General features: G+C 34.5%; 1 protein-coding gene across 2 annotated transcripts; it reads right to left on the bottom strand.

Moving 5' to 3' along the window:
• Positions 1-33407: 33407 nt before the first annotated feature.
• Positions 33408-37707, bottom strand: LOC136219513 (receptor-like protein kinase BRI1-like 3). Of its 2 annotated transcripts, XM_066006936.1 has the most exons (2): positions 36962-37706; positions 33408-36849 (listed from the first exon to the last, which is right to left on the bottom strand). In XM_066006936.1, exons 1-2 carry the CDS (start codon positions 36962-36964, stop codon positions 33526-33528), a joined length of 3327 nt encoding a protein of 1108 aa, XP_065863008.1. In that variant the 5' UTR covers positions 36965-37706; the 3' UTR covers positions 33408-33525. The 2 variants fall into 2 exon arrangements, with proteins under 2 accessions (XP_065863008.1, XP_065863007.1); XM_066006935.1 differs by having other exon boundaries at positions 33408-37707.
• Positions 37708-55529: the final 17822 nt, after the last annotated feature.

Raw genomic sequence — 55529 nt, 5'->3', positions numbered from 1 at the left:
GATAGGTATGGATATGGTTTTGTTTTGGGAAATCAATTAAAGGCTTATGGAAGCACGAAATTGCAGGTCTCAAATTGTGGGATTTGTGTTCCCAATAAAGGAAAATATCCCTTTTGGTCCCTCTAAACTTTAACTTCTTTTAAAACTTATCCTAAACTTTTAATTTTACACTTAAAGCATGAAATTAGCCTCAAAACTATATCCATAATACCCAATTAACTCTCCAATCAATAAATAAATATAATGTAACATAATATTAGGGTATAATAACTAAAATTAGGGACACGGATGTGACACTTGTTGTTGAGAACAGAGGTAGAGGCAAGAGTAGAGGTCCAAAGAGACGTGGTAACTCGAGAGGTAGGTCTAAGTCCAGAGATGGGAAAGAGCCTATGGTATGTCATCACTGCAACAAACCGGGCCACATAAAGAAATATTGTTATCGTTGGAAAAGAGAACAAGACAAGAAGAAAGATTCTCAGAAGGATGGAGATGATAAAAATACTGCAGCTATCACTGCTAAAAGTGATGATGGTGTTGCTTTGATTTGTTCAACTAGTGAGTGTCATCATGTTGATGGTTCAGACACAGAGTGGCTTGTTGATACAAGAGCTTCTTATCAATGTGTTCCTAGAAAGGAATACTTCTTGAACTACAAAACAGGAGATTTTGGTAGTGTCAAGATGGGAAATCAGAGCTCGGCAAGCATTGTTGGCATGGGTGATATTCGGGTGGTGACAAGTGTTGGGTGCATGCTTATATTGAAGAATGTGCACCATATTCCCGATTTACGCCTTAACTTGTTATCTGCAGATGTTCTTGATCAAGAAGGATTCAGACATACCTTTGGAGATGGAAAATGGAGATTGTCCAAAGGTTCATTGACAGTTGCTCGAGGTGATTTGTGTTGTTCTTTGTAGAAAACATACTTTAATGTATGTTCTAGTGAGATACATGCAGTTGAAGAAAAGAACTCTCCAAATTTTTAGCATAGAAGATTGGGACACATGACAGATAAAGGGTTGAAGCTTTTGGCAGGTAAATCTCTTATTCCTGTTGATAAATCTGTTTCTTTTGACCCTTGTGATTATTGTTTAGCAGGAAAGCAACATAGAGCTTCCTTTTCTAAGAAGTCTACAAAGAAGGAATGAAAGTTGGAGTTGATACACTCTGATGTTTGTGGTCCTTTAGAGGTGGAGTCTCTTGGTGGCAGTAAATATTTTGTCACTTTTATTGGTGATGCTACTCGGAGAACTTGGGTTTACATGTTGAAGATAAAGAGTGAAGTATTTGAAACTTTCAAGAAGTTTCATGTCATGGTAGAAAGGGAGACAGAAAGAAAATTGAAGTGTCTTCGATCTGACAATGGTGGTGAGTACACTTCTAAAGAATTTGAGAACTATTGTTCACACCATGGAATCAGACATGTAAAAATTGTGCCTGGCACCCCTCAACATAATGGTGTAGCAGAGAGAATGAGCAGAACAATTATGGAGAAAGTGAGATGTATGCTTAGAATGTCTAATCTTCCAAAGACATTTTAGGCTGAAGCTGTAAACACCGCAGTCTACTTGATCAATTGTTCACCATCAATTCCTCTTGGATTTGATATTCCTGAGAGAGCATGGAAGGGCAGAGATCCTACTTATTCACATTTGAGAGTCTTTGGATGTAAGGCATACATGCATGTGCCAAAAGAACAGAGATCAAAGCTTGATTCCAAGACTAATCCTTGTGTATTTATTGGCTATGGTGATGAAGAGTATGGTTTTAGATTCTATGATCCAGAGAGGAAGAAAGTGGTGAGAAGCAGAGATGTAGTATTCTTTGAGCATGAGATGGGCTCAGAACTTCTAAGTACAAGGTACAATTCTACTCCTACATTGTCATTTGATACTACTGATGTGTCTTCTGTTTCTATTCCTATATCTATTGAGCAACCAACAAATGAGAATGTTGAAGCAACACTTGATGGTGTTGAGGAGGTACAACCAAATGAAGATGGTGATGCACCAGAATTTGATAATGATGATGATGGTGTACCAGAATTTGATGATGTTCCACATGATGATCATAATAATTTAGAGGATGTTCATGAGCAGGGGGAGCAGCCAACTCCTTTGGTGGAAGAAGTACCAGTTCGAAGGTCAACTAGAGAAAGAAAACCTTTTACAAAATATCCAAGCTCGGAGTTTATTCTTGTCACTGATGAGGGGGAGCCAGGCAACTTTGAAGAAGTATTGTCTAGCAAAGGCAAAAATCTTTGGCTTGATGTTATGAAGGAAGAGATGGATTCCGTGAAAAAGAATGAAACATATGTGCTTGTGAAGCCTCCTAAAGGCAAGAAGGTTTTGAAAAACAAATGGGTTTTCAAGAACAAGAAAGATGGTGACAAGATAGTGAAGCGCAAAGCCAGATTGGTGGTAAAAGGTTGCAATCAGAAGAAGGGCATTGATTTTGATGAGATCTTCTCTCCTGTTGTCAAGATGACATCTATAAGAACTGTTTTGGGTTTAGCTGCAAGTTTTGATTTAGAGTTGGAGCAGCTTGATGTGAAAACTGCTTTCTTACATGGTGATTTGCATGAGGAGATTTATATGGAGCAACCTGAAGGGTTTGAAGAGAAGGGAAAAGAAAAGCTTGTTTATAAGCTGAAGAAGAGTCTTTATAGGCTCAAACATGCACCAAGGCAATGGTATCGGAAGTTTGATTCTTTTATGACAAAGAATGGTTATAACAGAACTTCAGCAGATCCTTGTATGTATTTTAGAAATTTCCCTGGAGGTAACTTCATTATCCTTCTTTTATATGTGGATGATATGTTGATAGTTGGAAAAGATGCAGAGATGATTTCCAACTTGAAAAAGGATTTGTCCAAGTCATTTGACATGAAAGACTTAGGTCCAGCTAAGCAGATCTTAGGCATGGAGATAGTTCGTGATAGAAAAGTGGGAAAGTTGTGGTTATCCCAAGAAAAGTATATTGAACGTGTGCTTGGAAGGTTCAATATGAAGAATGCCAAGCCTGTTAATACACCTTTAGCATCTCACTTCAAGTTAAGTAATAGAGCGTGTCCTAAGTCAGATGAAGAAAAAGCAAGTATGTCTTCTGTTCCTTATTCATCTGTTGTTGGTTCTTTGATGTATGCTATGGTTTGTACTAGACCAGATATTGCACACGTTGTTGGTTTGGTGAGTAGATACTTATCCAATCCGGGTAAGGTTCATTGGGAAGCTGTTAAGTGGATTTTCAGATATTTGCGTGGTACTTCCAAATGGAGTTTGTGTTATGGAGGTGGCAAACCGATTCTTGAGGGATATACAGATGCAGACATGGCTGGTGATCTTGATAATAGAAAGTCTACCTCAGGTTATGTGTTTGCATTTTCAGAGGGAGCCATTTCATGGCAATCCAAGCTACAAAAGTGTGTAGCATTGTCTACTACTGAGGCAGAGTATATAGCAGCCGTGGAAGCGTGTAAAGAGATGATTTGGTTGAAGAGGTTTTTTCAAGAGTTGGGTTTGAAGCAATGTGAGTATGTGACATTCTGTGACAGTCAAAGTGCTATGGACTTGAGCAAGAATGTCATGTATCATGCTCGTACCAAGCACATTGATATTAGATATCATTGGTTGCGAAATGTGATTAAAGAGAAAGAATTGTTGTTAAAGAAAGTCCACACAGATAAAAATGCAGCAGACATGTTAAACAAGGTGGTTCCTGGAAGCAAGCTTGAGCTTTGTAATAAGCTTTTCGGGATGAGATTCAAAAATTGAAGAATTTGAGTTTCTTCCTCTCCATGATGGGCTGGAGGGGGAGATTGTTATGGGCCTAGCCCATATTTAAGGTCCATTTAATATTAATTTTGGCTTCTTAGAGAAGCTAAGTTAATATGTATTTAAGTGTATGAGTTGTCATTTATTGAGACAACAAGTGAAGGAAGAAGAAAAGACACACACAAAAGAGAAATTCGTTTTTTGTTTTTCTACATCAGGTCACTCTACATTTTTGTGGATTTCCGGAGATTGAACCGTCGGATCGTCACGATATTTGGACAGGAGCTTCTAGACATATTGTTCCATGTTCTCACCATTGTGATTGTCGTTCGGAGATCGGGAAGGTCTGTTCGGAGTTGGGGCAGATTGTAGACTGTTTCTTCTCTTTGTGGTATTTGTTTTCTTCTTGATCTCTTGTTGTTTATGATTGTTGTTGGTAGGTTATAAACCTTTGTAATACTTTGTTGGGTTTGTTTTGCCCTCAATTTTATTATAATAAGAGAAGAAGGGTGGACTCCTCAAAAGTCCCGTGGTTTTTACTCTTCACACCGAAGAGGTTTTCCACGTATAAATCTCGTGTTGTGGATTGTGGTTTAGATTTCCATTCTTGTGGTTATTATTGCTGTTTTGATTTGGAACTTGGGTTGTGCTTTGGTTAATTGTTTGTGAGATTGATCATTGTGGTATTGTTATTCGTATTCCGCGTGTTATTGGTAACCCGTCTTTTGGGTCCTTCACCTTCTAGACCTCTAAGACTCATCTTCCCACAATGCTCTCAAGGATTTTTCCACTCGCTCCTACTTACCCAGGTTTTCATTAATAGGGTATCAAATCTAGTATATATAACCATGTCATTAAAAAAGATGACAAACAAAGAGAATGTGATAAAGGTAAGGATTTTGAGAACAAGAAGCATAAGGGCAGTATCCATGTTGATAAGTAAGCGAAAACCATGTTTATAAATGTGATTAATGACTCTTTTTATGATCAATTGCATGTCATTAGAATGTATTTTCTACCTAATATCTATTTGAGCATTTCAGGAATAATATTTACCATTTGAGAGCAGATTAAAGTGAAAATAGCACAAGGAGACAAGTGAAGGACTGAACCGGATCCAAGGACAAAATGAAATGGGCTGATTCTGAAAGTTAGGGAACATTTTTTCTTGCCCTTGCCTAAGGGTAACTATCAAATGGAAGAAAAAGCCAATTCCCATAAAATTACGACCCCAACTACTAAATATAGCCCCATTTAGTCACAGGTCTCTTACTCCCATCAGAGAAAATGCAAGGTCTATTATGATCAGCCCTATTCCCTTATATCTATTTTAACCAATGAAAAATTAAGGAAATCTACTCCCATAGTCTACCATTTTGGCATCTCATAAACCACTAAGGACAAATTTTGAATTGAAGAATGACAGACATATGTGTCTTACTTATCTAAGAGGTATGGGCAGCCTACAAGGGGGGAGTTTAAAATGAGGTAGAAGCTGGAGAAAAGAAACACACAAAGAGAGCTAGCAGAGATTAGAAGTCCCAATACTCTCAACAAAAATATAGAAAATCATTGTACTTTTACGATTTTGTTTGTTAATGGATGGTTGAGTTTCATTCCTTGGCCAATGGATAATTTAAGGCATGGTTTAGTACATTTGTGACACAGTGTTTTGTGTGAGTTGAATTTTATATAATATTTATTTAATTAGTAATCAATAAAGGCATGTTGCTTATCTAATTGAATACCTTGTCATCCACCTAGTTCGGTAACTCTGTAATTAGTAAGCAAAATTCGGTACATAGACAATTAGTGTAATGGACTGCTGAAGGATCATTACATTAATCAAAATATATGTTTTAGTTTAAATCATCCACATTTGCAGGTTGATTAACTTAAATAGTTTCCCTATAGAACAATCATTCATTTATAATCCTCTCTAATAAGAAGGAATTAATTGATTGACTAGACATTAATTTCAATCGTATTGGTTAATCTAGCGTTAGAGGGAAACAAGTTGGAAACAATAAGTTGCAACCCAAACCAATTCAATGCAATTATGTTCCAAGTTCATGATCAATGAGCTGAATCTCGAGCCGTGAATGTTCTTGGTTGAGATCTTCATCAATACCTTAAATTTAATGATCCTTTTGTGTTAAATTAGATTACAATCCAAAAATCAATCCTTAAACCCCCCCCCCCCCCCCCTTTTGCTTTACAAATTTTTTTCTTTTATAGTTATCAACTACATTAAATCAATATTAATTCCACGGGTTTGACCTTTACTTACATTGTATAGAATTTAATTAAACGGGAACAAGTAAAGATTTATTTCGATAGATTCAACACCTATCCTATGTCATTATTGGCAGGCCTATATTTGAACCACCATTGAGGAAAGCTAGATGCTATAGGAAGAGAATTTTGAACACCCATATATATGACACTTTGAACAAATCCTTCTACTTCGTTAACTCTATAGCTTAGCCACATGTAGATTCTCTAGTTGTTGATGCTAAGAATCCTCATAGACACGAGGATTTTGTTGAACCTGATAACCATAAAAAGGCACTCAGAGGGTTAAAGATAGATGTCTTGAAGATAAATCTAGTATATATGCATGTTGTCTCGAGGGGCTAATTGGATATCTCATACCTATGGAAGGACAAATCATGATAAACTGCTTCTTCAGAAAGAAAGATAACAAGTGGATTGCCGATTGTGAGTTTACTATCCTGGATATGCTTTGCCAGAGTTAGATGCAATCATATCCATCAGACACTTAGTCCTCTAAATTCCCATAAGGCAAGGTATGGAAAAGGTCAGAGGAAATATGGATTTTTTTTTTGCTGATAGATGTAAGTATGCAACAACTGAGGGACAATATGAATTTGATGAAGAGCCAAAAGATATTGAACCATAACAGGAAGAGAATGACATCTGAGGAATTTTGGACATTAAGAAAGAACCATATAACACTATGCCAAATAGCCTCTCAGACGACGATTAAAAACCGCCGTCCCGCGAGATATAAATCTATCACGGGGCTTGTTGCCGTCTGTTGCACCTTCAGACGAAGGTTAGGTTCTGTTATGTGAAGGCACGACACATGACATTAGCCTATTTACGTACTGTCATATTAATCTTGTTACGATACAACTTATTTATTATTACTGTCACATTTAATGTCATCACATGACATACTAATAATTAAAAATGTCAAGTAGATATATGGGAAATTGGCATATTGGTATTCGCAATGACATTTTTTATAATAATTTATGTCATTGTAGCTTGTTTCAGATGACACGGGTCTTAATCAATCATGTCAATGGATTTATTTTCAGATGATAGATTTGTTTATTTTAATGTCTTTTTATTGTTGTTTAGATGACATTTTTTTAAACGTAAATGTCACTCCCTGCCTTCTTCTTCGAATGAATTTATGGTAATGAAACATAGTCAAATGAACAAGAATTTCTGTATATTAATGATTTTAAATTTATTGGAGACTAATGCTCATAATCTGTTTAAATTTGAACTAGATAAATTTCTGAATATAATTAATATCAGGTAAAAACAATAAGCAATACATCTCCAATCTTTCAATTTGGCGTGGTATTGGAAGCAAAATCCAACTTTATCTGCATATCTAAGTCATTATTAGGCCTATAATCCCCAAGTCTTGATATCTGCAAAACCAAATGCATTTCATTAATTACGCATCGTATTACAGAGAGACCTAATAACTCATTTACCCTTTCCCCTTCCTAGACCTTTCACTTACCCACCCACAGTATAAATATGAAGCTTTTACCAATTCTCAAAAGTCCACAACCCAACAGTATACTTACCCTAGTTATATCGATCATGGATAATCGTACTAGGGGCGTCCATTTTCATGTTGAGGCGCAGATTTCCCTACTCCAACAGGAGTCACCCAGGTGGCTTCTCAATATTACAGGTATGTATCTTATACTCACCCATGTGTTCATTGTTCTTCCTTCTCTATTTCTGCTAACTCACATACGCTTGCTGCTATATATGCAGGTCTTGACCGTCGGCAATGGTCTGTCGTGATGAAGGGCCCTCCAAACACCCCTTATGAAGGAGGTGTATTCATAGTTGATATGGACTTCCCTGTCGATTTCCCCTCCACAACTCCAGTTGTAAGAACATGAACTTATTAATACATAGTAATCAGTTCATATATATGCATATACACTCATGATATTACTATTATTCTCAGTTCATATTCAGGACCAGGATTTATCATCCTAATATCAGTCCTTTGGGGCGAGTATCTATGCCCCATCTACTTGATCGCCCTTCCTATAGTGTTTCCATGGTAAGATGATGCTATAAATATATGCATTTGCCTATGTTTAGGGTCTAATTTATCTATGCATTTTTTAGCTGTTGTGGCATATTTATGGAATGTTGATAGAACCCTTTATTGAGGGGCCATTTCCTGGCCAAGAGCGAATTGCTGATGGACTCAAGAGCATGCAGGGGGTGTGATGATGTGAGAATAGGAAGCAAGGGGGGCATGGTGATATGACGTGCGAATAGGAAGCAAGGAGGGTATGGTGATATGACGTGCGAATAACGTACAAGGGGGGCATGATGTGCGAATATCAACAAATGAGGTATGGATGCTGAACAAACATTAAGTTGGATGGTGTGGACCACTAGAAGCATAGAGCCAAACTTGAAGAACAAACTGATTACTGATTACAAATCTACTTGGTAATCAATCTGATCTTCAATTTTGGCTCCATGCCTCTCCAGTACTCACGCCATCCAACTCCGGTGTTTGTTTAACACCCAGATCTTCTTTGTTGCTATTCGCACATCACGCCCCCTATACGCTATTCTCATGTCACATCATCATGCCCCCCTTGCACGCTATCCTTTTTTTGTAATACAAAGTAGACAACTTATTCAAGTGACACAGAACATGCTATATAACAAGTAGACAACTTATTCGTATATACATGTCTATTCTTAAATTGATATAAAGCTTGTGCTGATAGCATTATAAATCCATCACTATACTTCAATGACACAGAACATGCTATATGTATATTCAAGTGACACAGATAGCAACAGCTTCATACATATACTCATAGTCAGTTCTAGCTCCCTAAACATAACATCAACCATAAGCTTCATAGAAATACACATACACAACCATTGTTTATCACATACTCATGTCTGACTAGTGTATACAAACGAATTCAGTTCGTGGCAATTCCTATACACAACCCTTTATCACATACTCATGTCTGAATAAGGCATAGTATAACAACATCATACATGCAACCAACATAACAATACATGTACTCAACAAGTTAAAGAAATCTTCTCATATGTTTTAGGCATGAAACCATCTCTTCCATCAGCCGTCCCATATACTTAAGCACTCTTACTATCTTTGCAAATAAAAAGATATATCTACCTATGTCAGCATCACCCATAATAGCATCATGAAGTAACACTGAGCAGGTTCATACATATACTCATTTCAGTTCTTGCATCATTATTTCACTCAATGAACATTCATAGCATAAAAGTATGACCAATCACAATATATACAAGGGATAAAGAACATGCTATATATAAAGTAGACACGATATAATAATGAAGTGAGCACAGTGATGAAGGGCATGATACTTGAAAGCTCCTTTACTATGTACCTGCCACTTAGATTGCACAGTTCATGATGAAGTGAGTACGGTGATGAAGTGTATGATACTGTCACCATAAGCTTAGTCATAAACTTGTGTTGTTAGAATCATATAACTTCATCACCATGTTAAATACTTTTCCATAAGGATAACAAGCCAAGTGACACGATACATAGTGATGGAGATTTAGTTGACCATATGACTATGCTTCACTGTGGTGACTATGCTTCACTGTGGTGACTATGCTTCATACATGCAAGCTTCATAGAAATACACATACACAACCCTTCTTTATCACATACTCATGTCTGACTATTGTATACAAACGAATTTAGTACATGGCAATTCCTATACACAATCCATATGTTGTAGGCATGAACATTATTTCACTCAATGAACATTCATAGCATAAGAGTATGTCCAATCATAATAATCAACCAAACAGCAACATGCTTCAAACATGTTCAACTAGACATATGTATATCCTAAACAGAACATGCTTCAAACAGTTCCAGTTTCCTAAATAGAACATCAACCATAAACTCGAATCTTCTTACTATGTACCTGCCACTTGGACTGTACAGTTCATGAAAAGTGAGCACGGTGATGAAGTGTATGGTTCTAACACCACAATCTTAGTGATAAACTTGTGGTGTTAGAACCATATAACTTCATCACCATGTTGAATCATTTCCCATAAGCATACCAAGCCAAGTGACACGATATATAGTGATGGAGATTTAGTTGACCATATGACTATGCCAAGCACAATACTCAAATGACACAGAATATGCTATATGTATATTCAAGTGACACAAATAGCAACATGACTATATCATCATACTTCACTGATTAAGTTATATACAAAGTAGCACTAAGCATGTTCATACACATACTCATAGTCAGTTCTAGTTCCCTAAACAGAACATCAACCATAAGCTTCATAGCAATACACATACACAACCGTTGTTTATCACATACTCATGTCTGACTAAGACATACAACAACATCATACATGCAACCAACATAACAATACATGTACTCAACAAGTTAAAGAAATCTTCCCATTTGTTATAGGCATGAAACCATCTCTTCCATCAGCCGTCCCATATACTTCAGCACTCTTACTATCCCTGTAAATAAAAAGAGCAATATCACCTATGTCAGCATCACGAAGTATATATTGCCCTAGGTTAAAAAAGATAAAGACTAGAGATCTAACCTTTTCAAAGATATGTCTAGAAACTAATAGATATCGTTTCCAGCTACTGAAATCAACATACACAAGAGTAAATCGGATGAGGAAAAGGAATAATAAGGAACAATGAAACTCTAATACATCCAGGAACAAAGTAAATATGGCTTACCATTACCTTGTTTCAACCCAGTGAGAAAGCAACCAGCCGGAGATAGCCAAATAGAGGGGTGAGAGAGATGAAGACGAGCTGCGGGAAACCTAGTTAGGGATTTGGAATGAGAGAGGGGTTTATATATGAGCTGAAATTTTAGTCAAACGTATTGAGCGCCTTAAATTTGACATTAGATTTCGTTGGCCGTGTAAGTGAAAATTTCATTGTCATTTTTTTTATTTTCCGCATACAATGACAGTCATTTATAACAAATGTCATCTGATGATTATGTAACTTCTGACTTAAACGCGCGTTTTCTTTAGATGACAGAGTTGTGTCATCGGAAGGCCACATGTGAATTGAGCTGATTTACATTTACGCTTTCAGATGACAGAATTTTAATATACTGTCACGAAAAACAAGCAGACGATACGAAAACAAATGTATGTCATATATCTTGTGTCATGTGAAAGGAAAAATGACATAGTGTGAACAGGAAGAAAAAGAAGACAAATAGGTGAAGACTGAGAAATCTTAATTGTTTTTAAGAGCCTGATCAGCTTTACTATACATTAGGAATCAATTCTTCTGATCCTAATTAGATTATAAGTATTTTATTTATCGTAATTAAAGAATAAAAGTCTGATTCAATTAAGAAGTTCTTTACCATACTAACTACTTAATATTTTAACTAAAAAAAGAAAGAGAATGAGAAGCTTTAAATGTCATTTTTTGTCTAGATGAAAATGACATTTGTTGTGCAACATAGCTGGAGGGGCTCTAGCAGGACCGGTCCTGACAATTTAGGGGCTCTAGGCAAAATAAGCAATGAAGACTCTTTTAATAATAAAATTTACTAATTAAAGTGTACAGTTTGGACAAACCTTTTAATTTTTTTTTATCAATGTGCTTTTAGAAAGAGTTAGACACTCCTATATGATTTTATCATTATCTATATTAAAAAAAAAAGGCAAATGATATATACAGCCCTTGGGGTTGTATATAAACATTAATTATTCACATATAGCCATAAAAAAGAGAATTTTAATTTTAAAATAAGTATTTATTTGTATTGGAAATATAACAATCTGTTATCAATATAAACATTTAAATATTTAAGCATTTAAGTATCAATAAATTTTATGTATTGAAAAACTAAATAAACACTAATAATAAAAAAATTTGGGTTTTATTTACAGCCCTAAGGGCTGTAAATATCAGAACCCTAAAAAAAATAACTTTTATATATACATATAACACAAAAAAAAAATTGGATACCCTCCAGCCATGGGTCCTAGATCGACGCACCCCGGGCCCAGGCCTAGGGCCGACTCTGGGCTCTAGCCATGGCTGCCCTTAATAAAGCCAAAAGTATGCAGCCTATTAACATTTTCTTTTATGTGTGTCAATTTTGAAACTCTCCACATATGGAGAAGTTTCATTATTTTGCAACGTGCTAATTATATCTACAACATTACAACTTTAAGCCTTTTATCTTTTCGATTTTTTTGTTGATTGAGCCTCTAATCTTTATTTAACAAATTGAGTCGTTGATCAATCATAATCGCACCTCTGCTTACTAATCTAATCTTTAGACTCTTAAATCGTTAGACTTTAGATAATTCCTGAATAAATTAATATTCACTTAATTTTTCACATAATAAATAATAAAAAATAATTTAGTTAGATATTATCTAATAAAAAAATTGAGCCTTTAAATTTAGAGGCCTTGCAGATGAGCTTTTTGTACTTCCTCCTCATACTCTCCTAAGTAGAAGTAAAAACGGAAGAAACCGAAGATAGATGAAGGCTGAGAAGAGTATAATAAATAATGAAATTTTATTTGATTAAAAAGTCTTTTGCCATTCTAACTATTTAATACTTTTTAATATTTTAATTAATTAACACAAGAATAAGACGATGTGAAGATTGAGAAGGATACTTTATTACCCTTAATACTATATTTAGGGATCCAACTTCTAATTGGAATTGCATTAAAAATATTCTTTTTTAATCCGTAATTAAAGAAGAATCCTATTTAATTAACATGTGACCTATCTTTTCTTTCTTATAGGAGGTTCGAAGAAGGATACAAAGAGTACTTCAGATATAATATTATCATTGGTACGATATATGTGGAATCGAACAAACATATAACTTAAAAAAATGTTTCCAACAGGAAATCACACACACAAGCCTACAACTAGTATGCCTCTTATATCCGAAGTCCATGCACGCTAACCAAGGTAACACTGGGGAATCCATTCACCCTCCATCTCGACCACCTAGAAGACACACTATGAGCACATCTCCATAGAGTAATATATATTTTGACTTTTTGGAATTTATTAATCCTCATCTATTGCTTTGAATTTTTGTTTTGACTTGAGCAGATTTCCCGTTGACATGCTATGCTATTTTATTATAATTTGTCAATTTTTTCTATCAAATATTTTTCTTTCCAAGGTCACTTTTCATATGTTTAATTATTAGGAATTTTTGTGATGTTTGGATTCAATTTCTCATGTCGTTGTTGGAGTCTGTGTGGTGTGGCCTTAAAACCTTCCCTGATCCTAAAATTATGTTAGCTACAATGTGCTAAAAAAATTGGAATTTGCTTGTTATATCATCAAATAAACAAGTCGCATCATCAAATTAACATAAACATACAACCAACAAATTAAAATCAACAATTTGTTGTTCTTAAATGAGCAAAATAAATTGATGAAATTGGCCACAAATAAGTTAGTTGAATTGAATTCCCTACTATGTTAACAAAAATCACTATTGCACCCAATTTACTATTGAACTAGATGTAAAATGGGGTTGGGCAACCTAGAGCCTGATGCCAGCCAGATCGGTTCAACAAATATAATAGTATAATTGAAATTACCTAAATAGAGTGGAAAAAGAGAGAGCTCCCTCGTCTCTCTATTTTCTATATTTAATGAGTAAATGCAATTGATGTGCAATACTCGATCAACTACTAAAAGATACAGGATATTGCAATCTATAGGATCTATGTCTAATAGATCACATTTCGGACAAGGTTGCTAAGACACGTGTTGATCTATCAAATCCAAATCAATCGAGTTATGAACTTTCCAAGAATGTTCTCCTCCAAACTCGTCATATCTCCAAACAGTAGGGTTGGGTACGGATCCTAGAAATACTAGATTGGACTGAATATTTCAAGAAAAAAAATTGGAATAAAATTTTGACTAATTTTGACCAAATTCGACTAGTTCGGTAAAAAAAAGTCACCAGTTTGGTCGGATTTTGAATTCTTTTCCTCAGATATTCGATCTTATATAGCATATTTAATCCATGCCGATCCCTACCAAATAGTACATAACATATTCGATGAAAGAAACTCTATCTGCACATAGTAGAGCTGATCTTGGCTTGCTCCAAAAACACTATGAAAACTGCCGAAGCTTTCAGTTAATGGAATCTGAAGACATAGATCACAAGTTTGATCGAATGCGATGACTGATTCGCTCATATCACTAGACCAATACAAAATTCCTCTATGTTCAACGGCTTTAACAGTTGTGTCAAATATAATTTCAACATCAATTGTTGTGGTTAATACCCTCCATTTATTAGTTGCAGAATCGAATATCTCCAGATTCAAAACGTTTGAATTTATAATTGGGGAATTGCTAACAATCTTCACCACCTTAAAATGAGCCTAAGTCAAACCATCTGTAGATTCACAGACAATTCTAGATAAAACAAATTTGCTACAAGTGGGTGGGGAAGGAAGGGTAACCCATTGCTTCGTCACCGGATTACAAACATAGTGAAGACATGGGCAAGGAAAGCATGCGTTTCTGCATAGTAACATGCCATTACTCGAAGCAAGAACAAATTCGAGATCGAATTTTTCAATGTAATCATAGTAAGAAAATCAAAGGAAATCAAAAAATTTCAATGCAACCATTCAACCATATATAATAATGAGTCCCCCTTATTGGTTAGGTATTTACCATTGTAAGAATCATAAAACGTTAGATATAAATTTAGGGTTGCTGCAGAAGAAGAAGTTCTCCGAATCAAGAATTCAGAAGGAAAGGAAGGATGAGAGATAAGTGATGACCAGAGTTTGCAAACCATTTTGTTCTATCGAGTTGTTTAACGAGAAATTTGTAAAAGATTTCTAATGGTATTTCTAATGGAAGATCATTGATCGTAGACGATGGTTTTTCACTGTTTCTAGTTAAACAAACGGAAGCCATTAGATGCCCTATAGGAACTAACAGAAGAAGTAGAAAAGGGAAGAAGACCATGACAAGTTAAGGCTGAGAATGCTAATTAATTTATTACGCTTAATATATATATAGGCATCTAATTTCTAATTGGAATTCTTGATAAAAAAAATTCTAATTGGAATTGGATTAGGAATCTTGGATTAGGAATTTTCTTTATGCGTAATTAAAAAAAACCATTTAATTAACAAGTCTTTTACCATACTAACTATTTAATACTTTTTTATATTTTAATTAATTAATAAAGATCAAATTAACCCTAATGTTTTAAGGGGAATACAAATTTAATCATAACGTATGAAATTTTACAAATTTACTCCTAACATTTACCAAAAATATCAATTTTAATCGCATGGTATCAAAATTTTGAAAAAACTGGTTTAAGGGTTATTAAGTGTCTTCAGACCTTCCAAATATCAATTATGTCTAAAACAGTTAGTGTGTTACTAGTATAATTACAAAAAAAAACTTGTTAAAACGATAACTAAGTCTGCTACATATACGTTAATTAATATTTTTTTTTATCAAAGTGTCTAAAATATTTAATGTGTTATTGTTAAAAATAACCAACAAATTTTTTACGAAAATGTTTCAGTTTATTAACGAAATTGTTTGGAAAGTCCAACGTGACAATTAAATGACAGTCAAACCTGCTTTTTCTAAAATTCGGTAACATAAACCTAAAATTGATCTTGCTTGAAAAGTTTAGGATTAAATTTGTACAATTTTATATGTTAAGGATAAATTTGCACTTTGCTTGAAATCTTAGGGTTAAATTTGACTCTAATCCTTAATAATAATAATAATAATAATAATAATGTAATGTGATATTTTCACACTTTGAAAACTGTTAGATTTTTTTTTTGTGACAAAATGACAACTTTAGTTTTCAATATTATCGTTAAAAAATATAGTAATGATGTTAAATTTCTATGTTATTTTTCCCAAACACTTTCTATTTTGGATTGTAGGTAATATATGTCACGTGGCATCGAGTAGGTTTCATGTCAACTTATTTGACGAGTTGATGGTCGGAAAACAAATTTGTGTATTGTATATGTTATTTTATTGATATAAAACAAACTTTTCTAACTATTTTAGACTAAATTGTATCAATAGTGAAGTTTGGGATATGTTTTAGAAAGGTCATTGAGATTTATTTTCTTTTAACAAAGTTATTGGATTTTCTTTTTTATTTTAATAAAATAATTTTGGCATATTCAAGCTGAAATTTAACCAAAATAGTGACATGGCAACCACATCGAGAAGAACTTACATTTACACATGACATGTGCATAGTTGTTACGTGTATTCCGCATTACAACTGAAAAGTAAAAATTTACATTTTATGTTGCTACACGATAGTTTCAAATAATTAGGTAAAATAAGTACAAAATGTATATTTTTATTTAATTTTTCTTATTACATGCGGCTTACGAGTCATATGTGTAGCTTTTAGAAAGAGAAATATAAAATCAGGGTGATTAAATCTCTTAAAAGTTCTATACCATATTATGGAACTAATTAAACTAAAAGTTTAAACGTATAGTTAAGGCTCAATTATAGATCTTATATTAATTTCTGATAGAAATCAGTTACAATAAAATAACTAATTTCTTAGAAATGTGATATATAGGAAAACCGAGTAACTATACATTGATCAATAGTTAATTGAAGCTTATCATAAACCTTTAACTATTTTCTGAGGAATGTTTTACAATTATCCGACCTGATGTTAGTTTCTTCGTCAACAAGGTCAGTCAATATTTGCATTGCCCCACTGTTGAGCACTGAAAGACTGTAAAGAGAATAATGTGTTTATGTTCAGTCGATGCCAACACATGACATCGTCTTTTGTACAAGACAGTCACTTGCTATCACTGGGTTTTCCGACGCCAATTGGGGCAAAGATCACGACGATCAGAAATCCACATCATGGTTTGCTGTTTTTCTTGGTCCAAACTTAGTGTCCTGACGATCCCGCAAATAACGAATTGTATCAAGGTCATCACGGTCTCTTACCTGTTTAACCTTCGAGGTTCTCTAGCTGCACACCTTCCTCGAGGAAATCAGACACTGTTCACAATGTATACTAATGTTATTGTGTGATAATTTGGGAGCAACATATTTAACAGCTAATCCAATCTTCCATAAACGTTCCAACCACTACTAAATTGATTATCATTTTGTTTGGGATAAAGTTGCAAATAATGAACTCAAAGCCTCTTATATTCCAACACTTGATCACACAACGGACATTTTCACAAAACCTTTGTCCAAAGCAATGTTTCTAACCTTATGAGATAAAGTTGAAGATTGTTCCCGCGTTAACTTGAGAGAAGATGATAGGAAGGCCGACCACATCGATAAAAAAATCAGTCAACAAATTGATTTTTTTAACTTGGTAATTATTAAGTTAAGAAAATATCTTTTATTTGTTAACTAAATATTTATATATGAATTAAATTAGATATTATTATTCTTTTATAACTACACTATCTATATCCTCTTAATAAGCTTTTCTTCTCCGAAGAGAAGCTTATTAGTAGCACTTTCTTTTGGGATATAAACCTCTTAATTCTGAAGTTTCCTCTGGTCCGGCAATATAAAAATATATAAACTTTTTTTTTAAAATAATAGGTAAATCTCATAAATCAAAACCTTTCGGCATCATTACAAACCGATTTCCAAACTGAGGATGGACAATCTTCTATGAAGATCATCGGGATAGTAATGTCCCTAGCCCAAATAGCCATTTTATGAGCGTTACCATCCCGGTGAATGAAGCAGGGCCGATCCTGAGGTTTTAGAGGCCTATGGACGAGTTGCTAATTGGGGGCTTCAGAAAGTAAAAATAAAATAGAAAAGTCAATTATATAAAAAAATATTATTTAAAAATAACATTTTTTTTTGTTATATTTAACAAATAACTAGTGGCGGATGTAGGGGGTCAAAGGATTTAAATCCAAAAAGAAGGGTTAAGTTGCAAAAATACGCCTAATATTTTGGGTCAAGAGCAATTTTTACCCCTAACATCTAAAATGGTACAATTTTATCCCCAATGTTGGAAGCCAATAGCAGTTTTACCCCTAACGTTGATAAATTGAGTCAATTTGAGAAATAATTCATCAAACTGTCTTCTCGATCATGAATATTGTTATCTACACTTTACACCATGCGTTATTTTATCAGTAACAAATCACAAACATATGTTGGGATGTGAAAATAATAAGAAAAAAATATTAAAAATATACTGTCTTTTGTACGAATTAGACAAAAAAAATTCAAAAAATTCACCGAATTTATAAATATTAATCTCCAATTTTATTATTAAATTACAAAAAACATTATATCATTTTTTAGAATTTCTCTTGGCTACAAACATTAGGGGTAAAATTGCTCCTGACCCAAAACGTTAGGGATATTTGATGCGTAACAACCCGAGAATCCCGGAAATGGATGATTACGAGTCGGAAACATTAAAATTTATGTTTTTTTTATCAAAAAAATCATGAAAATAATGCATGATAATTTAACGATTTTGCATTTTTCGTCACAAAAAATTGAACAATTTTGCATTTTTTGTCTAAATTTTTTTTACGTAGACTTTTGCCCCTCTCTCCCTCAAATCCTGGATCTGCCACTACAAACAACCTAATAAAAACATTTCATATGAAAAAAACATTTTTTATTCCTTTAAGTACCCAATTTCTTATACAAAATGATGTCTATGAGCATTTCTGTCACGTCTGTGTCTAAATTTCTAGAATTTATACCTTGGTATTAATATATCTTATAATTATTGGATGTATGATTTTTATTTAGTGTTATGGGAAAAATTTAGAGTTAATTTAATTGTTTTATATATAAATTAAAAGTTAAGATAAATTTTAAAAGATTATAAAAAGATGGAGGATCAAATATGATATTTTCTAAATTTAGATATATATACATCAAATACATCCAGAATCATCCGTGATCCTCTTTCAAATATATATATATATATATATTCTTTTCTTTTCCTTTTAAATTTATCAATTTTCTCTGAACCGTTTCTCCACCGTTTCTTTGATTTATGGAGATTCGACCGTCCGAATCACTCGAAATTGGAACCATAGCATCCTTATACATAGATCTAAGTCCTAACCGAAGAGTTTTTGAGTTTCGGCAATGGTTAGAGGGAAACGTCTTAGACAGAATTTAGAGGAGAATTGAACGGATTGTTTTCTTCAATTAGTAGCTAAGGTAAGTAACTATCAACTATATTTTGAGTTTTATGTATATAGATATATATTAATCAAAGAAGTTTCAGAAATTGATATTTTAGGGTTATGCATGAATTTTGTAAAATTTGGGTTTTTCATGATTTTGCTTTTTATTGTGAAATTACGGTTCAAATGAAGCTATTGATTATGCTTCTATGTGATTTTCAGATTTTACTTGATTATGTTGATTTAAGACTTAATTTGGTTGATTTATATATATACATATATGTTTTTGGTTTCAATATATATCTATATTGAACAAAATGAATTTGATGATTTCTTACGAATTGTTTTTGGATTGAGAAATCTGTTGCGGTTATTGTTGTTATTATTTTGGGTTGAAGTCCAAATATGATTTTTATGATACAAAATGGCTAATTGAAGCCAAATGATTTATGATTATGAAATAGTTTGGAATTTGATTGTGAAAGGAAATTTGAGTACGTTATGATTTTATGATTTTATATCCATTGAGAGTTATCCAGATCGGTGGTTTTATATTTGAAGACCATGTTCAGTGAGGGACATGACCTGTGTACACAGTCTTAAGACCTATTGGGTATGGCAGCGAAGTGTTGGGTAAGACCATATGGGATATGCAATGTTAAGAGACGTCTCGATTATATATGTGGTTATGTATTGATACTTAAGGGGAGAAACTCGAGGATGGATACAATGTTTTAAGTTCATTTGGATTATGTTTTTTGTTATGATTGATTTTGATATAAGGTTTTACGTTTGATTGATTACGAGTTGGTTTGATAAAACATTTATTTGATTACAAGTTGGTTTGATAAAAGATTTATTTGATTATGAAATGGTTTGATAAAACGTTAAGTTTTGAGTATATTTGAGAAGGTTTTGATTAAATCCCTTTATAAAGGTATATATGTAGCTATGTTAAGTAAAGTTGGTTTTTATAGCTGATAGTTTCTTACTGAGATTTTTGTCTCACGTTTTTACATGTTTTAATGGTTCTAGGTGAGAAAGTACAGGATATAGAGAAGGTTACCAACCGTTTAGACGAGATTTGGAAGTTGGCTGCTTATTGTTAGAATTATGGTTAGAACTTTGGTATTGCAATTGTAATATAATGATATTTGGATAAATTGGAGACTCCTAAGTATTGATTATTGTCTTTCTATTTCACGCCCGATGCCGGTTGAGGTCGTCTAGGGTCGGGTGTGACAGTTTGGTATCAGAGCCTAGATTAAATTCTTCGGACCTAAGGTTGATAGTAATTGAGGAATATCGATATTTGATGATAGCTAAGAAATAATCGATAGTAATGGAGGAATATGGATATTTGGTGATAGCTAAGAAATAATTTGAAATTTTTCGAGGATTGAGTAACTAGCTAATGAGGGGTAAACATGAGATTTGATGGTTAGTAAAATATTGAGTGTTTGAAAATTAGTAAATTATTTGATATTTGACGATATGGGTTATATACATGATATTAAGTATGACTTGGAGTTGATATTTGAGAGTTTAATAGTTAGCTTACAACCATATATATATGAGATATGAGTAAATTATAACTTTGAGCTAGAGATAATAAAGAATTGTCTATATAGGTGATGTGGGAGAATCAGATTCGTATCTGAATCTTATGATGCATTTTTCGACTAGATAGAGGCTGAATCTGTCATAGAGTTCTAAATGAAAGTTCTTTATTATTATCTTACGTTTCCAAGGGGTTTTGAATCGCCTAAATCGAACTCCGTATTAAAAAGTTATGCTGAAAACGGCAGATGTTGGTCATTTTAGCGTTAAAACCAGAATTTGGTTTTTGCTTTGATTTTTCTCCTTATTTGAGAGACATTGATAATGGTTTACATGATAAGTTGGTCTTCTTAGGACTATATGAGATTGAGGAAATGATAAAGTGATAAATTAAAGATAATAGATATGGGATTGAGAAAGATAAAATATGAAGGTTTCATTTAATGGGTTTGGAAATTGATTAATAATTGGGAGATTATAACATGAATTTAGTGTATTATAGAATCTTAAGTTGAATAAATGAGATCTGAAATTTAAATTACTGTTTTATTGGTGAACTTCATTGGGTTGATGTTTAGAATTATTGAAAGTTGTATAAATGATCGTGTGTGAGAAAATTTTGAGGACAAATTTTTCTGATCTTAATCACAGTTTGAGGTAGGAAATTAAGAGATAAATATGATATAAGAGGAAATTTTTAGTTGAAGTTTGTGTGATTATGGTTTAAGTTTATATAAGGATCAAATTGAGTGTTTATAGGTCAAATAAAAAAAATCGAATGATATTATAGATTTATTTACTTTTATGGGTGTAAAGATATCATTTGGAGTTTGGAGAAAAAAAAATATTGATTATCGTAATTGAGGTACTCTATCTTCCTTGGTTATATGGTTTTATAGTTTGGAGAAAAGATTGAAGTTTCGAGGATTATAGTCTAAATTTACACAAATATCAGGAGTTATTAATGAGATGTAGGATGATGGGTAAGAATGTTCTATATTGATTTTTCTTATTGGAATGATTTGATTATAGAGGTTTTACGAAAATAAATAAGTCAAAGTGATATAGAGGAATATGTTATCGATATAAGGTTTATATTTGATTGATGATGATGACTTGAAGTTCATATTCATCATGATTGGAGTGAACAATTATAGATATAAGTATTATTATTATGATGAAATAAGATTATATGCTGATCCAAATCATTATTCGAAATATTTGAAGTTTAAGAAAAATATAATATTATACATATTAGCAGTTCAAAAGTGATATTTTTGAAGTCTATAGAACTTGGAGATAGGTTAAATATATTTGATATATATGCAATTTATGGAATCACTTGTGATTTAAATTTATTAAAGTGAGATTTGATGTATGTTAGGAAGATATGAATGATATTTGAAGTTTTATTGTGGATTATGGCGATGAAATTGACTAGGTTGAAGTTTAGAGTTATTAAAAGTTATATTTTAAAGGATTGTTATAAGGATGTCGATATTGATAAATATTGAAGTTAATGGAAGGAAACATTAGAATTTGTGGTCTTATGATGATTATGAGGAATTTTGATAATGTGAAATAATTTTGTGATCATGGAGATTATTTGAGGAATAAAATTTAGATTAAAGAACGTGAATTTCGATGACGAAATTTCTTAAGGTGGGGAGAATTGTCACGTTTGTGCCTAAATTTCTAGAATTTATACCTTGGTATTAATATATCTTATAATTATTGGGTGTATGATTTTTATTTAGTGTTATGGGAAAATTTTGGAGTTAATTTGATGGTTTTATGTATAAATTAAAAGTTAAGATAAATTTTAAAAGATTATAAAAAAATGAAGTATCAAATATGATATTTTCCAAATTTGGATATATATATATATCAAATACATCAATCATCCGCCATCCTCTTCCAAATATATATATATATATATATATATATATATATATATATATATATATATATATATATTCTTTTCTTTTCCTTTTAAGATTTATTAATTTTTTCTGAACTGTTTCTCCACCGTTTCTTTGATTTACGGAGATTCGACCGTCCGAATCACTCGAAATTGGAACCATAGCATCCTTATACATAGATCTAAGTCCTAACCGAAGAGTTTTTAGTTTCGGCAATGGTTGGAGGGAAACGTCTTAGACAGAATTTAGAGGAGAATTGAACGGATTGTTTTCTTCAATTAGTAGCTAAGGTAAGTAACTATCAACTATATTTTGAGTTTTATGTATATAGATATATATTAATCAAAGAAGTTTCAGGAATTGATATTTTAGGATTATGCAGAAATTTTGTAAAATTTGGGTTTTTCATGATTTTGCTTTTTATTGTGAAATTACGGTTCAAATAAAATTATTGATTATGCTTCTATGTGATTTTCAGATTTTACTTGATTATATTGATTTAAGGCTTAATTTGGTTGATTTACATATATACATATATGTTTTTGGTTTCAATATATATCTATATTGAACAAAATGAATTTGATGATTTCTTACGAATTGTTTTTGGATTGAGAAATCTGTTGCGGTTATTGTTGTTATTATTTTGGGTTGAAGTCCAAATATGATTTTTATGATACAAAATGGCTAATTGAAGCCAAATGATTTATGATTATGAAATAGTTTGGAATTTGATTGTGAAAGGAAATTTGAGTACGTTATGATTTTATGATTTTATATCCATCGAGAGTTATCCATATCGGTGGTTTTATATTTGAAGATCATGTTCAGTGAGGGACATGGCCTGTGTACACAGTCTTAAGAACTATTGGGTATGGCAGCGAAGTGTTGGGTAAGACCATATGGGATAGGCAATGTTAAGAGACGTCTCGATTATATATGTGGTTATGTATTGATACTTAAGGGGAGAAACTCGAGGATGGATACAATGTTTTAAGTTCATTTGGATTATGTTTTTTGTTATGATTGATTTTGATATAAGGTTTTACGTTTGATTGATTACGAGTTGGTTTGATAAAACATTTATTTGATTACAAGTTGGTTTGATAAAAGATTTATTTGATTATGAAATGGTTTGATAAAACGTTAAGTTTTGAGTATATTTGAGAAGGTTTTGATTAAATCCCTTTATAAAGGTATATATAGCTATGTTAAGTAAAGTTGGTTTTTATAGCTGATAGTTTCTTACTGAGATTTTTGTCTCACGTTTTTACATGTTTTAATGGTTCTAGGTGAGAAAGTACAGGATATAGAGAAGGTTACCAACCGTTTAGACGAGATTTGGAAGTTGGCTGCTTATTGTTAGAATTATGGTTAGAACTTGGTATTGCAATTGTAATATAATGATATTTGGATAAATTGGAGACTCATAAGTATTGATTATTATCTTTCTATTTCACGCCCGATGCCGGTTGAGGTCGTCTAGGGTCGGGTGTGACAGTTTGGTATCAGAGCCTAGATTAAATTCTTCGGACCTAAGGTTGATAGTAATTGAGGAATATCGATATTTGATGATAGCTAAGAAATAATCGATAGTAATGGAGGAATATGGATATTTTATGCTCTTCGGGACACAAAGTATGATAACAGAAAAATGAAAAATCAAATCTGAAAATCATCTCACTTAACGGGCTTTAGCGGCTAAGTTCTTGAAATTGGAAGATTTGGATGCGTTTCTCCCTAATTGTCTCTGAAGACCAAGTAAATAAGAATCTGATAGAGTTTTGCAAAGATAAAAGAGATAAATTAGAAATTTTGTTAGAAATAGTGGGTGGGAGAGATAATTGTGGAAAGAGTCTGAGATAAATTAGGGAATTGATGTCCAACATTTTTATTAAGAAATTTGGAAAGAATGTGAGATAAATTAGAGAATTTGAAAATACTACTTAGTAACTGATGTTCATGTTTTTAATCAAGTATAATTTCTTTTTGAATTTAATCTAATGACAAGTTTTTTAATTTGGAAAGAATCTTATAACAACGTTTTTAATCGAAGTATATTTTCTTTTTGTATTTAATCAAGTATAGTTTAAAAGCCTATAATAGTACCATATATTACTATAATTGGGCTGCTTTCATCCATGGGCCCTGGGCAGGCGCCACTTTTGTCCAGGAACGGGCCTGGAATGAAGGTGAACGAGATTGAGGCGAACCCCGAACTAAAACTTCGAACATTGTTGTATAGATTGTCCAAAGTTGCAATCGGAATTCGGAGCCCGTTTAACGAATTAATAACTATCTTCGCATCCGACTCAATACAAATGTGAATGAAAAGCTACTATTAGTCTCTCCACTATTGCTTGTAATTCCGCAGCCTCTACAGATTCGCACGAAAAAAATATATGAACTTTAAATGTATTTTAAGTTAAAAAATTTAAACTCTAATTCATAAATCTTGAACCTTAAAAAATATAATTTGAACTTTTAATGGGTAAACTTTAAATAAAACCCATGTGGTTTCACTAATTTTTAGATAAAGGACTGTGGTTTACTTTTTGTCAAAACGAGGATTGAGGTTTTCAACTTTAGCAAAATAAGGACTTTTTCGATTGATACTATTAAATCACTTTTGACGACTTCAAAAATGACATATTTTAAGAACTACTAATATTCTAAACAACTTTAATTCTTCAACTTTTTTATTTTGAGATTATTTAGATGATGTTTGGTAAAGAGAGAGAAAGTTAATGTTTAGAGAGAGAAAGTTCTAAAAAAGATATTTTCGAAAATCGAAAATATAGTTCCATAAAAAATATGACATTAAACAACTTTAATTCTTGAAAATTTTCATTTTCAGGTTGTTAAAGATGGTTTTAATAGCATTAATTCAAGTGCGAAACCTCAATCCTCGTTTTGACAAAAAGTAAACCACAGTTATTTATCTGAAAATTAGTGAAACCACATGAATTTTATTTGAAATTTACCCTTTATAAAATCCTTGCCTTTAAAATATATTTAAAATAGTGACTTACTTATTTTTATGTAATTCAAATTAAGCATAAAAATCAATTGAGCTCTTAACTTATATATCCAAAATCAATTGGATCCTTATTCTCATAAAACCAGCAGATCAGCCCATGTTGGGCTTGGTCCAATATTTAATTTATGAAAAAGCTCAAGTCTTTATCTTATAGAGTGGTAAGTATCCCACATTGTTTTCAAAGCATTTGGTGGATATATTTATAAAGGAGGTCCTCACACACTTGGATGTGCCTCAAGGGGTACCCCACTTTTATGAAAGGATGAGGACCTACCTCTTGCTTGACCACCATGCGCGCCGCTACTGCTGCCGCCATCTGAACCGGATTGGATTGGTGTGGTGTAAACTCTATAATTTTTTATTGAAAAGTTAATAATATTTTTTATTATTATTTTTATTAATTTTTATTTAATTAGATACAGTTTATGAACCAGTCACCCACAACGTCTTTTTTTTTTATTTGATCGAGTCTTTTCCTAAACTAGTCTTCCACCTTCCCTGATTTCTCTCCCACCTTCTTCTCCACTAAATCAGAGCTCAACAGCTCTTTTTTCTGTATATATAGGTGTGAGAATGTCTTTCCAAAAACACAATTACATTTCACTTTCGAAACTGAGCAATTGACATTGAGTGTAGACAGAAACGAATTCGTACGGTGTAATACGAATTCGTATACAGATGGCTGTTTTATCTGGAGGCGACCGAAAATTACACTGCTTGCAATTTCCCGGCAGTTCCGCGAACGTCTTAAAGAAAGCGACTTAATCCGCGACTTTGTCCATTTCTTTTGTTCGGTTTTTCCAGTTCCTGTGCTAACAGTCCATATCCTATAGGAAAGTCACCAATTGATTTAGTGAAGTATAGGGATTGACTTGCTGATTTTAAGAAAATAGGGATGCAATTGATTTTGGGTGTATAGATTGAGGACTTAATTGGGCTTTATGCCTTCAAATTATTACTCCACATAATTAGAGATGATTTTTTAAAATTGAATTTCTTAATAAATTTCCCTTAAACTTACAAGAAGAGATTTTAATGACATATAATTTCACAAAATTGCTAATTGAAAGCTTACAATTATAAAATTGTACAATTATTAGTAGCACTTTCAAAAAGAGTTATCATACTTTGCATAATGTTTTAATTATGGTCAATAAATTTGATTATTTTGATAATTAGAAGTTTCTATTAAATATATATATCATGATCGGCTGAAAGGTAATAGACCTTTTAGGTATCTGGTGGCTTGGGAGTCTCACCCCGAGTTTAAGGATTTCGTTAAAAGCAATTGGCATCCCCTCTCTGATGTTCTCCTCGCTATTGAGGAATTCAGGAGGAATGTGGCTGTTTGGAATAAAAATACTTTTGGTCATATTATCAGGAGGAAGAACAAACTCTTGAGGAGAATGGAAGGTGTTCAGCGTTGCTTGGAGGTTCGTTTTGATCATAGCCTGAATGGTCACCTAAGAGCTCTTCAGAATGAGTTGGAAGCTGTGCTTAGACAGGAAGAGCTTCTGTGGTTCCAGAAATCTAGGAAGGCTTGGATTCAAGACGGGGACCGGAATACCAGGTTTTTCCACCTCTCAACGATCATTAGGAGACAGCGAAATAGGATCGAGGCTATTAAAGACGCCAGTGGTGAGTGGATTTTTGAGAAGGAGGACATTCGGCGCCTTGCCCTTGATTTCTACAAGGACCTGTTCAGAGAGGAAGCTGTGGACCTAGAGAGTGCCCACTCTGGCATTTCCTTTCCTCGTTTGGGGGAGGATGCTATTAATAATGCATTCCATCCCATTGAGCTTAAAGAGATTGATCTGGCCTTCTCCAGCATCGGTTCCACTAAGGCTCCTGGTATTGATGGTATCCCCGCTAGTTTCTATCATAAACACTGGGACACTGTTAAAGAGGGTATATACAGCTTTGTGTTAGGTGTCTTTGGTGGTTCGAATGATATCAGTTTGGTTAATAAAACCCTCCTTGTCTTGATTCCTAAGGTTGCCAAGCCTTCTTCCTTTCTCCAGATGAGACCCATCAGTCTTTGTAATGTCTTGTATAAAGCTATTACTAAGATTGTGGCTAATAGAATCCGGAAGATCCTTCCGGATATTATCAGCCAAAATCAAGGGAGCTTTGTTCCTGGAAGACAATTGATGGATAACGTTGTTATTGCCCAGGAGGTTTTCCATTCTATGAAGATTAAGAAAGGCAAGAAAGGGATCGTGGCTCTCAAGCTGGATCTGGAGAAAGCCTATGATAGGTTGAACTGGAGCTTTCTTCTGGATAGTTTAGCCAAAGCTGGTATCCCGGAGAACTGGAGGAATTTGATTGGAAAGTGTATCTCCTCTCCTGTTTTCCAGGTTATGATCAATGGGGATATGTCGGATGAGTTCTCTCCATCCAGGGGTATTCGTCAAGGGGATCCTATGAGCCCCTTCCTTTTTGTTATTGCCATGGAAAGATTGTCTCACCTGATCCAAGAGGCGGTGAGCAAAGGGACTCTCCACCCTGTTTCCAACAGACATTGCCCCCCTGTTACCCATTTACTCTTTGCTGATGATGTCATGCTTTTTGTGGAGGGTAATGAGGAACAAATTAAGGCTGTGATGGATATCCTCGACTGCTTTTGTGAGGCTTCTGGCCAGAAGATTAACATCCATAAATCCCGTATGCTTTGTTCCAAGAATATGGATAATAGCTTGTGTAGAAGACTGAGTGAGATGTCTGGCATTCCCCTGACTCAATCGTTTGGGAAATACCTTGGGGTCCCTCTTCATAGTGACAGGGTGTCCAAAGCCTCTTTTAAAGACATTTTGGACAAATCTAACGGTTTGTGTGCTAGATGGAAAGCTAGTTCTCTTTCCCTTGCAGGTCGCGTTACTTTAATCCAGTCTATCAACTGCGCTGCTCCAAATCACATCATGCAAGCCTGTAAGCTCCCTGAGCCGGTCCTCAACGACCTTGATAAAATTAATCGACGTTTTCTGTGGGGAGAGTCTGGAGATGGGAGGAAGATTCACTTGGTCCCTTGGAAGGAAGCCTGCCAGCCTAAGAGTAGGGGGGTTTTGGTATAAGGCAAGCTAAGGACAATAATAAAGTCCGGTTAATGAAGCTTCTTTGGAGAATGTCGCAATCCCCCTCCTCCCTTTGGGTTCGTCTTCTGTGCGGCAAGTATAGGAAAGATAGAATCTTTGGTGGCCCGAAGGAGAGGGTTGTCAGCTGTTCCTTCCTCTCGAAAGGGCTTAGTGCTGTTTTTGCTGAGTTCTATACGAGGATTGGCTTGGAGGTGGGTAATGGGAGATCCATTAGTTTCTGGTATGACACCTGGATTGGTGACAAACCGTTGATTGAGGTGTGCATCGCCCCTCCGCCGAATGATCTCCTCTCCTAGAGAATTGCTGATGTGGTGGACTCGGAGGGAGACTGGATCTGGTCTAAGTTTGACTCCTTTCTTAGCCTGGAGACCCTCCTTAATATTAGAGGTGTGAAGATTAGTAATCAGGAGGAGGATAAGGACAGACACTGTTGGGCCTTGACTAATAATGGTTCTTATTCTTGCAAATCGGCCTATGAAGCTTTTACCCCTAATAGGGCTGATCCTCCTTTGGAAATTTGGAAGTCCATTTGGGCCCTCAAAGTCCCCTACCGCATTAGGAGTTTCCTATGGCTGGGAGTCAAAGACAGGCTCCTCACGAATGCAGATAGACACAGAAGGCACTTGGCTGTATCTGGTGCCTGTAGCAGATGCAGCGGCCATGTGGAAACCTTGTGCCATGCTTTGAGAGATTGCCCGAATAGTAGAAAGGTTTGGGAAGGGGTCCTTCCTCACCACATCCTTCCTTCCTTTATGGGGTTCTCTGATATTGACTGGTTCTCTGAAGGCGTTAATGGGAATTTGTTGGCCAGTATGGAGCACGGGGCTATTCTCTTCGCTATTATTTGTCACCAAATGTGGAAATGGAGGAATGAAGAGTTATTTGCTGAGAAGACTGTCTTTATTCCTGACCTCCGGTTTTACTTCTCGAAAAAACTCTCTGTTATTACAAAGAGTTTTGAAGGAGAGCCCCTGGTTCACCCCTCCCCGGTTAAAGAGGTCCAGTTAGTTGGTTGGAGGAAGCCCAGGGAAGGGGTTGTCAAGTTGAATACGGATGGCTCCTGCCTTAGTAATGGCAGAATTGCTGCTGGTGGAGTTCTTCGGGATGCTGGTGGCGCCTGGCTGGCTGGGTTTACCCATAACTTAGGTACGGGCTCCTCCTTTACTGCGGAGCTCTAGGGGATCTTGTCTGGCATTAAACTCGTCATTCGCATGGGTGTTAAAAGACTTTCGGTGGAGTCTGACAATTTGGAGGCTATCAACAGGATTTCGGATAGACAGGTTGTTTGTCTTAAGAGTCAGAATCTCATTAAAGCCATCTTGAGGCTTCGTCCTGCCTTCGATTCTCTTACCTTCTTCCATATTTATAGGGAGCAAATCCGCGTGGCGGATCGCTTGGCAGCTGCTGGGCATGAGGGGATGTTAGGTGTTTCTACCCTTTCCGTTCCTCCTTATTTTCTGTTACCTTCTCTTCTTGAGGATAGGATTGGGGTCAGTCTTCCTAGACTGATCCCGGGTTAGGTTTTTGTTTGTTTGTTTTTTTTCTTCCCTTCTTACCAATATATATATATATATATATATATCCTGGATCTTTATATATTGCATTTTGCCTCAGCTTTGTTCAAAGTTATTAATTTCTACACTCAATAACCAAATTTTAACCAGTAACAGAAAAAAAAAAACAGTTTTATTATCTTGACATCATTTGGATGAAAATTTAGCTGATTTATTAATCTTTCATACATTATAGAGAGTTTGACACGTGATATGTTATTTTAGTTATTTTTTTAAAATAGACTTGATATTTAGATAAATAAGACAACAAATTAGTTTTTTTTATTTATCCACATATTAAGTTTATATAAAAAAAAAAAAATAAAACAATTGGTATATGTATACATGCTATATATTAAAAATTGTCATGTGGCAAATTTAACAAATCAGAATAATTTTTTTATCTAAATGAGTCAAATATCACTTATTGGAATTCCTCAGAGGGTAAATGTTACCAAATGATACCACAAAGAGAAAATGATAAAATTTTCGATACTATGAATAGAGCTTTAATCGTCTTCTTTACTATGAATAATTTAGGTGTACTTTTTCTGTACAAGTAATTAAAAAGATAAATTACAAAATTATTATTATCGTTATTAACCAAGCGTAATTATATCCCTAATAACATAAATAGTACAATTAGCATCCAATATTGGAAAGTAGTGGTAGTTTTAAACATTATTAACCATGTTCTATCCTCAATCATGAATCTGATTACGTCCTCTCTATTTGTTTGGAACATCATCACACATCAATAATATATCAAATATACGTGTACACAAGTGACATCATGTGGATTTCATGTTGTGCGTATTGGACTCAGAGTTAGATTTTCAAGTCCAAGTACGGTTAAATAAAGGCAAAATGTATTATTAGGCCCCTGATCTTTAATTTTTTGGTTCATTAAGACATTGATCTTTTATTTGAATATATTAAGCCTCTGATCATTTATTTTTCATTTCATTAAGCCATTGATGACCAAAAAAAAAAGTAATTTTGAATATAAAATTACATATTTACAACTTATTAATTTAATCATCAAGGGTTTAATGAGACAAAAAAAAAAAAAAAGATCAGAGGCTTAATATATCCAAATAAAAGATAAAAAATTTAATGAACCAAACAATGAAAGATCAGGACCTAATCATGATTTGCCTTAAATTAATACAGGCTAAAGTGACGTGGACTGTTTTTTAAACCCGGCCTAACTCGATACATGAACAATCTATACCTACATGTACAATATTGGTATACAGTTTCAAAACATTTGTTGATTCATGAATATTGGGATTTTTTTATCACAAAAAGATCTTCGGAGAGCCAGCTCGGTGAGTTGGACAGACCAACTCGGCGAGCTGGCAAAAAATATAGGTGGAGGAGACCTTCGGCCCTCCAACTCGGCGAGATGGCAGGCAACAACTTCCGATCGCGTGCAAATGTGTCTTGTCTAGTCTGGTCAAACCTCTCGTGCTATTGAATCCCTTGATATATCAATTATCTTATAAAATCCCATCAAATAATTACTCAATCATTCATTTAACTTACCAAAATCATTTTGTATCCATACCAAATCAAAATAAATATATTTTTGGTAAGTTAATCTTATAAATTGGACACAATTAAAGTTCTCATTTAAATATGATAATCATTTTATAGAAAATAACAATTTACTTGACAAAAATTAACTAAATGCTAGAAATATAATTAAAAACTAAAAATTTACAAAACAAAAATTAAAACAATTTAAATTAAATAAAACAATAATAAACGACACGAAATAATCCTAAAAACCGTAATAAATAAATAAAAACATCCCTATCAGCTCATAGCAATTAGCATGAAATAATATAGGGTTATTTAAACTGGAACCAACAAAAGATTTTGGAAGGTTTGGACTTTGTCAATTTGTTTGGGCTGTCTGCTTTATTCCAAAGTTTTTGGACACTCCTAATTGCACAGCATGTACTTATGGTGGAATAGATTGGTGATCATTTATTTTTTAAAGGCTTAATACATCCATACTGAACTTATCTAAAAAGATTGATAGACTCTCTGAGCTTATCCAGTGTTTTATTAATTTAGTCTCATCAACTTGCTTAAAATAACCTATTGACCACCTGAATTTGTTTAAAATGACCTATTGTCCACTAAACTTGCTTATAGCGATCCATTTGCCCCCTAAACTTGTTTAAAGTGACCTGCATTGCAATTTGTCTAAATCCGTAAAAAAAACTCAAAACTTAAAAAGTAAAGGCTTAATTCGTGATTTTAAGTCTTTAAAACAAATTAACCTTTTATTTTGTACATTTTTATAGCGTTTTTATAGATTTAGGGACTAGTGAGACACCATGTAAGTTCAGAGGGACAATCAACATTTTTGGACAAGTTTAGGGGCAACTCATATATTAAGCCTTTTTTTAAAACTTAAGATGCTGTGCAATTAATTGTAGATGTTATTGATGTATAATTATTAATTAACAAGAGAAGAGTCTAATTAATAAATAATCTCTGAAAATTTAAGGACTGCAAACTTGAATTAATTTATATAGTTGAATAATTAATACTAATCATAATTAATTCATTAAGTCAACAATAATGAAAATATAATTGAATAATTGAAACATAAACATCTAATGCATGTTGTGAGGATAAATAAATAAGGAAAGAAAGAGTAATGGACTAGACAACCTATTTAACCAATAATTCAAGTTTGCCCCAATTTTGAAATTCAACCCCTGACTTTCTGCCTAATTCAATTTTGTTTATCAAAAAGAGTAAACTTTACAAAATGCTTTTTTTTTCCTATGAACATCAATAAGAAACAAATAATGTAAACATGGGTTAGCAAAACTGTTACTCATTCAAGAGGAAAAAGAAACAAAGTTTTGTTTTTTCCAAGGGTCAGACATTATGATCATAAAAATGATAAGCAAAAAAATGTAATTCCTATATAACTTTGTTCCTTCCTTCCCCACATTTTTTCTGCAACTTAATTATGTCTTCTGTCTGAGTTGAGTCTTCTATTATTTACAGTAAAAGAAAAAATCAAAACTTGGTAAAATCATGAACTAGATTCTTTCTCCCTAAGTTCATCCAAGGATGCATCTTTGAGTGACAAACCATCTAGGATATCATTTTCAGAATCAACCTGAAGTTCTTTGAACATTGCCATCACTTGAATCATTGTAGGACGCTTAAAAGGCCGGTCATCGAGGCACTCGAAAGCAATTCTTAGATACTGAAGTAATTCTGTCTCATGACATTTCTGTTCTGTCAACTGAGGATCAAGAATGTCACTGATTCTTTTGTCTCTATGAAGCTGTTTTGCCCATCCAACAAGGTTATTGTCATCACCAAACTGGGACGGGTCTATTGGCTTCTTCCCCGAAAGAAGCTCGAGCAGTATGACTCCGTAGCTGTATACATCCCCTTTCGTAGTGCACCTGAAGCTCTGATAGTACTCAGGAGGCACATAACCTGGAGTTCCAGCCAATGTGCTTACGCTAAGATGCGTGTCAAGAGCATTCACTAATCTTGCCATACCAAAATCGGATACCCTGGCCTCGAAGTTTTCATCGATAAGGACGTTGCTGGACTTCATGTCGCGGTGGATAATGTGCGGTATGCAGCTGTGGTGAAGGAATGCAAGGCCTCTTGCTGATCCTATAGCAATTTTTTTTCTTGCTTGCCAATCAGGCCTTAAGCAGCCTTGTTTGGAAATGGAATTGTCATGAAGAACAGCCTCTAGACTTCCCCATTTCATGTATTCATACACAAGGAGCCTCTCCTCTCCGACTTTGCAGTAACCGAGCAAAGGAACAAGGTTCCGGTGCTTAATTTTCCCAATTGTTTCCATTTCTGCCATAAACTCTCTGTCTCCTTGGCCTGTGATATGAATAAGTTTCTTTATTGCTACAACACAACCGTCTCTAAGTTGAGCTTTGTACACTTCCCCGAATCCTCCGGTTCCTATCAAGCTGTCTGCACTAAAACCATTGGTTGCTTCAAGCAGATCAGCAAAGGTAAGTTTACGCAGAGGTTTCTCGAAAGTGGCAACATTGATGCTTAGAGGTTCAGGATAACCCGAAAGCTGTTTCCAGCTGCTGCTACCGGAAGTTGGAAGACTTTCAATGTACTTTTCTCTTTGTTCCTCCTTTTTCTGCAGCTTCTTCACTCGGTAAAGAGCTAATGAGAGAACCAATATGCACAACACGAAAAAACCGAGGCCAATTACCATCCCTGCTGCCAAAGATTGTTTCTTTCCCTTGATGGATGAGCCTATCGAGCGGCCTCCAGAACCACAAGGCGCCAATGGTACCCCGCAGAGGCCAGAATTGTTTTCATATCTTGATGCTGGAAAAGTGGTCAGCTGACCACCTGATGGAATCGGACCGGAGAGATTGTTATTAGACACATCAAGATCACTAAGGAATGATAGAGTACCTAAAGATGATGGAACAAATCCTTGCAGATCATTGTGAGATAGATCAAGTACCCCAATTTCTTTTAGCCCCCCAAAACTATCAGGAATAATTCCAGTTAGTTTGTTGTGTCCCAAGTTAAGAACCTGCAAATAGCTCATTACACCAAAATCTTGAGGGATTATTCCTGACAAGGAATTGTAGGAAAGGTCAAGGTATATCATGCTTCCATTGGTGTTGAATGTGTAAACAGTCTTCCCAGAATAAATTCTAGTTGTTGGACAAGAGTGAACCATAGGGAAATTTTCCAGCCTCTCTGCTCGAATACCCTCGAATTCAACTAGTCCTCCGGCTCCTCTGCAAGACGTCCCACCCTCATTTCTTACAAATGCAAACTGCTTCCCTGATACAAGACCAGGAACAATTAGCCCAGCTTGGTCTGCAAGCTCAGGTGGGAGGACGCCCACAAGATCATTGCTGTTCAAGTCGAGCCAGATTAGGCTCCGGCACTTGCCAAGCTCTCGCGGTATTTGTCCAGATAATGAATTGTTTCCCATTTGAAGTATGGCAAGCTTGTCAAGATTTCCAATACTAGGAGGTATTTCTCCACTCATTTGGTTGCTGGAAAGTGAAATCCATATCATATTAGTGCAACTTCCAATGGATTTCGGAAGGCTACCCGTAAGGAGATTGTTGTTGAGAATCAAAGTCTCAAGGTTTCCCCCATTTGTGCATATTCCCTCAGGAATTTCACCGGTCAGGTTATTCGCCCACATAACCAAGTCAGCTAGATTTGGCAATGTCCAAACCTCAGAAGGAATTGGACCCTTGAGATTGTTGAAACTAAGATCAATTCTCCTTAGGTTTTTGCACATTCCAAGCTTTGCAGGAACCTCCCCTGACAGATAATTGTTGGCTACAAGTAACTGCTGCAGCTCCGAAGGCTTCGACGAAGAACAGAACTGAAAAGGAACATTCCCAGTAAACTCATTAGAACTAAGGTCCAGCACTTGAAGCTGAGTCAAATTTACCAAAGACAACGGCACAGGCCCAGTTATATTGTTGAATGGGACATAAAGATATTTCAAATTCTGTAGATGACTGATAACACTTGTGAGGAAATCTCCTGAAAGGAGATTCTTTCCAAGATTTAGTCTTTGCAAAGAAGAACATGATAAGAAACTCGTCGGCAAAGCACCGGAGAGTTTGTTAGCTGATAGATCCAATTCCTGCAGAGTCCCACAGGCCTCTCCTAACTCAGGAGGAATACTTCCACTGAAACTATTCGCAGCCAGAGATAAATCCCTTAAGCTTCTCAAACCCCCAATCAAGGCACCAGGAATATTGAATTGCAGCTCATTCTGAGAGAGGTCAAGTGTCTCCAAGAGCTGACAATTGCCTAGACTAGTTGGAAACCCATTTCCTGAAATTCTGTTCTGTGACAAACTGAGAAAAGTGAGGTTACTGCACTGCCCAAAATTGAGAGCGGAGAAGCTGCCTGAGAAGTTATTATGAGAGAGATCCAGATGCTTGAGAGACGGCGGAGAATCAGCAATAAAGCTGAAGGGTATATCTCCAGAAAACAGATTGTAAGATAGGTCTAAAACCGAGATACTCTTGCAAGACACAAGAGCAGAATCAAGTTTCCCCGCGAGCTTATTATCAGAGAAATTAAGATAAACCAAATTCTGGCAAATAGAGAAAGAACGATTGAGAAAAACAGAATCAGAGATACGATTAACAGAAAGGTCAAGTTGAAGCAAAGAAGGACCAAAGTGAAGATTACCCCCAGGAATAAAATTACGAGAGAGATTAACAAAGGAGAGATTATAACAATCAGAAAAAAAAGACTTTACTGGAAGAGGATCAGAAAAGTTATTAGAAGAGAGATCAAGAGTTTCCAGACCACAACCGGAAGCAGAAAGATCACCGGCGGAGAAAGAATTACCTTGTAAAATAAGATGCTTCAGAGATGAAATAGCAGCAAGTTGAGGAAGATGAAGAACACCAGTAAGTCCAGAGTTGGTGAGATTAAGAGAAGTAACAAAGTTATCAATAGAACAAGAAACACCATACCATGAACAAGGATTGACAGAAGTGGCAGTCCAGTTTGACAACAAGTTGTTCGGATCAGATTCAATAGACATATTCTTGAAAGCTAAAAGCCCCAATACTTGATCGTTTGTAGCATTTAATGGCATAATTAGCAGAAGAAACAATAAAAACCCAAACCCAAACATTCTTCTGCATCCCCTCTTCATTTTCTGGGTCTTAAAGGTGAAATAGAGAATAAAGGTCAAGTCTTTGAGTTCCCCTCTCCTCCATAGATCTAAAAGGTTCAGGTGTTGGCTATTGAGAAGCAAAAAAAGAAGAAGATGAAGGGAAAGAAGAGAAAAAAGGAAACCTGGGATTGATTAATAAGTGATGATGTAATGGGTAGTTTTGACAAGTTGAGAGATTGAGTCCAAAAAACAATCAGAGAAATCAGTTAGAGAGAGAGAGAGAGAGAGAGGGGATACGATGTGCAGAAGAAGTGTCGGTTGTCACACTCTTATTACAACATAGTACTTTGTTTGGATAATGAAAGGAAAGGGAATCCACACGAGTGAAAGACTCAGTAGAAACAAAAAACATATATGCCTGCCCAGAAAAGAACAGAAGAAGAAGAAATGGAGCAGCAGCAGCAGCAGCAGCAGGAGGAGAAGAAGATGGGAATGGCAGAAACAAAGTGATGGAAAGGAAAGGAAGGAATTAGAATTTAGGGACAAGTTGAGAGTCAAAGTTTGAAATATGATGCTACTTTTGGCACTTTTGTGGGTATTTTGTCTTGTTTGTATTTGAATAGCCCAGTTTCTACGTCTCTCTCTCTCTCTCCATATATCTTATGTCATTACTTCCACCAATTCTTTTTTCTTTACTATTCTGTTTATTAAGAATTGTGCATAAATATAAAAATGGTATAGGAATATGATAAATCTTGTAAATGTAGACATGTGTAACTCTTTACCCCAACATTTGCACGAGACACTAGCTGCTCTTACAAGCCTTTTTTTTATGGTCTACTATAACTTTGACCACATCATGTGCCTAACTATTTCTTTTCTTTTAATAACTGTGCAGAAATACCTCTCGTGTTAGTCAATAGTTAGGAGTAATTTTATCTCTAACGTTTTTTAGAAACTAAGTATAGAATAATTGTAGTCAGACATCCTAACCAGGTTGATACTCCTGAAAACAGCAAGTTGAGTCTAAATATTATTAAAAAAGAATTAAAAAATGGATAACAAAAGTGTAGCAAACGAACTAAGCAAAACGATACAAGTACATCCTATAGCATTGTCACGAATAAGGAGAAAACGGAAATTGGGATTGGAGTCCCACCACTGCAAGACAGAGCTTAGGCGTCCAAAATTGGTGAGAGCATCAGCAACCCGATTACTCTCTCGAAAGACGTGAGAGGACACAATTTGCATATAGGTCATGGAGTTCAAGCAATCCTGCCAATCAACCTAAAGAGTCCAAGGAACGATCATAGTCCGGGAGCAGAGAAGATGAATGACATAGGACGAGTCACTCTCAATCCAAAGACGATGCCATCCCTGGGAATAAGCCACTGAAATCGCCAACATGGCTGTCTTAAATTCTGCCATATGGACCAAGGAGCGATCTAAAGGAAAGGAAAACGAACCCAAGGAGCGATCCTGATGATCCCAAAAAATGCCTCCACAGCCAGCACCTCCCGAAGCAATGGAAGCATCTGTGTTGGCCTAGACGTGGAAGACTCCAGCGGATAGTAAGCAAATGAGGAGATGCACATAGTCGCGGGTGTAGTCCAATCGTGTGAATGATATGCATCTCGATTGAAGAATTCCATGTAGTACCGAACTGTAGAGAATCAGCGTCCTGAATGCGAGCCCATAGCAATCGTAGTAAGCCATGGATATTAGGTGAGACATTTCTGAAGACGCACTCATTCCGTGTGAGCCAAATAACCCAAACAACGTTAACCACCGCACTACACCAAAGCGACCAAATCTAGGAGTTAAAATGGAGTGTAAAAGCATGGCTCAAGAGCTCAGTCAGCGACGAGGCAATGTGTAGACGTCGACCAAATAAGGAATAAATGCTATACGAGACCTGACGAGCGAACGAGCAGTGTACCATTAGGTGATCTGAAGTCTCACACTGAAGCTGGCAGAGCGGACACCCACAATCGACGGATCTCAAAGGTGGAGGGCGTCCTGCATCGACAATTTTGTTCCTATAATGCTGGTAACCAAAAGTACTTTTTAACCTTAACGTTGTCAAGTTGATCAAGTTCAGAGATTATTAAAAAAACACACATACTTTGTTCTGGCATTCTACATCAATTACGTATATGTTGGTTCTAAAAGAAAGATCATGTGTTTTTTATAATTTCATATCAAAATTAGAGATTAATATATTTTTAAATTTGACGAAATATTTGGATTTTTTTAATCAACATGTACGAAACACAATATAATTTTTTAATTTTTTATATGTATATATATGTTTGTGATCTGTTACTGATGACTGGCAAAATGACGTGCATGTGCAATGTAGATAACAAAATTCATGACTAAGTAGAAAGTTTGATGAATTATATCTCAAATTGAACCAATATGTCAATGTTATGGGTAAAATTGTTTCTAGTTGTCAAAGTCAAGAGTATATTTGCACATTATCATCTTTTCTTAACTTTTTTATTTGGAGATATTTTCATGAACTAATTAACACCTAATACATCTATTGTTCTATGTATTTGATCCAAAACTTCAACTCCTTCTTGAACTTGTAAAAATTTCAAATGACTTTTTATTCTTGTCCAATTGTATTAAATAACCTCATAATTTTCCATAGAATTTGTTGAATGCAGAAAGTGGAAGACACGTTCCACCACATGTCAAAGTGCTTGCACATATCAAAAAGAAAATGCTAAATAGATAAATAATTAAGAAATTTTGAAATTTCAAGGGTAGTTGAAGTTTGAGGTTATTGAATGTATTGTATAAGAATATGGGGTTATTAAATGCAATTGGAAAAAAATATCGATTTTTTTTGAAAGAATTGGACAAGAATATGAAGTTATTAAATGCAATTGGACAAAATATAGGATCATCGGGAACTTTTAACAGTTTATGGGGCAGTTGAAAATTTAAGCCAAATACATGGAGCAACAGATGTATTAAGCCTCTAATTAGGTTTAAAAAACACAAGTCTAAATCAAATGGCAAATAACTAAATTCATTTAGTTATTTAGATCTATTGATACAGATTGAAGACGAACTTGATGATTTTAATTATAAATCAACAAAGAGTTTCTTCCCTAGCTAAACTAGAAGAAGTTAATCCCAAGATATATGTATAAAACCCTTGCTCTCAAAGAGAAATATTGTTTGATTGATAAAAGTTAACCATCCTTACAAACTAGTGGGGTTTAAATACATCCCCTAAGGATTCTAAGCGTAAAGTCCCTTAGTAGGGTTACAATCAGAGAAGAGAACAAAAGGGTAATATGGGTAAGTCGCATAATAGTAAATAGGACTGAGTGGCACATACACTAATTAGGACGCTGCATGTTGATGTCCGACTTGTCTCCTTCATTAGGAAGCAATGCAAAAACTCCTTGATGATTGAGTAATCCCAGTGGATATGCCAACCAAGGATTCGCCTGAGTAACCTTTCGCATAGGGTTTATTCGCTCAGTAAACACTCGGGTTCGCCCATTGATTCTTCTTGCACTAACAGAAGCATTCGCCAAGTTTGGATTGTATGTCGAATCCAAACAGGATGTCCTCATCATCCATGTGAACAACACTGTCTTATATAAATAAAAATAATAATATATGCTAATACTACACAATATCATGATCATATTAATACTTTATTTTATATATATATATATATATATATATATTTATTGTTAATTCATATAATTCATATAAACATGTGGGCCAATGGATCATTACCGCGTAAAAATCTACCCAAGTATAAAGTACTCTTTTATTATCTCTATAAATAGTCATCTCAAAGACTATAAGGCACACAATAACTTTTACTTCACTATTCTTTCCAGTCATTATATTATATCTCAGTATCATCATTGACTTAAGTATCGGAGAAGGGACGCCATACTCTGGTCCCCCCTTTAACAGTTTGTTGATATCGTCTCAGGTGTCTTAGAAGCAGTTTACCAATTGGAAGACATCACCCGGTATTTCACTTTTTGAGGTAGGATTCTCGTAAATACTAACACTATTAGCTCATCATGCTTGTATTTTGTTAAGTCTTGAGCTTCTTCAATAGTTGTCTTCTTAGCTTACCAACCTTTCGGGAGGCTTCTGAGAATCTTCTTTACTTGCTCCTCTTCCCAAAAGACTTTTCCTAGTCTCTTGAGCCCACTTATTATGTTGGTGAATCTAGCATTCATCTTAGAAAATACCTTCACCCTCTTTCATCTCAAAAATTTCATAAAGCCTCATATTCGGCTTCACCTTTGATTTTTTTAACCTTGATTGTTCCCTCATAGGTGACTTCCAGCTTGTTCCATATCTCCTGTGCTGATTCACAACCTGATATCTTATATACTCTGCATCATCCAAAGCACTGTGAAACATATTGATAGCCGAGGAATTATTTTGAAGCTTCTTTAAGTCATCATCTAACTATTTTTCTCCAGTATTGAGAGTTTTAACTCCTTTAACTGTTTCATATGGTACATAGGGGCCTTTTACTATTGCCATCCATGCACTCATTTTTTGTGCTTCAATGAAGTTTTTCATTATGTTTTTCCAGAATGTATAGTTCGATCCAAAGAACAGAAGAGGTGTGGTGATTGACAATCCTTCTGGGAGGATTTAAGTTCTCTCATTTCCCGGAAGGAAACATGTGCTATTAGTTGCCATTTAGGGATCTGGCTCAAGATAGTTTTATCTTAATAAACAGAGCTTAGGCTCTAATACCACTTGTTGGTCCCTTGTGAGTTAGAGTTTAGTTCCAAAAGGGGGGGGGGGGTGGATGGAGCTATTGGGTAAATTTAACCCTTAATAAAATTCTCACAATTTAATTCAATAGCACAAGACTAAAGGCAAGTTCAGAATTAGAGGCAATCTTCATTTACAGCGTTGATCAAGTAAACGAAGCTTGATTCTGCTTCTGACCTTCTTTAAACAGAAGCAATTTAACTAAAAGAGCTTCTGTTATGACTTAAGCTTAAACGGTCTATTGAGTACAATAGTCGGAAGCGTTGTTTAAATGATTTTACACAGAAGCAAGCAAATATCAGAATAAGGAAAAGTTACTCAATGATTTATACTGGTTTGGCCTCTTGTCTACATCCGGTCCCCAGAATACATTCTTCTGGGTTTTAATTCACTAGTGAACTCTTTCAACAGGTAGAGCAAAAATCTTTACAATAGACTCAGAGGCACTGCAAAGTACCGTACTTTGCACACTACACTCATCAATCTATCTACCTCTCTACCTATTCACTTATAACTGAAGTGAACATAAGAGCTTCTGGTCTTTTTATCTATTGATAAAGTTGTTCTAACTTAGAACATAATTTAAATCTATAAGCTATTACACGGATGAAAAACTATGAATGTGTATGAGCTTTTTTGCTTTTGCTTTTGGAACTTCAAAGATGATTCTCTCTTGATTTCAGTGTTGATGATCAAGTCCAAATGAAGCAGTTGATGGGGTTTTTATAGTGACACTTGAGGAGAGATCTTTTCGAAAGTTATACTACAAAGTATTGATATAAATCAATATTAGAAGATACTATAAAAGGGTATTACCATGCTACTTAAAGGTGGATCCGGTAGACGGAGGAGCTTTCCGCTGGCTCTCGGACTGACTCTCATTGTATTGTTATATGCATGTTAATATAAAAAAAGGCTTAATGTTCCTTCAGCCCCTTTAATTTATCTAAATTGGTCATTTTACCTCTCCAACTCATCAAATGTCTTATTTACCCCCCTTAACTCTATAAAATGGTATTTCTCACCCCCTTAACTTGTCCAAATTGGTCATTTTACCAATCCCGAACTCATCGAATGTCCTATTTACCTCATTAACTCCATAAAAGTGGTATTTCTCACCTCTTATAATCCTATTTACCCCCTTAATTCTATAAAATGGTATTTCTTACCCATTTATAGTGCAAAATTAATAGGACTTATTCAAATGAGTTTGAAAATATATTTTTTTAATATCAACTTTTTATCTTGTTTTAATTTGATAATTATATTGATCTTTCATGTGTTCATTACAATAATATTGTATTACAATAATTAGATAATCAAAATTTAACTAGCCAAAAAAGTTGAAAATGGAAAGAATGAAAAAAGATATAAATAACAAGAACATTAATATAAACAAGTTAAAGACATTATATGTTGGGATAAGGTATTAAAATAGGTCTATAGTTTTTGGAGAAGTATCAATTTAGGTTCTACATATAAAATAGCACCATTATAGATTTAACGTTTAAAAAATGGTATCAATTTATGCCTCGATAATGGATTGTAAAAGGTAAGAAATACCACTTTTATAGAGTTAAGTGGATAAATAGGACATTGAGTTGGAGGGGCAAATGGATAAGTTGGAGGGTAAGAAATACCACTTTTATGGAGTTAATGGGGTAAATAGAACATTCAATGAATTGAGGGGTAAAATGATCAATTTGGACAAGTTAAGGGGCTGGGGAAGCATTTGGACAAATTGATCAATTTCTTTTCCTTTTACATGGTAGAATCCACCGTAAGTGAAATGAAGAGCAAATCTAAAAAATAAAATCTAACCACCATTGTTGTTAGGTAGGAAAACCCCAAAAAAGAAAGGCCAAATTAATGGTTATAAAAATGAAATTAAATTATTTGGGTCAATGCTATTAAACAAAATGGGTGTAACATATAAGCGTGCGCACCAGTCTTACATCATGACATTGAAATGAGGATTAATTAAAATCCAACAACCCTTTTTTTATTTTCATAGAAAACCAAATATGAAATATTCATTAATTTGGAACAAAACAAAAGTGGTGGCTTCTCTGTTTTTTTATTATATAATTTATCTTATTACTCTGTTGGAGATTTTTTTTTTTTTTTTTTTTTTTTTTGTTGACAAGGAAGAATGATATTGATTAATAGCCAGAGGCCAATTCGTTACAAGCAAAGACGGGAGAGATATTATCCCAAACCCCACGATCAGATACTAAAGCCACACCCGAGCAAACACGTGGACTAGGCGATTCATTGATCAACTAACAAAATTGATGCTACAATTTCATATGTTATACATTAGAGACTTACAATCCTACAATAACATTTAGTAGTTGTGAGTCATAGAGTGAATCACTTACCAAAGCATAAACGAGTATCTGGGAGTCCGACTCGATAATGACGTTTGACCATCCTCTACCAATGATCCAAAGCAATGCCTCCACCAGTAACGGATCAAGCCGGGACATTATAAACCCATTCGCGACTGCCATAAAGTTTCCATCTGCGTTTCTAGCTACATATCCGAACCCCGCTAACCCGAGATCTGGAAACAGTGCGCCATCCACATTTATCTTCACTGCACCCACTGGCAAGGGATGCCATTTCGTACTGTGTGGTATCGGTGTTAGTCTCGAAGATATTGTTTCTTGAACCGCCTTCCACCGAGATAAATATGTCTTAGCCACGTCGAGAATAACCGAGGCTACTTAAATAGACTTTAAGTAGATTCTCTTCCAATTAAAATTTTATGTATATACTACGGTTTGAAATCTATAGATTAAAAAGGCGTTTGGTTAATCAATTTTCTCTTCATGTTTGGCTTCTCACTTTAAAATAGATTGTTTTAGGTGTTTGGTGAGAATATTTCCAAGAGACTCTTAATACACTCTCTAAAAATTAATATAAATAATGGATTCTTATATTTTTAGGTGTTACCTTCTGATAGCAAACACAGTCCAAACTGACTAACGATGTTAAAAAAAATCAAAAGGTAAAAAGTTATTTTTGTCTTTATATTTATTTATTTTATAAATTAACCCATTTATTATCTAATTATCACAAACAAATTCCAAAATAAAAACAAAAAATCAAACTCGGCATCTCCTCCTTCTCTCACATATCTCGTTAATCTATTTCCCTTTAAACAAAAAATTGATAAATTAATTATTTCAAAGAGAAAATAGATTAAAGAGAGATGTGAGAGAAGGAGGAGATGATGAGTTTGATTTTTTGTTTTTGTTTTGAAGTTTTTGTGTGATAATTAGATAATAAAGGAATTAATTATAAAATAAATAAATATAAAGACAAAAATAACTCTTTGCACTTTGACTTTTGATTGTTTTTTAACACCGTTAGTTAGTTTGGACTATGTTTGCTAACAGAAAGTAACACAAGGTACTTGTTTGCAAAATTTTAAACCACATAGTTTATGATTGAAAACGAGTGAAACCACATGTTTATTTTGTACCTTTCTCTAAATTTTATTCCTAACATTTTTAAGCAAGATAGTTGTATCCTTATCCAAATGAAAATTTAAGGGATAAAGTGCAAAAATACTCATAACGTTTACAGTCAGAAGCAATTTTATCATATAAAATGATGCAATTTTACCTCTAATATTGGCAACCAATAGCAATTTTACCCATAGCGTTAGTAAATTTGGTCAATTTTAGACATCATTATTATAAAACAGAGATATTTTGTTCTTTATTCTGCACAAATTGCAAATCAGTTGGTTCTACAAAAAAAAAGATTTCATATTTTTATGATTTAACAATATAGTTGGAGATTAATATATTTATATCCTGCAAAATATTTGAATTTTTTTTATCCAACTCGTATAAAATACAGTATTTTTTTAATTTTTTTCACATCCAATCATATGCTTGTGATCTGTTACTAATTAGTAATAAAATTGCGTACATATACAATAAAATTGCTCCTGACTGTAAACGTTAGAGGTATTTTTGCACCTTATCCCAATTTTTTTTGAAACAAAACTTCATTAAATCAAATCTGAAACCAATATATTGATAAGAAAATGAGGTAGACATTCTCACGTTTCACGAAGAGACATAGAAACTACCACATTAGTTAAGCAATGGGTTGTAGAATTCGTTGGATGCTTGATATAAGAGATTGCCATGTTATTTAACTCTTTAATTGACACACTCCTAAACCACATCGGCAAAATATGATAAATAATGAGACAGTTTATTAATGGCTTGACCAACTCAAAGACAATCTGATTGAACTACCCCATTACTTCTACCTAACAATTTAATCAACGATAATGCTTTCCGAATCGCTATTGCCTCTGTCATAACCGGTTCAGTATATCATGGAATAGAAAAATGATGATCATATAATTAAGCATCATTCATCCAAATCTCGAAGGACAAAGCTAATCGAACTATAGTCTTGTTCTTTAAACGTTCGTGCATCTACATTGCAGTACAAAGAACCCAATGGAGACTTCTGCCACTTATCAGAAATGAGGACGAAGACGCGATGAGGTTTCAAGTGGGACTTTTGTGTGTACTGTCAGTCCACAAACTCTCGTCTAGCAACTGTGACTATTTGTGCTAATTGTAGTAGTTTATTTTCTCGTATTATCGCGTTTCGATTTCTCCATATCGTCCAACTGAGCATTGTTATTACCATTGTCTCCATAATAAAGACGATCAATGGTTTGTGGTCATACACCAAATTCACTGTATGTGGATTACCCAATCCACAACAGTTTCATCTTAAACATGTCATAATTCTGAGCGAAATCACAACTTTGGGTAGGGGTGTAAACGAGTCTTGGTAGTTTGCAAACTATTCGAGCTCTGCTTAGTCAAAGCTCGATCAAAGTCCGGTAAAAGCTCGATCAAAGCTCGGCTCGATAGGGCTCGATTTGAGTTCGGGATCAGCTCGAGCACTAACGAGCCGAATCCGAGCTTCCTTAGATTCGAACCGAAAGCTCATGAGCAGACTTGGTTATTTTTAATTACTATATATATTTCATTATACATATATATATATATATATATATATATAATATTTCATTGGTTATTATTAGTTTTCATCACAATTCACAACTCAAATAAGATTTTTTTTATTGAAAGTGGGGGACAAAGGAAGAAAATCCAGGAATCCCAACAAGGTTGGCATCACCTAAGCCTCCAAACCCAAATCCGAATATATTAAAAGATAGAAAAAGTCGTAAAAAGTCAATAGAGAGAGAAACAACCCACAAACTAAGCGAACTAATACAAGACTCGACTGTTAAAATTGTTCTAGAGAAAGCTAGAACAAAATTCAGAAAAGAGTCCCACCATATAGCATCAGAGCAAGTCCTATCAAAGTTTTCCAGGGTTTCTGTTTTTCGACAACAAGTACCATCTACTATTCTAGAATCTCGACAATAACATGATTGTTTTTCTTTATAATATTTTAAAAATATATGGAGTATGTTACAAAGACTTTTTTGTTTTCTACGTTACTTATTCTATGCATGTATGATGAATTTGGTTAAAGCTCATTAAAACTTGGCTCGGTCAAAGCTCGATCATATTCGGTCAGAGCTCGTCAAATCTCGGTTCGAGAGTACTTGGCTTGAGATATTAACGAGCCAATACCGAGCCTACCTAGGCTTCAGCTTGGCTCGTTTACACCCCTAACTTTGGGTGAGGAAACATCTCAATAGAGAAGACAAAAATACTCCATAAGAAGAGACTTAATTTTAAATTGTTATTTAGTTTTTGACAATTGAAAGTTTCACAAACATTAATTATACTAGTTTGTTATTTTTTATTTTCAAAATCATTATTTTTGGAACTCTATGTAAACATTAACTTTCTATTTTCTAACTAAACAACATCAATGACTTAAAAACTAAAAAATTGAAAAATTAAAATTATTTAAAATATTATTATATTCTTGAAAATTTTCAAAATATTGAAGTAGTTAATGATCAAATTTGGCAATGTCAACTCAAAAGTGTTCAATTTGCAAATATCGACAAATATAGTACTCGTTTTAACAAAAAAAAGAAAAAAAGACCACAATCTTCTATCTGCAAAACAATATAAACACATAAATTTCTTTAAAAATTAACCCTAAAAAAATCAACATAACTATACATGTATGTAGGTCATGTTCAGATAACAATAACATTTTTAAATAATGTTAGATTCAAGATTTCAATTTCTTAGAAACATATATTCAAAAAAAAAGTTGTCTAACAATCTGATATCCTAGGTCGATAGCATATAATAATCCAAATTCAAATCGGGTAAAAAAAAATTTAGAAGACAAAATTCTCCAAACAAATATTTTACCCATATCTGCATTTTTATCTCTAAACTGTATTCTTATTTTCGAGATTTGATGTCTAGTTAGATGATTAAGCTGGTAGTACATTAACCATCTGAACAATGTGTTGGGTGGTAGAAGCATGTATTCAATTTTTGTAAAGAATAAAACTTATAAATAAAATTTTTTGTAGATAAATAATTTTCAAGATTCGCGGCCGGATATCAAATATCATGATTGATTGGTATTGATTTTAAGGTGAAGAGTTATTTGAATAGATACATATGTAGATTCATACTATTTGATTTTATTATGGTTATATAATATAATAAATAGGATGACATATATTAGTTTATTATTAAATAGAGTTGCTTGTTTTGATAAAATTGTGGGTGCTACGTATTTAGTTGTTCATGCGATGGCATTGCGTAATTTATAGAAATTATGTTCCCTAAAAAAACATGAGAATGGATTAAATATAGATTTTATTTTTTTTTTATTTTTTTTTGAAGAAGATAGATTTTATTTCTTAATTCAAACAAAACAAATGTAATATTTTTCGAAAGTTGGTAAAATGGCACGGGGCGCGGTACGTGGGGCAGTGTGGATCTATGTTTGCCTTCGCCTGTCCTCTCTAATTATATTATACCTAGTGGAATTTTTTTTTTATATATAGTAAAGCTTCATTTAATCTACAATTGTTATTATTTTTAAATTGTGTTATTTGATTGTATTCTAAATTTATGCAACTAGTGTCTAACTAATAAATCATAACATGTGTTAGTAAGGACATTCTCAATTTAATTAATAATTATATTAATTACAGAACTTGTGGTGAAAATGGTTATTGAAGTGACAAATACAAAATTAAGGCGGTCTCAACCGTTTAGGTCACATTTGAACGCTCGAAATCGAAAATCCGTCCCGATTTTCTTCGATTAGTACCTCTAGATGTTTTATTGGCTCAATACGATTTTTATCAGTTTGGACTTCGTCTAGACCTCCTCGACGCTGCCTAGACCGTCTAGGCGCCGCCTAAATGACGATGAAGAATTTTTTTTATTGTGAATTTATTTTTTGTTTTATTATAATTCACTTTTGAGTTTGAGTTGTTTTAATGATATTGTTATTAAAATATTGATATTTACACATTTTTAAAGATATATATTCCAAATAAGCGTGTTTTTCTATATTAAATAATTTTATACTATTATTTTTAGAAAGTATAATATATATTTTAATTGAATTTATATAACAATTTGTTGAGTAATAAATAAAAAATACGTAAATACAAATCCGGTTAATCCACGAGGCTCATGTCGTCCAACTATCACCTAGTGTTTTTTACAATCTTGGGTTTAACCAAATCAAAGTTTAGGTATTGATATCTTTGCTTCCGAGTAATCTTCTAAGTCTTTTTTCCGCTAGCCTGAAATAAGTACAATAGATATGCGATCAGAGAGAGACCGACGTCTAACGAACCCGCTCTGATGCCTAAGTTAGCAGGAGTCGTAGAAGGATTAAAGATATTCACAGAGTATTGATACTAGTTGTGTAATTCATGTACCTTGTTTAGGTCATATATATCTTTGCTATTTATAGTAGTTGTCAAGGGTATCCTTGTTATTTTGAAAATGCACCATGTTGAGTCACAAGTCACGTGTCAGTCTTCGGTTAGTTATGTCATGCTCAGTCTGTAACATTGCCACGTAGTGCACCCTGTCATGTTGCACATGCCCTGATGTGTGAGACGGCGCACACTGTTTCTTGTCCCATGTTCTTTGCATAACCTTTTTCCTTGATCCAATAGTTGCTCTTTCGAGATGTACAACTGAATGGATGGATGATATCTCCCCATGTGCTCGAATGGTTCCATTCGCATCATAGGAGAATATTCTCTTATTGGATCGAACAGATGCTTTAATCATGAAGTACGTTTCCTTCTCTGCAATGCATTTTTTTTTGTATGGAGAGAAGCTCTCTAGATTTCAACCATCAATGTGATTACGTTAGGATGATCCGTTATCCGCTTACCTTTTTGTCTTATGCATGGGGCGTCTCAGTCACCTCATTCAAGAGGCGTTTATGGACAATTCTTGGCACCCTATTGGCCTATCTCGTTCTGGTCGTACCTTATCCCACTTGTTTTTTTTTTTTTTTTGCAGATGACATTATCCTTATAGCAAAAGCTTCTACCCAGCGAGCTCTAATTGTTAAGGTTGTCTTGAATTGATTTTGCTCGAGCGTAGGACAACGCGTCAACTTAACAAAATCTTGTGAATCGTAGCTTCTGGGGTTTAGTGAAAGACTAGAAAGGGGTATGGTTGAGTGGCTTTGCGGTTTATATTGGAATTGCTACTACAGTTTTATCCGAGTTATGGGGTCTCTTTTTTGGACTGGAAATGGTTTGAAAAAAAGGATTCGGTAGAGTTACATGAGTTCTTTCCCTAGCTCTTCACAAGTGTATTGTGTCGCTTGCAGAGATTCAGAACATTTTCTATACCGATATTTATGGATCTTGCTCTACTTATATGATTAGTAATTAGCTTGGTTCTTTGCTGTTTCTTTTTCTCTTATTATTTCCTGATATTCCAACAAGAATGTCCTCTTTTAATTTTGCCTTTTGTTTCATGGGATGCTTCTGGTTTTTGTTAATCTTCTTTTCAGTACATATATATATATTTGTCTTGTCGTAAGTATAGGGTGGAGGAATAGGTGTTGGTGCCCGGTAGTGCTAAGTTTTTAATCCAATGCTGCAAAGTTGGACATAGGTGAATTTTATTGGCTAGCCAATCAATACATCATTTCAGTTTTTCCTATTTTAGATTTGCTAAATTGTTTATAATCCACTTACTCAACTATGATAAGATTGATATTATAAAAGGAAAAAGAATATCTATTAAGATTTTAAAATATTAGATTGAGCTAAATAGTAATATATAAAAGAAATTTTCAATTACAAATTCAAGAGGTAAAAAATTTCTATAGTCACTAAGTAACGGGTTGGAGCATTAAAGTAATAAATTTGTGTCAATAAAGTTAGTATCGCCGGATCTGACGATCTGAACCATCAAAAAACTATCGTCAATGTCACGTCAATGACACATCACCATATGTTTGATACATATCGCCACATAGCAATTAATAAAAAAAATTGAATTGAATTAATTTGGGATGCACGATACGGGTTACAATATTTAGAAAAATTATTTTTTTATTGTCATCATGTGGCCCCATAGCGACACATGTTAGACATAGTATGAGTTGTTGTTCACGTGATAGTCACATCAGTTTTCTGATAGTTCATATCGTTGAATTCGTTCATAGTGACTTTATTGACACAAATTTACTACTTTATTGAGTAAAAAACTACTTTGATGACTACGGATGCACAAAGCTCATACTTTAGTGAGCATCAAAACTTTTATCCGCAATTTCAAGAACATAAAATCGTCGATAATTTATAAAAGATAACGTACAAATTTAGTCCATAGATTTAATATCCACGTACAAAATAGTGTATTTTTAATTCTAATGTTTATCAACAGTGCAATTCAAGCCTAAATAACATAATTTAGTTTTTATGTGTAGCTTTATATTCTAAGTACTCTTGAACCTCCAATGGTTTAACCATTCAATAAGATTTGAAATGGTAAAAAAACTAAGAGAGAAGAAAATGTGAAATTCTAATTTAATGAACTTAATTAAAATACATTTGTTATCAGTTGCTATTTGTAAGAACTGTTTTATAAAGAAATCAAAATGCCACCTTGTTGTAATAGAAATCTAATTTTTTCACTTATACTATCTTCTTTTTTCGTTCTTCAATTTGATGCTTAACACACATCATACTTCAACATTCCCCTCTCAAATTGAGGAAGGTATGAACATCAATTCAAGCTTAGTCATAGCTGGGAATATTGTCTCAAGAGATCCGTTAACCGCGGTCCTGAACTAACATAAGCAGTATCAATAAAATTATCTACATAAACATCTCTAACAATGTGACAGTCTATGTCTATATGTCTATTTTTGTTGCGAAAAACTAGATTGGAAGCAATATAGATTGTTGCATGATTATCACAGAACATAGGGATATTAGAAGTTGAATAATTATATTGAATTCACGAAATAGATAACTGAAGCATTTAAGTTCCTATAAGTTATAGCCATAGCTCGATGTTCTGCTTCAATAGAACTCTTACTAATTGTAGGCAAAACTGTCAAAATCCATGTTTCATTCTTCTCAAGAGTAGCTAATATGTGCCTTCATAGCTATAATTCCTTCATGGTTCTTACTTGCTTTTATGTAGGTTTTAAGTTCTACATCTTTCGTTATATCTGTGAGAAAACTATAATGAACGGGAGAGGGAGTAAGTGACCTATTATTAGTATATAGAAGGAAGGATTGAACATTCATGAAATTTACAAAAAAACCATACATCTAGATAAGTGGCTTTAAAGTTCTAGTTGAATGTCTGAGTTGTGTAGTTGGTTGAATATGAAGTGAGGATTCTAGATTAAAAATGTCTCGTGGATGTAAAATTAGAGAGGAGATGTTGGCATCACCTCCAAAAAGCTCAAAGAGTTCCTAACATCACCTCCCTTACTAGACCTCCAGTCCTAAGAGAAACTCTTTACCTCTATATAAGTGTGGCTGACGGATCACTCAGTATGGTTCTCGTTTGAGAGGAAGGCATGGAATGATTCTCGGTCTACTATATCAACTGAGTCCTCCAGGATGATGAAACCAGATATGCCAAGCTGGAGAAGTTGGCCTATGGAGTGGAAGTGGCCTCACAGAAACTCGGACACTACTTCCAAAGCCATGTAATCATCCGAATGAACTCCCCACTTCAGAATATGTTGCAAAGACTAGAAACATTAAGGAGACTAATGGAATGGGCCCTCAAGATTATGATGTTCGACATCCAGTACGAGCTTCAAAAAGATTTCATAGCCCAAGCATTGCCTGATTTTATAGTCGAAATCACGAGCAATAAAGAAGGCCTAACACCAGGAGACATGTAGGAGGTATACATAGATGGGAGCTCAAGGTGAGAAGGAGCAGGCATTGGGGTATTGGTAAAGAGACTCGACAAAATAAAATTAAGGTATGATGCTTCACTTAATTTCCTAGCATTAAATTATGTAAGCAACCTATCTAATTTCCTAGCATTAGATAGGTTGCTTACTAATTCGGATAGGCACAGACGGCATTTGGCCGATTCAGGAGCTTGCAGTAGATGCAGAGGCCATGTTGAAACTTTGTGCCATGCTCTTAGGGACTGCTCTAAAAGTAAAGAGGTGTGGAAGAAAGTTCTCCCACACCACATTCTCCCTGCCTTCCTTGCCCACTCTGAGAATGACTGGTTCTCTAATGGGGTTAGTGGGAAGTTACTGGCTAACATGGAGCATGGTGACATTCTCTTTGCTATTATTTGTCACCAAATTTGGAAGTGGAGGAACGAGGAGATTTTTAGTGAGAAGACTGTTTTTATTCAGAACTTACCTGAGTTCTTCTCGAAAAAGCTCCTTATTATTACTGAGAGCTTCAAAGGGGATTCCCTTGCCAGATCTACCCAGAATAAAGAGGTCCACCTTGTTGGTTGGAGTAGGCCAAAGGATGGGGTGGTGAAGTTGAATACGGATGGCTCCTGCCTCAACAATGGAAGAGTCGCGGCCGGAGGTGTTCTTAGAGACGCAGGGGGCGCCTGGATGTCTGGGTTCACCCATAACCTGGGATTGGGCTCGTCCTTTTCGGCGGAACTTTGGGGTATTCTCTCTGGTGTCAAGCTTGCCAGAAGTCTGGGTATTAAGATGCTTTCTGTGGAGTCTGATAATAAGGAGGTCATTAATATGATTTCTGATAATCATGTTATTTGTCTTAATAGCCAAAACCTTATCAAAGCTATTAAAAGGCTTGGCTCTTCCTTTGAGTTCTTAGAGTTCAGCCACATCTTCAGAGAACAGAACCGGATTGTGGATCGCTTGGCGGCGGCTGGGCATGAGGGGATGTTAGGTGTTACCACCATTTCTGATCCTCCTATCTTTCTTTCTTCTCTTCTTTTAGAGGATAGGATTGGGATTAGCTTTCCTAGGCTGATCCCAAGCTAGTTTATTCTTTGTGTTGTCTCTCTTTTCTTGTTTCTACCAAAAAAAGAATATGAGGCACTGTTAGATGGAATAAGGATCATCAATGTCATCAAACCCAATCGGGCTATACTGAAAAGCAACTCAAAACTGATGGTCAGCAAGGTGACAAATAATTTTGAGGCTAAGCAACAAATCATGAAGCAGTACCGTTTGTTAGTCAAAGAGCTTCACGCTCTAGGAAAGCAAGGAAGACCCTAGAGGTGCGAAAGATTCCCCGAGAGGAAAATTCTAAAGTAGATAAGTTGACCAAGGAAGAATCAGTGATACAGGACTCAAGAACTTGCCCTGACCGGATAGAGGAAAGAATCCAGTTCAACATTGAAAAAATCGAAGTTTTTTAATTAGCCAGGCTAACTAAGGAAGCATCGACATTAGAGGCTCAAGAACTTGCCCTAACCGGATAGAGGAAATAATCCAGTCCAGTATCGAAAAAATGGAAGTTATGGTCATTGACATAATTAATGAATGGCTCTATCCACTATACCAATACCTCTCCTCTGGCATACTCTCGGAAGATCGAAACGAGAGGATAAAGGCAATTTGAAAGTCGGGCCAATATGCCATCAACGGGCAAGCACTATATGACCGCTCCTTCAACCATCCCTAGCTAAAATGCATATGCTTCACCGAAGCAGCTATGTACTCCACGAGATCCATGAAATGTTGTATGGAGCCCACGATGGTAGTGATGCCTAGTAAGGAAAGCTAAGCTCAAAGGATTATACTGACCCCAAACCACTAGAAAAACATGCTCTAACAGCTGCATTTATGAGCAGGCTAAGCGATGTGTAAATCAACCGTCAGGAGCTCGCATAACCTCCTTATCGGTCCCTCATTTCTCTAAAACCCCTAAAATTATCAAGATCAGTTCCCTTCCTTCAACTTATCAGAAATCAACAAGTACAACGCTTCTTGAAGCCTATGCTTTCTCATCCTAAAGAACAATAAATTAGACCTAAATGGACATCTGATATCTGGCGAATATAAACTCGCCACATGACATTTACAAAACCCGAACCAACACCCACAAAAAGAGAACATGTGGCGTCACTATAGCAAAGCGGGTCAATACGACTCTGTACTGAAGGCATTGGCTCAGGAAGTCTCAAAGATCCTGTCAATGATCCACCTGTTATAGCAATCACGACCGATCCCGTGAA

Source organism: Euphorbia lathyris, chromosome 2, assembly GCF_963576675.1.
Source record: "Euphorbia lathyris chromosome 2, ddEupLath1.1, whole genome shotgun sequence".
Classification (NCBI taxonomy): Eukaryota; Viridiplantae; Streptophyta; class Magnoliopsida; order Malpighiales; family Euphorbiaceae; genus Euphorbia; species Euphorbia lathyris.
This window is presented reverse-complemented; position numbering and strand designations above follow the sequence as displayed.

Coding starts and splice junctions, on each gene's coding strand:
- LOC136219513 (XM_066006935.1), bottom strand. CDS start 37,146: ATGAAGAGGGGATGCAGAAGAATGTTTGGGTTTGGGTTTTTATTGTTT.